Source organism: Antechinus flavipes, chromosome 3 (genome assembly GCF_016432865.1).
Source record: "Antechinus flavipes isolate AdamAnt ecotype Samford, QLD, Australia chromosome 3, AdamAnt_v2, whole genome shotgun sequence".
Lineage (NCBI taxonomy): Eukaryota > Metazoa > Chordata > Mammalia > Dasyuromorphia > Dasyuridae > Antechinus > Antechinus flavipes.
In genome coordinates, this window is record NC_067400.1 from 78,454,524 (window position 1) to 78,509,198 (window position 54,675).

At 36.8% G+C, this 54,675-nt stretch overlaps 1 long non-coding RNA gene across 1 annotated transcript; it reads right to left on the reverse strand.

Annotated features, from left to right (window-relative positions):
- Nucleotides 1-1,244: 1,244 nt before the first annotated feature.
- Nucleotides 1,245-53,098, reverse strand: LOC127553192 (uncharacterized). Its single transcript, XR_007951694.1, has 3 exons — nucleotides 51,850-53,098; nucleotides 50,532-50,610; nucleotides 1,245-1,899 (listed from the first exon to the last, which is right to left on the reverse strand). It is a non-coding gene; the product is annotated as an uncharacterized LOC127553192 (long non-coding RNA).
- Nucleotides 53,099-54,675: the final 1,577 nt, after the last annotated feature.

The window sequence follows — 54,675 nt, forward strand, 5'->3', positions numbered from 1 at the left end:
GGGGGAGAAGCATCCTCAGTTGCTGCATCTGGCCTGCGGGCCCTAGCTTGAGGACTTCTGATCTAGAGTCTAAGGCTCTTTTCAATTCTAAATCTATTATTCCTTGGAGGAGTAAGACTAATCCAAGGTGTAAGGAATGGTGTCAAGGTCAGCTCTTTAGTCACAGTGGTGCTGAGGACCTAGGTATGCAGCATATCCCCGGATACAATTTGAAGGCCTAGCTCCTCATTGAGCAAGCAGGGAAGGCCCTCTCAGCTTTAAGTGAGCCTTTTGTTCAAGGGGACTTGTGATTATAGTCCTACCTCACATGGAAGTCTCTAGGAACTCCTGTTACTGTATATAATCATTAAGAAAGCCAAGATTATATTTCCCCTATAAAAAGATTGTACCTCACCAACTTGGCAACTTCCCTGTGAATTTAACCTACCATCTTATTCTATTGTAGCTAACTCCTTTTTGGAATTCGTTTGCTTGTTAACCTAATAGGACCCTAAACTCCTTTTAGAGTTAGCCCTTAATTTCCTACCTGCAGCATTTTGAAAGGAAACTTGCTTTTCCCCTTGTTAATTGCTAAAATCTCCTTTTCTTGGCTAGATAGTTTTAGAGTCAGCCTGCTCTTAGCCTTGTAATAAAATCTTTGCCCCTTGATTTGGAGAAAGTCCAAGCCTACAAATTCTTTTCAGATAATCCAAAACACCCAACAACATATTTTTGAAGTATCACCTTGTATCCTTTCAATGATTTTGGTGGGTAACCTCATCATTTTGATGGACTGATATGGGAAGAGTCTAATCTAACATAATTAGTTATATACTGGAAAAATCTCTTATTCTCTATTTGCTTTGCTTTGCTCAACTGTAAAATGGGGCTGTTATGATGATCAAATGAGATTTATAAGAAAATGCCTGATAACACAGTAGGTACTAAATAAGTTTAGTTCCTTCTCTCACTTCCCTTTTGTAGGTATTGTTTTATTTTAGCCACATTGGCAATTTTAAGTTATTTAAAATCCCTTGTGGGCTGTGGTGAAAAGGAGAAGGGAAAGTTGACGGGAACTGCTTAAAAGCATGTTTAAATAATAAAGGTCTCGACCTAGCTTTTCTGTCTCTACAGGTGTAAACAACAAAAAGATACTCTTGTTATTTATTACATGGACAAGCACCAGATTAAGCATTTATTATACATACTTCTTTGTAAAGAGAGAATTTATTGTAAAAATGAACAGAATATATATATATATATACTTATTATTATAGCTTTTTATTTACAAGTTATATGTATGGGTAATTTTACAGCATTGACAATTGCCAAACCTTTTGTTCCAATTTTTCCCCTCCTTCCCCCTACCCCCTTTCCCAGAGGGCAGGTTGACCAATACATCAACATGTTAAATATGTTAAAGTATAAATTAAATGCAATATAAGTATACATGTCCAAACAATTATTTTCCTGTACAAAAAGAATCAGATTTTGAAATAGTGTACAATTAGCCTTGAACAGAATATTGTTAACTAGAAAGGATCTTAGAGATCATCTAAGCATTTTATGAATGATAAATATGAAATGACTGTCCCAAGAAAGGTCAAATCAGGTTAACCTAGCTCTGTTACTATAGGCCATCCTCAGGGGCATGGAAATGATTTTATTCTCGTAGAAATCTTTCTTTTCATATATCCATTGTAATAGAGTTTTACCTGTTTCACTGAATCTCATTGTCAGGGCAGTTGAAAGGGAAACTTCTATATTTGCCACTCTGGGTCCCATAGAGCTCAAACAGTGGGAGCTCTGGAAAAATGTAAATACTTGATTTCTTTTTCCAGCAGAAAACCTTATGTCAGTGCTAGCTGCCGTTTTCAGTACGGTCACTGAAATAAATTCCTGCATCAGTCTTCATGCAACCTAGGGGAGGGAAAGAAAATAAAGCAGCTTAGCAACTAAAGCAGTATGAATGTGTTTTAATAAGTTAACATTGTGTATGTGGCTTCTGTTAAGATGTCAGTGGCTATCATTACAAACCCTTACCAAAGGGGCATTATGCAACTATGAAAAACAACTAAAAACAAAAGATTCCATGGATAACACATTTTAAAGGTTAATCCCTTCCTTGAATATCTTTTTATAAGCCCTGTGTTTATATTATGATTAAACTAACTTGGGCTTTAGGGAATATGTGCATGGAAAATACCTTGAATTATCATTCATTCATTCATTAAATATTTATTGAACGCCTATAATGCTAGGCACGGGGGAAATAAAAAGATGATTAAGACCCTGTCTTCAAGTCCCCTGTCCTCAAGGAACTTAAATAATAGTCACAACTAGAAATATTGACTGGAGCAAAAATACTTGGATGGAGGGGAGATGGATCTGGAAGAAAGGAAGTAAAAAAACAGGATCCTTGGGAGTCAAGGATGGGTATGGGCAGCAGTTAAACTAGTGGTATGGACATGAAGAAAAATGAGCTTAAGAGCAGAGAATAGAGGTCTTTATGGAACGAGAGGTAATAGAGCTTCCAAAGAAAAAGTGAAGGCATGTGCCAAGTCCTGGGGATACAAAGAAGGCAAAAAAACAAAACAAAACCCTCCTCTCAAGCAGCTCCCAGTCTAATGAACAAGATAGGTAAACAACCCTACAGATAAATTGCTCATAATCACAGAGAGAAGGCATTAGAATGAAGGGAAATGTATCATCCATATGTTGGGTCTTCCTTGGAAAACGGCTCCTCAGGATGGTAAACATATGTCCCAAACATCACACACACACACACACACACACACAAATACAAAGATTGGAATGTTTCTGCTTAAATAAAATACTATGTAAGTTCAGATAAAATTGTTTAGAACAAGAAGGATAAGTGTGACTTCCTTTAATCCTTAAATTTAATCCTTTAATTTAAACTTCTTTAAAGTTAAAGAGAAATAAAACTCCCTTAACATTTTTAAATCTTTAAACGTCTTTAAAAAGTAGAGAAAATAAAAACCCTTTACCAATGGTACTGAGGGGGTGAGTGAATGATTGAGATCCCTTCTGCTTGGAGCCACATGTTCAGAAGCAAAAGAATTCCCCAACCCCAAAGATTGTGGCAAAAAGAGATTTTATTTTACACTAAGAGGCTTTCCCCTTAGCGGGCCTATTTCTTAATGAAGAAATATTTTTGCAAAGAATGACTGGCAAAGCAAATCTGGGGTGGTTTGAATTGATAATCAGACCAGGATTTCTCAATTGAATGAAAATTTAGAGTTTCCTGAATGAAGCTATGACTTCCCAAAACATCAATGAGAGTTGATTTGCCCTTGAATAATGTTGCTTCTCTCATTCTGGGAGCATGGGCCCTCTCTCTAGATTCATTGGAGCCTGGGAATCCCTGATCTCTTCTTTTGCAGATCTAAGGAGACATGATTTCAATGATTATTTTACATAATTTTTACAGAGTTCACTCATGTCATCTCCTCCCGCAGAAAAAAAGAGTGAAGATCTCAGACTTCTGTAACTTTTTCAAGCTGAGAAAGGTCTAGAGCTGTCCCTGATTTCATGGAAGGTTTGTGCTAGGAGGGGAAATATGGGATCTGAAGACAGCAGCTGTGGCATCCAACGGATGTTGATGATGTGTGTTCCCATCAGCTGTCCCATGATCTCCAGGCTGCTGGAGCAATTGAAAATTTGCAGCTTGAAGCCTAGAGGATACAAATCTCATGAGCAGTCTGAAAATGCGGGGACCAAATATGAGCAAAAAGATAATTAGAAGTGGAGTTAGTATAGGGATTAGTAGAGATCATTGCCAGGAACTCCACCCAGAGGAAGACTTGGTGGGGGGCAGCATAAGGAATTGCTCATGAATGTCTTGCATCCAGCCAGCTTTCACTAAGATTTTCTCAGTGCAAAGCTCAACTTCCTTTGAATTGTTAATGTACATGCAGCAAGAGCTGTTGACCAGGGCGCAGACAACCCTACTAGAGGCAAGGAAATAATCTAAGGCCATTCAGTTATCTAAAACCATGTAAGTCAGAGAGTCCAGGGATTCTTGGATTTCCAGGAGAGAAAGTGAAGTTTCATTGGCCAAAGGGTTGATTGTGGCCGTCAGGTTAGAGAGAATGCTTTCACGTCTAAATATCCAACTTAGGGAACCAGCATTTCTGTGCCTTTCTTTAATACCACAGAACATTTCCCCAAAATCCTTGCTTGTGTCTCTTTGAAGGGGTCGGGGCTGTGACTGAGGTGCTGGAAGGAAAAGCTTCTACCCAGTTAGTGAATGGGTCAACAAAGACCAAAAGCAACTTAAAACCTCTGGGGATGTGGAGGGACAAATTGGGAAGGCCTGGAAAACCTGTTTGATTGTGTCTCCCAGCTTGGCCAGTGAAAATGTGTTTCACTAGGGATTGGACAGCATTTCTCCCCAGGCGTGTTGCCTGATGAAGACCAAAGATCAGTTTCCGCTGACTTGCCTCTGGGATTAAGAGGTGGTCTGAGAGCGTTTGAAACCAACCAGAGGGAAAAAGGATGTATCCCCTTTCCCCTGCAAGGGCTTTTTCCTGTGAACTATAGGAAGGGGTAAAAGAATCAGGGAGCTGGGGGATTAAAGGTACCATAGTCAAGGGTAAATTGTTAAATTTGCAAGCCTGTTTCCCTTCTCCTGAAGTGAATCTCCCTTCTGATGTCCTTTACAAAATATGACCGAGATCTCCCTGGGTTCGTGGACAGCTTTCAATAGATGCAGATTTTTTTCTGCGTGTTTAATGGGAGAATTCTTTGTTGTCAATAGACCCCTTTCTTCCCAGATAGCCCCATGAGCTTGCAAAATATAAAAAGCTGCTTGCCATCTGGGGGAGGGGAAAAGTCGGAACAGAAGAGAGTGCAAGGGATAATGTTGTAAAAAATTACCCAGGCATGGGTTCTGTCAATAAAAAGTTATAATTATTAAAAAAAAAAACCCAAAATATAAAAAGCATATTTGGAGTCAGTATAGATGTTGACTCTCCTTCCCTTCCCCTGTTCTAAAGCTCTGATCATGGCAAAGAGCTCAGCCTTCTGAGTAGAAGTCCCAGGAGACAGTGGCTTAGCCTACAGGATCCTATGAAGAGTCACCACAGAATAGCCTGCCTTTCTCTCCCCATTCTCAAGAATCTGTGACCCATCTGTGAACCATTCTCTGTCTGGGTTCTCAAGGGGAATTTCCCTTAAGTCAGATCTACTGGAGTGGACAGAATCTAGAGTTTCTGTTGGTACACAAGAACCACCTGACAGTGGCTGCCGGAGATCCAACCCAGACCTGCAGAATGGATCTCTTCTCGCAAGAGGATGATACAAGGAGTCAGAGGCAGTTGTGTTCTCTGATCTCTCTCCTCTTCCCTCTGCCTCCAATTTATTTTGTTCCCAATCCACAAGGAATACCTGTGCCAGTAAAGGCTGCTTTTCACTCCTTCAGATGCTATGATTCATAGCTGTGGAGGCTCTCGGAGAATTGACCTGTCCCTTAACACCTTAACAAGCTTCTTCACAATTATGGATAATGTCTTCTGGTTGAGAAAAGCAGAGGGGCAGGATTTAAAGTGTGACAGATTCGGAGAACCAGGTCAGGGGTATCTAGCAGGAGGGTCTGGTACTTAGTAAGCCTCCCACTCTCAAGCCACGGGTGCCCTTTGGCTTCTAAACTTCCCTGGACTCTGTGTGGGGTTAAAACCTCTAATGGCTGTCCTAAGGTTAGTTTTAAGGCCTCCTCAATTAAAAGGGCTGTGGCAGCCACTACTCTAAGGCAGGAGGGGCATCCTGGGGAACAGGAGTCCAGCTTCTTTGAGAAATAAGCAAAGGGCCTTGGGTCAGATCCCAGAACCTGAGTGAGGACCCCCAAAGCCTGCCCACGACTCTCATCTACATACAGGGTGAAAGGTTTCTCTAAGCCGAGGAGGGCAAGGGCAGGGGCAGAGGTCAGTTTGGCTTTCAGCGTTTTAAAAGCTTTGACCTGATCAGGTCCCCATTCAAGAGGAAGGTTAGTGGGACCTAGAATAGACTCATAGAAGGGTTTGGCAATAATCCCAAATTCGGGGATCCAGATCCTGCAGAAGCCAGCCATGCCTAAAAAGGTGTGCATTTGCTTCTTTGAGGCAAGGTCTGGGAGGCTTAGGATAGCCTGCTTCCTCTCCTCAGTTAGAAAGTGGGAAGTAGAGTGAGATTGTGGCCCAAATACTTGACAGACTGGCAAACAATGTGGGCCTTTGGTAAGGAGAGTCTGTAGCCCCTCAAGGCTAGAAAATTTAGGGTCTTTGTGGCTGCATGTAGGGACTGCAGAGTAAAATGTCATCCACATAGTGGACAAGGCTGTTGCCAGGCAATTCAGGTTCCTTGAAATCTTTAGCCAGTGCCTGTCTGAATATGTGGGGGCTGTCTTGGAAGCCCTGAGGCAGAACCGTCCAAGTTAGTTGGTGGGGAAGCTCCCCTGGCTTCACCCATTCACAAGCAAAGAGAAAGTGTGAGTCTTTATGCAAGGGTATGCAGAAGAAGGGGTCTTTAAGATCTAGGGTGGAAAACCACTTTGTGTCACCTGGATCTGAGCATTAGTCATAATGGGATGGCTCAGAATGACTGCTTCATTAATTGCCCTAAGATCCTGCACCATTCTAAATTCCCCATTTGGTTTCCTAACAGAAAGAGTCGGAGTGTTGCATGGAGACTGGCAGGGAATCAGAGGCTTAAACTTGAGAAAGTTCTCAATCTGAGGTTGTAATCCTTCCCTGGCCTTAGGTTTAATTGGGTATTGGCGTCTATGAGGAAATACACCAGGATCTGGCAGCTTAATCAGGATTGGAGTGGCCTGTACCGCCCTTCTGGGGATGCCCTGGTCCCACACAGAAGAGTCTATTTCCTCCCAGATTTCATAGGGAATATGGGAGGGTCTTGAAAGACCATCAAGTCTTGCCCCAATGATGGGGCGGGCAGGAAAGGGTTATTGGAAAGGAATGTGGGAACAATAGGTCCCCGAGCTGGCAAAGCAGAGGGAATGTCTTCAAACAGTTCTGGAGTTTCCCTTCAATTCCCATTTCCTTGTGAGGTGGGGGACAAGTGAGACCCTAGTGCGAGAGCAAAACCAAAAGAGAAGCCTCCCCCCTCCCCCACCATGTATCAAAAAGAAATTCAATGGGCTTACCTGCCATTTCCAAAGTGACCCTGGGTTCAGCAGCGGTGATGGAGTAAGGGGGGGGTCTGGCCAAACCTCTAGACCCCGTCACTCTGGGTTCTGAGGAGACCAGAGGGTGAGACTTGAGGCAGGGGCTCTACCCCTCTCTGGGCAGTCCCTCTTCCAGTGCCCTTTCTGGTTGCATTCAGAGCAAGGACCGGGGGTTTTCCAAGAGTTTTGCATGCCTGTCCCCGCCCCTTACACTTAAAGCAAGAACCCCTGTGTTCTTTGGAAATAGCAGCCAGAAGTTGAGCCTGCTCTTTGTTTCTCCCTCTGGCCCTGAGGTCCTCCTCCTCTGCTGCAGCTCGGTCCCTGTTGTTAAAAACTCCAAAAGCCACTTTCAGTAATTGGGTCATGGGAGTCTGGGATCCCAAGGCTAACTTGTGCAGTTTCCTCCGTATGTCTGGGGCAGATGGGTTAATAAAATGCATGCTGGGGACAGTGGTCCCCTCTGGGGGAGTGGGGTCCAGATTAGTGTATTTCCTCATGGCCTCTACAAGGCAGTCCTGAAAGAGGGCAGGATTCTCCTCAGCTGCTTGGGTGATCTCCCTGAGTTTGTCATAATTAACCTGCTTCTTCATTCCCCTCTTCATGCCTTCAGGGAGGCAGGTTAGGAGGTAGTCCCTTCTCTCTCTATCTGCATTCCCCTCCTGGTCCCACCCGGGGTCTGAGATTGGCACAGCTATCACTCCGGGGGGTATCTGCCAGGGGAGGAGGTAGCCATGTCATCCCCCAACTTTTGGGCCAGAGCCCAGGTCCTCTTTTTCTCCTCTATGATACAACAGGAGGAGATAATGATATTAATGTCTCCTCAGGAGAGATCGAATTGGAAGGTAATGGCTTTAAACCCCTCAATATACTTGGTGGGGCTCTCAGAGTATCTGCCCAGTTTCTCTTTAATTTGAGAAAAATCTGACATAGAAAGGAGCATCTGTACTCTAAGCGTTCTTCCCTGAGGGTCGGCAACTTCCCTCAAGGGGCAGAGTTTAGGAGAAATAGCCAAATCAGGATCTGGAGCAGGAGCTGTAGCTGAATCAGGCTCTTGGGGAGGAGAGAGGGGAGTTCCATTCTCGGTACAAGAAGGGCTGAAGCAAGGGGGTGTGACCTCAGAAGGAGACAGGAAGGAACAGATGGAGGAGAAAGGGATCCCACTTCTCATGTGAGAAGGAGTGGGGACGGGCGATCCCAGAATCCGGCTCCAGAGGAGAGAGGAGTCGGATATTGTAGGACCCAAGCTCCTGTTTTTGATAAAGGGGTGGTTTTGGAGGAGATTTGCAAGCCTCCTGATGAGGGCTGCAATGGAGAGCAAATGCTTCTTGTGCTCCTAAAGGGATGAAAAAAAAGGGGGTCATCTAAAAGGTCAGTTCCTATCTCCAGTTCTGCTGTATTAAACCTGACCAGTAACATTCGGCAATTTTGCCTTAATTTAGGGTCTTGAGACAAAGCCATGAAAGCTTAAACATAAGCCCATTTACCTTGTCTCCTGTAAAATAAGTCCAGCTCTTTAATAGTGGTGTAATTAACTGACCCATTAATTGGCCATCTTTCCTGGTTTTCCAAGGTATATTAAGGCCAGGCTGCATTGCAAAAGTAAATGAGCTTTTTTGTTTTGTGATCTTTCAAGACAAATTGTCCCTATTTTTTAAGAGACAGCCTAAAGGAGAATCTTTAGGAATAGAGGAAGTAAACTTCCATTTTTGCCACAGGCTTTTCCAATTCTATAGCTTTCCATTCTCTGTAGGTGTCCCTAGAGAGAGAGAAAGATATGACAAAAACTTTGCCAGATTAAAGGGGATTTTTGTCAAGTTGCAGGAATTTTCTGGCCGAGTGTCCTTGGTCAAAGAATTCTGCTTGGGCATAGAGCCCCAGAGAGCCCAAAATGTTCCTGGGAGTTTAGCTATTCTTGCTATAGAATAGGCCAGAGGAAAGGGGGTTACCTCAGCCTGCTCTCGGGATCCCTGTACGGGCCACCAGATGATGAGGTGAATGAATGAGTGAGATCCCTTCTGCTTGGAGACACAGGTTCAGAAGCAAAAGAATTCCCTAACCCTAAAGGCTGTGGCAAAAAGAGGATTTACATTAAGAGGCTTCCCCCCTAGCGGGCCTATTTCTTGATGAAGAAATATTTTTGCAAAGAATGACTGGCAAAGACCCACTTTAAGAGCAAATCTGGGGCAGTTTGAATTGATAATCAGACCAGGATTTCTCAACTGAATGAAATTTTAGAATTTCCTGAATGAGTTTGTGACTTCCCAAAAGATCAATGAGAGTTGATTTGCCCTTGAATAATGTTGCTTCTCTCATTCTGGGAGGATGGGTCCTCTCTCTAGACTCCTTAAAGCCTGGGAATCCCTGATCTTTTCTTCTTTTGCAGATCAAAGGGGAAATGGTTTCAGTGATTATTTTACACAATTTTTTCAGTGATTTTTTTACATAATTTTTACAGAGTTCACTAGTGTCAGGACCATAAATAGTTATTCAGCATTTTACTAGGCCTAAGCAGCCTACTTTACTCAAGTTCCCTTGTGAAAGTCAAAGGCATGACTATCTTAATTCTGACTACCAATCCTGAATTTTGAACATAAAGAATTTTTGTGATTTTTAAGTACATGTAAGAGATATTATTTTCATAACATTTTAACATTTATAATAAATGTAAACCTTTACAAATTATGTCAATTTTCTTGCCACTGGTATTTCCAATTTATAATTTCTAGAATGTGGACCTTTGAGACAATTTATATCTTCAAGTCATTACTTTTTAAAATGGATAATTTTGTTATTTAGTTTGTATTTTCAGAGCTCTTTAACTATGTTGGCACATTTTAAAAATAATCAAGTTGGCAATAATGTAGACTCGTAAATTATAACATTTTGAAAAAAGGCAAGCAGTGGCAGATGTTCTAAGAATCACAAGTAGTTGATGTGTTAATGAGAGTTTGAAAAATTTGGTACCAAAAGATTTGCTAAAAATACAATTGTTGTAAATCTTTTATAGTATCATTTTTATTATTGATGAACACGATGAACAAATACCTTTTGGGTACCGAGGCCTATAAGAGGAATGTATAGGAAAGGAAAAGCTTACAGAATGCTTCAAAGGTGGTCCTTCAAATTTTGAAGGTGATAATTAGCATATTACCTATTTTCTAAATAGGTTCTTTACTGGAACACAAGGTTTTGCAAGCAGAAAAAGTGCTAATGTTAAAATGTTAAAAATGTTAATGTTGAAAAATTATCCATGCATATGTTTTAAAAATAAAAAGCTTTAATAAAATAAATAAGTAAATAAACAAACAGGTTCTTTATATTTCTTTCAATCATTAGCACATGTAAAGGACTTGTGATTTTATTAGTGTGGATGTTTCCTCAAGCAATTTTCAACCCTCTAGGATTGTAAATGGTCTAAGAGTCATTTTGTTACCAAAAAAATCTATCACTCAACCTGGCAAGAGGCCTCTAAACTGGATTAGGGTTGTGTTCAGAAAACAGACCTGTTACAGTCCATCACCCCTCAGCCTGTCTGTACAAACTGAAGACATTCCTCACTTGATAGAATCTGTGTTTTGTGTGTTAGGGCCCCCAAGGTCTCATTTCATCATGCTGAGAAACCTGAAGTGAGTTAAGCAGTAATAATCTCACATTTCTATAACACTTTATAAAACACTTTTCTCATACCAATCCTGTGAAGGAGCTAGAAAAGCTAGCATCCTTAACATTATTGAGGCAGAAACTGAGATTCAGGGGCAAATGACTTGTGTAATGTTACAAAGTTAGTACAAACAACAAATAGGATTGCCCTAATGTCTCTAGGGCTCCAAGACTGTAGCATTAAACCAAGGTTATTAATTAACTGTCCATAATATGCAATTCTACTGAATATTGATTAAGTCTTTATTCAGTAGAGCACTGTACTATGTGCTTGGGAGATGCAAAATTTACCTAAGACATAATCCTTGTCCTAAAGTAACTTCTTATTGTCTAGTCAGGGAGGTAAAGCATAAAACATGCTAGCTAAAAGGAATGATAGATACAAAGTGATTTGGTAATTTAGAGAAGGAAGCCAGGACTTCCATGAGCTCTGAGGGTTCAGAGATGGCTTTAAAAGGAAATGACTTTCAATTAGCTCATGGAGGAAGTCTAGGAAGAAAGAAGCAGATAAAATGGCTTAAATGAGGTAGTTAAAATTTTGATAGTTATAATCAGCAGAATATGAAAGGTGTTTTTTTTTTTTTTTTAAGCCAGGCTTTTCCATTTGATATACATTCAAATTTAAGAGACATCAAAGACTTTCCATATTTGCTCTGGTATTCAGCTTTAGGATTTGGACTTCTAAGGCAATGCATCAAATTGAAAAATCTGAGTGCCATTTCCTCTGATATAATTGATCAGATGGCCTTATACCAGGTCTGAATCTATTGTCATCCTACATGACAAGGATTTGGAATTTAGGGAAATAGATGAACTTATGTAGAATGAAGAAAAAAGAACCAGCAGAACAATACACATAAAGACTACAATAATATAAATGAAATTAATTAAAAAGCCTTCAAACTCAAATTAATTTCAATGATCAACCTTGGTTCCTGAGGACAAATCATAAAATAAATGAGACTACATCTCTGGGACCAGAGCCAAAATGGTAAAGTAACAGGAAGAACACCTGAGCTCTCCCCCACACCTGCTCCACAAAGACCTAGAAAGTGCATGAGATTGAATCCTGATCAGGACATTCAAGAAAAAAAATTACAGTGAGTCATTTTTCCAGCCCAGGCCAACATTTCAGAAGAGAGAGGCTTGTGGATACTGGGTCAGGGTTTGGCCAGGTGTGTGTAGCTTGAGTATTCCAGGAATCAGACTACCCAGGGGAAAGTAGAGATCTCCCATGGAAACAATAGCCATGCCGGCACTTATTACCCAGTTGTAGGTAATGGATCATTAGTGGACTGTAGAAGGCACTTGTGCCCAGGATAAGGAGTGGTACCTACGTCACTTAAATACTGAGGAAAGAACAAACATAGCAGCAAATCACTGCTGTGTGGCTGACTCGAAGAGTCTCCAACCCAGTTTAAAGTTCATGACGAAACAAAAAATAGAGATGTTCACAAATAGTGAGGAATAACCAAAGGTAGGAATCCCAGACCAAAAGAGGGGTCTCTGGCTGTGTTACTGAACCTGCAAAGCTTCCAACTGATTGATAAATGATTGAAACCAGCAAAAATCTAGTAAGGCTTGGAACCAGGAACCCTGTTCCACCAGGGGAACACAAATAGGAATGTTACACAGACAAAGCCACATAAGGAACATGCACACTTCAGAACTGGGGAAAAAGACTCAAACTTTTCCCTAGATCAGATCGCTTTGGGAACACTGAAAGACTTCAGATCCTCAATCCTAAGCTATGCTTACTTAACATGCTAGAATAACAGAACATTCATTACTTCCTTTAAAAAAAAAAAGAAGAAAAAGGTTGGTTCTATACATTTCTTGGAAAATGTCTTGATTGACATTTTATATTCTAAGTTCCTGTTGCCTCGGGATATTTCAGAACACAAAGGATGATAAGCTTACAACCAAGAAAATTTAAATAAAATATTATCAATAAAAAGACTATAGCTTCATATCATAAAGATTATATGCAATGGCCAGGCCATATCTATGCCAGGAATTCAGGGTTGATTCAATATTAGGAAAAGTAGAAATATAACTAATAAAATTAATAACAGAACCAATAAAAATCAGATGCAGAAAAACTATCAATCTATATCAGAAGGTGCAAAAAAGTTTTAGTAAGAAACACCTATTCCTAGTTTTTAAAAATTGGAAATCATAGGAATAGACCCTTCCTTATTATTATTATTATTATTATTATTATTTTCGCTGGGATAATTGAGGTTAAATGATTTGCCCAGGATCACACAGCCAGGAAGTGTTAAGTGTCTGAGGTCAAATTTGAACTCAGGTTCTCCTGACTTCAGGACTGATGCTCTATTGTGCGACCTAGCTTCCCCAACAGTAATTATTTAAAACCAAGATATGGTATTATCTACAATGAAAATAAACTGAAAAAAAAAAATTAGTGGCCTTTCCCATTAGATTTGTGGACAAAGTAAAGATGTCCACTGCCAGCATTACTCTAATGAAAGAAATGTTAGTTAAAGCAATACTACAGAGAGAAAGCAAAAGTGAGAGTGAACGAGTAAGAGAAAGACAAAGAGACAAAGAAAGAAAAAGAGAGAGAAAAGAAACAATTTAGGTTGCATGCATACCAAAAGGGGGAAAATTAGTGCCTTTTGCAGAGAATATGATGATTTACTTGAAGAATTCTAGCCATTCAACGAAAACTTTAATTGTAATAATTAACAATAGTAAAATTTAATATAAGATAGAAAACAAACTCATAAAGCATCAGCATTTTGATACTCTCTCAATAAAATCTAGTAGAGACAGAGAAATTCCATTTAAAATAACTATAGAAAGTCTTACACTTGGTATTCTATGGACAAGATATACCGAAGAACCATATGAAAATGATTATAAAACAGTCTTTGCACAGACAAATTTGAAGAATTAGAAAAATATTAATTTCTTTTGGTTAAACTAAGCCAACATACTGACAAATTAATATCCTAAATTTATTTGTTTATTTAGGCTCATACCAATCAAATTATCAAAGGAATACTTTATATAACTAGAAAAAATAATAAAACTAATCTGGCAGTACAAAAGATCAAAAGAACTAATGAAAATCAGAGGGAAGAAATGGGATCTAGTAGTACCAGCTCTCAAAACATCCTACCAAGAAGTAATTATTAAAACATTTTGATAATGGGTAAGGAAAAAAAGAGGTTGATCAGTGGAACATATTGGGTACACGATAAAAAGGAGCAAATGAGCACAGTATTCCTGTTTTAGAAAAATTCCAAAGATCCCAACTATTGAAGCAAGATCTCACAATTTATCAAAAAGCTGTTGAGAAAACTGGAAAGTAGTCTGGCAGAAATTAGTTATAAGATAACATATTACACAGTATGCCAAGATAAGTTCCAAATGAGTACATGCTTAGACACAAAGCATTACCTCATAAACAAATTGGAATAAGATATTATTTGTCACATCTATGGATTAGAGAAGAGTTCATGACAAAACAAAAAATAGAGATGTTCATAAAAGGTAACAACGGACATATAAAATTTAAAATTTTTGCCCAAATAAAAAACCCATGCATCTAAATTTAGAAGAGAAACAGGTAAATGAGGGAATCTTTGCAGCAAGTTTCTCTGATAAAAGTCTTATTTCCAAGATTAAAGGGAAAGGATTAAGATTTACAAGAATAAGATCCATCCCTCATTGATAAAGGGTCAGAAGAAACAATATTCTGAGGAAGACATTCAGGCTATCAATAATAATAAGGGGGAAAAATAACTAAATCAAAAACTAGAGAAATGCAAATTAAAACAACTTTGAGATATCCATCAGACTGGCAAATTGACCATCAAAGAAAGAGGCAAAGTTCCAATATAGAGAAAAATATTTATAAAAGTTATTTTATTTTATTGTGGTAACAAAGTCTTGGAAATCACTGAAGCATCCATTAATGGGGGAATGGCTAAGCATATGAATGTGATGGACTACAATTATGCTGAAAGAAATAGTGAAGAGGACAATTTTAGAGAAATTTGGAAAGGCATATATGAACTAATTCATAATTAGATGGGCAGAACCAGAATAATTTGCATAATAACTATGTTGCAAAGATACAATTCTAGAGGACTCACAAATGAAACATGGTATCCAGGTCCTGACACAGAGTGACATAGAGTGATCAGAGAACAGATTAAATTTTTTTTGACATGTTCAATGTGGAATTTGTTTTGCACGACTATATATGTTTGTAACAGGGATTTATTTTTCTTGCTTTCTCAATATGGGGCAAGGGTAGAGTAGGTAGGAGAGAGGTTTGGTGAAAGGGAAAGATGGTTTTAAAATAAAATAAAATTTAATTAAAATTAAAAAAACAAATAGGAAGCTAAGGGTTTGAAATGTTGCTTATGTTATCAGACATAGTTATTTGGGCTGATTGGTTTGCTTAACCAATTTCTCTTAGTTCATGGGATGTAAATTATACAGAGAAATGACTATGATTTAAAAAAACCCCCACAAAAAACGTATATAAAACTTTTAAAATAAGCATATATAGGTTTGTGATCAAAGTGTAGTTCTGTTCCTTAGAGAACATTTGTATTCTACCACCAAATGCCAGCCTGTACCTATCTAGGAGATGAACAGTCTTCTATCTTTTTAATTGTCATTGCATATTCATCATTACTGAGAGCATCGTACTCCTCTTTCTTCTGAAGTAGTTTTCATAAAAATAAAATTTTATTTTCACAAGCAACGTAACAAAAATAGGCAGGAATAGGAAGAGAGCAAGATCAGAGTTCAATGCAAAAGATAAAAATAAAAAAGTCAGTAACCAAATTATTATCTATTTTTATAAATATTAGAATGTTAGGAGCTATCAAAAAATATATTATGAATGCATAATTATTAACTGGTTTGTAAGGAAATGAAACTTATTGGTTTCAAAGGGTAATATCTGACTGAAAGGATATCAAGAGATTATTTCAAATTTTCCCATAATCTTTCAGAACCTATAAACAAGGCCTACTGTTGTTAACTCTATTATAATGAAAACATAATTTCAAATACTGTGCTTTAGAAATGCAATCATAAAAGATATCACTTTATACTTTATATATCTCTTTATATATATTTCATATATAAAGAGATATCTCTATATACTTAAAGAAATAGCAGAAGGGTAGCTACTTGGTATAGTGGATAGAGCACTAGCTTTCAAGTCAGGAGGACCTGAGTTCAAATCTGATCTCAGACACTTAACACTTCCTAGCTGTGAGACCTTAGGCAAGTCACTTAACCCCAATTGCTTCAGCAAAAAAAAAAAAAAAAAAAAAAAAAAATTGTAATGAATAAAGGGGTCCAGTTAGGAAAAACAAAAATAACACAAAGTTATAAGAGCCTTGACTAGCTGCCAACATCCCACGAAGACAATTCTCTGGAGGAATAGAGCAAGAGAATGCTTTCCAGCCTTGTATAATACCTCCTCATTCATCCTCTCCTTCATCTGGCCCTTAATCTCTATCTGGCCACCATCTCTATCACCAAAGTCTGATGTCTATTCTCCCCCTTTCCCCAGGTATCTTTCAACCAGATTAGAACAAAGCAGATTGCACTCTTTAGGACAAACACCTTTTGGCAGGAGAATCTAAAACACTCAGGATCTATAGCAAAAGGAACATGTCAAGACCATACTGCCTGCTACTATCTTTTTTCTTCCCAAGCCTTATCAATCACTATTCTCTTCTGTTCTCTATTTCAAAAGATGTCCTTTGGACTCCTCTCTATTATGAGTCAATAGAAAGATGGCTATGTTGGGAGTTGGGTGATTTAAAATTCCCTTTTCTTCAACCATAATCTTTTCTTCTATCTCTTCTGCCTCATTACTCCTAAACTTATTCTTGGATCTTATTATTATCTCAAATGCCTACATCCATAACTATATCCAAACTATCATCCCTACTCTTGATTTGCTCTCCTTTCAGCCTTGACTTTAGAGATAATAATTTCAACTATATACTGTTTCTTACTCTTACCCTCCTGCCATTTTTATCAAATTTCTATTCAGGGTCATCCCCACTTCTCTTTCTTTTTTACTTTCTCCCCATTTTGATGCCAAAGGAAGTACTACAAGTAGGATGATGGGTCTACAGCAAATTCAGGCCTTTACAGAAATATAGCAATGTTTTTAGTAGTTCTAGCTTGACTCTCTATCATGCTGCATACAGCAGATGTTCCAAATATTTCTCTTTCTCTTCAAGAATCTTATTTTTTCCTTTTTTGGCAGATGATTTTTCCTCCTAGTTTGTGTTTTTAAATGCTCACAAGTCACCATTCTGCAAGGTTATCCATTATAATCTTTCTTTTCTTCCCAACTTTATGCCTCAAAACCTTTTTGCAACTTCATCTAGCTAGTTTTTCTTCTTGATGAGTTCAACTTCACTTTAGTGTGTGAGGTACATGAAGGTACATGAGAGGTCTCAGGATCATAAGAAAAGGGGAAGTGAGTACATGCTCCATGTGTAGGGCATTTTCAGTGAAGGTGTTGTGGACAAAATCACCAATATGTACTCAATCAAATTCCCAAACTAATTTTTCTTTTTTCTTAATGAATGAGAATAAGCAAAATAAAAGGCAGTCATCAGAGATCTGTAGTGTGTGGGAGCCCAATCCAAAGGTCCTTCCCCTTTTTAAGGCCAGAAAATGCCTACCTTCCAGCCTCCTAAATCCTGTGATTCATCAGAGTTGTTAGCTACACAGAAAAACTCTGATGCCTGCTTTATCCATCTCTATCCACTTTAGCTCTATGTTTTCCAACTCTCTAGTTCTCACAGATCTCCCAAATTCTCTGCCTTCCTTTCCCTTGTGTCCTTTGGAAACTCATCTCTGATAATCTGCAGTTTCACTTACCTTAGTCCTATGTAGATATGGTCATCCTTTTGACCTCACATCCTTCATGATCATCTTTTATGATCAAGATTCTGAATTACTCCATTGGATCACAAGCTCCTTCCCCTTCTCCTAAATCTTCCTACCATTATTTTTAGTCACTCGAATCCTCTCTTCCTCCCAGCATATCAATCCTGTTCTGCTTTTTCCCCACTATTAAAAATTTGATCCTATGGTAAATCTTATGGTAAAGTTCAGTTATGTCTTATCTTCTACTTTTGATTTTCTTACAACCTTGTCCTATTACAAATCATTTCTTAAGAACCCAAACCCTGAGCTCTCTGTTCCTGTGTGGGAGCAGAGGAATTCATACAATTATGCTGAATGGGTTCAAAACAAATTTATCTAGTCATAATTGCATCTTTTTTGCTACAAGATCATCCTTAAATTCTTCTCTTTCACATTCTTCATAAGGGCTATTACAAAGTTTTTCTCAAGTCTTTTATGCCCTTGCTACCCCAGCTTCCATCTGAGCAGATCTTACTTCATTCTTTTTTGAGAATATTAAGACCACTCATTGTGAACTTTTATTCTCTAGCAAGGGTCTCAAACTTATTAAATAGGGGGCCAGTTCACTGTCCCTCAGACTGTTGCGGGGCTGGACTATAGTAAAAACAAAAACTTTGTTTTGTGGTCCTTTAAATAAAGAAACTTCATAGCCCTGGGTGAGAGGGATAAACGTCCTCAGCTGCTGCATCTGGCCTGCGGGCCATAGTTTGAGGACCCCTGGCTAGAGCTTCACCATCCCCAATTCTCTCCCCCTCCCATCCATTCTCAAACTGAGGTGGTTCTTCTTGCTAAACTTATCCTTTACTAGTACTCTATCTGTCCCAATTCCAGAAGCTTTTCATCTTCCCAGGAGCTGAAGATCACTGATCTAGACAATTGCCTCCATCTGTTCAACGTTCTGTAATTTGACTGACTGAAACACTTAACTGAAATGACTTTTCCCACTGTTACCAACCTCATAACTGAAAATTCTAATGGCCTTTTTACAATTAACCTATCAGACTCTGCTTCAGCTTTTGACATTAATTACTTCCTACTGGCTATGCTCCCTTCCATGACACTGTTTTCTCCTGATTCTTCTATTTTCTGTTGTTTTCAGTATACCTTACTAAATCATCATTTTCCTTATCATTAAGCAGGTGATCTCCCAAAGTTCTTAAACTCTCTAACACTCTTTTCTCCAGCATAATGTCTTCATCATTTAAAAAATGTGTTGATTGATTAGTGAGCTCACCATCTCTATTGGCTCCAATTTTAACTGTTAAAGCTGCTCTCTTTAATATTCACCTATAGATGACTCCCAAATTTATACACCTGGTCTTAATCTTCCTTCTAAATTCCAGTCCCCAGTTGCTATCTGCCTTTTGGATAATTCCACACATATGTACTATAAATTGTCTTCTTATCTCTGCAAGCCTCTCTACTTCTAATTTAGGCCCTTATAGACCCACATGTGCAAAAATGTTTGTGGCAGCTCTTCTTGTAGTGGCTAGAAACTGGAAACTGAGTGGATGCTCATCAATTGGAGAATGACTGAACAAATTATGGTATGTGAATGTTATGGAATATTATTGTTCTGTAAGAAATGACCAAAAGGATGATTTCAAAGAGGCATAAGAGACTTACATGAACTAAAGCCAAGTGAAATGAACAGAACCAGGAGATCATTGTACACGGCAACAAGATTATATGATGATCAATTCTAATGGACATGAGTCTTCAACAAGGAGATGATTCAAACCAGTTCCAATTGTTCAATGATGAAGAAAGCCATATAAACCCAGAGAGAGGCCTGTGGGAACTGAATGTGGACTACAACATAGCATTTTCATGCTTTCTGTTGATGTTTGTTTGCATTTTGTTTTCCTTCTCAGGTTTTTTCTTTCTAGATCCAATTTTTCTTGTATAGCAAGATAACTATAAAAATGTATACATGTATTGGATTTAACATATATTTTAACATATTTAACATGTATTGGACTACCTGCCATCTAGTGGAGAGAGTGGGGGGAGGAGGGAAACATTTGGAACAGAAAGTTTTGTAGGGGCAGCTAGGTAGTGTAATAGATAGAGCACCAGCCCTGAAATCAGGATGACTTCTGGCCTCAGACACTTAACACTTCCTCCCTGTGGGATCCGGGCAAGTTACTTAACCCCAATTGCCTCACCAAAAAAAAAAAAAAAAAAGTTTTGCAAGGGTCAATGTTGAAAAATTACCCATGCATATGTTTTGTAAATAAAAAAGCTTTAATAAAAAAGTAATAATAATTTAGGTTCCTATAACATCTTACTTGGACTATTGGTATACTATAGATAACAGCCTTCCTTCTTCCAGCCTCTATTTAATTTATCTTCCACATAACTGCTAAATGGATATTCCCCAAATACAAGAAAACCATATCATTCTATAAAAAAAATCTCGTGTTTCCCCTATTGCCTCTAAGATAAGTAAGAAACACTATGCTTGATATTTAAAGCTTTTTGTAGTCTGGATTCACCTAATATTCCAGTCTTTCTGCTTTATTTTCCTCCAGACAAATTCCATTCAAGTCAAACCAGTCTACTATTCCTTGTGCTAAAAATTCCATTTCCTACCTCTTTGGTTTTGCACAATAAGTTTTTCATCCCTTTTTCTTCCACACAATTAGCATCTCTTAGAAGAGGCTGAAAAATCAGTGCCCAGATCATGACTGATCTTGTGAACCAAACCTTTCCTTAGGCTCTCTCCCTTTAGGATTGACTCTATATCAACTTTATGTTTACTGATTGTCTTTATTATGTCCTAAAGTAAAATATCTGATTTTCTCTTTTGTCCCCAGTGCCTAAAGCCATAAATGTTTGTTAAATTGAGTTGAATATGTAAATGGAAGGGAGCAGATAGAAATTTTTGAATAAATAAGTTAACCTCTTCTCCTTGGTGTATTTATTTTTTCCATCATTTTTGTTTCTGAAATATATCTTTACTTATCACTCAGCTGGTCTCTTACAAGAATGATTTTTTCAAAAGAAGTTAAGCAAAACTACCCAACATAAAAACCATATTGATAGTAATGATGATAATAATAACATTTAATGCTATGTGCCAGGAACTATATCAAAGGATTTACAATTATTATCTCATTGGATCCTAACAACAACTTTGGAATATAGATATATTATCATCCCCATTCTATAGAGGAAAATAATGAATATATATGAATATAGATATTAAATGATCATATAGCTAGTGAGTGAGGTTGACTTGAATTCAGGTTTTCCTGACTGGAGACGTAGTGCTTTATTCACAGTACTACCTAAATGTGTGTGTGTGTGTGTGTGTGTGTGTGTGTGTGTGTGTGTGTGTGTACCTGCAATGGAGGGGCAGAGATGGATTTTTCAACTCTTCTCTGTGATGAAGTTTGGTCATTATCATTACAGCATTTAGTTTTGTTTTGTGATGTATAAAAAGTCCAAGAGACATAGGTTAGTCATTTGGCTATCTCGCAGGAACCAATGATAGATGGCCTATTGATGCTCATATCCCTCTGGAAAAGTGGATGTTCCCCATAGATGGCAATCAACCCTAATTGGTTAACAATTAGGAGATATAAAATAAACCCACACAAATCATCAGCATTTCTATATATTACTGACAAAGCCCATCAGAAAGAGATAGAAAAATAAATTTCATTTAAAATTACAGTACTTGGAGATCTACCTGCCAAGACAAACCTAAGAACTATATGAATGCAAAACACTTTTCACACAAATAAAATCAGATCTAAACAACTGGAAAAATATCAATTGTTCATGGCTAGGTGGAGCTAGCATAATAAAAATGACAATTCTGACTAAATTGGTCTACTTGTTCAGTGCTATACCAACCAAACTACCAAAAATTTATTTCATAGAACTAGAAAAAATAATAACAAAATTCATCTGGAAGAAAAAAGGTCAAGAATATCAAGAAAATTAATGAAAAAAAAGTACAAAGAATGATGGCTTACCAGTACCAAACCTAAAATTATATTATAAAGCAGCAGTAATCAAAACCATTTGGTACTGGCTAAGAAATAGAGTGGTGGATCAGTGGAATAGATTAGATATACACAACACAATAATCAAGGCCTATAACAATCTAGTATTTGATAAACTCCCAAACTCCAGCTTCTAGAATAAGAACTACTTGACAAAAATTGTTGAGAAAACTGAAAAATAATATGTTAGAAACTCGGCATAGGCCTACATCTCACACCTCGTACCAAAATATGGTCAAAATGGATACATGATTTGGGCATAAATGAGGATACCATAAACCTATTAGAAGAACAAGGTATAATTTACCTATCAGATCTTTGGAGAAGGGAGGAATTTATGATCAAAGAAGAACTTGAGAATATTATAAAGAGCAAAATGGACAACTCTGGTTACATCAAATTTAAAAGGTTTTGCACAAACAAAATCAACAGAAACAAGATCAAAAGGAAAGTACAAAGCTGGGGAAAAATCTTTATAACCAGCATTTCTGAGAAAAGTCTCATTTCTAAAATATATAAAGAACTGTGTCAAATTTATAAAAATACAAGTCATTCCCCAATTGAATTTTTGAATAAATTAATTAACTTTTTATCAGTGGAAAAGGCTAGGTTCACAAGACAGAATAGTCAACTATAGCAATCTAGTGTTTGACAAACCCAAAGCCCCTAACTTCTGGGAAAAGAATTCATTATTTGATAAAAACTGCTGGGATAATTGGAAATTAGTATGGCAGAAATTAGGCATGGACCCACACTTAACACCATATACCAAGATAAGATCAAAATGGGTCTATGACCTAGGCATAAAGAACGAGATTATAAATAAATTAGAGGAACATAAAATAGTTTATCTCTCAGACTTGTGGAGGAGAAAGAAATTTGTGACCAAAGATGAACTAGAGACCATTACTGATCACAAAATAGAAAATTTCGATTACATCAAATTAAAAAGCCTTTGTACAAATAAAACTAATGCAAACAAGATTAGAAGGGAAGCAACAAACTGGGAAAACATCTTCACAGTTAAAGGTTCTGATAAAGGCCTCATTTCTAAAATATATAGAGAACTGACTCAAATTTATAAGAAATCAAGCCATTCTCCAATTGATAAATGGTCAAAGGATATGAACAGACAATTTTCAGAGGATGAAATTGAAACTATTACCACTCATATGAAAGAGTGTTCCAAATCATTATTGATTAGAGAAATGCAAATTAAGACAACTCTGAGATACCACTACACACCTGTCAGATTGGCTAAGATGACAGGAAAAAATAATGATGAATGTTGGAGGGGATGCGGGAAAACTGGGACACTAATGCATTGTTGGTGGAGTTGTGAACGAATCCAACCATTCTGGAGAGCAATCTGGAATTATGCCCAAAAAATTATCAAATTGTGCATACCCTTTGATCCAGCAGTGTTTCTATTGGGCTTATACCCCAAAGAGATACTAAAGAAGGGAAAGGGACCTGTATGTGCCAAAATGTTTGTAGCAGCCCTGTTTGTAGTGGCTAGAAACTGGAAATTGAATGGATGCCCATCAATTGGAGAATGGTCAGATAAATTGTGGTATATGAATGTTATGGAATATTATTGTTCTGTAAGAAATGACCAGCAGGATGAATACAGAGAGGACTGGCGAGACTTGCATGAACTGATGCTAAGTGAAATGAGCAGAACCAGGAGATCATTATACACTTCAACAACGATATTGTATGAGGACATATTTTGATGGAAGTGGATTTCTTTGACAAAGAGACCTAACTAAGTTTCAATTGATAAATGACGGACATAAGCAGCTACACCCAAAGAACGAACACTGGGAAACGAATGTGAACTATCTGCATTTTAGTTTTTCCTCCCGGGTTATTTATACCTTCTGAATCCAATTCTCCCTATGCAACAAGAGAACTGTTCGGTTCTGCAAACATATATTGTATCTAGGATATACTGCAACATATCCAACATATAAAGGACTGCTTGCCATCTAGGGGAGGGGGTGGAGGGAGGGAGGGGAAAAAAAATTGGAAAAGAAACGAGTGCAAGGAATAATGTTGTCAATATAAAGTAATCATTAAATAAAAATTAAAAATTAAAAAAAAAATTAACTTCTTCTCCTTGGTGTATTTATTTTTGGTCAAAGGATATCAAGAGACAAGTTTCAGATGATGAAACTACAGCCATTTATAATTATATGAAAAAATGCTCCAAATCACTATTGATTGGAGAAATGCAAATTACAACTCTGAGGTACCACTTCACACCTCTCAGATTGGCTAAGATGACAGGAAAAGATAATGATAAATGCTGGAGAAGATATGAGAAAACTGGGACACTAATATATTGTTGGTGAAGTTGTGAAATGATACAACCATTCTAGAGAGCAATCTAGAACTATGCTCAAAGGGCTATAAAACTGTGCATACTTTTTGACCCAGCAGTGCCATTATTGATCTGTATCCCAAAGAAATCATAAAAAAGGGAAAAGGACCCACACGTGCAAAAATGTTTGTAGTAGCTTTTTTTGTGGTAGCAAAGAATTAGAAAAGGAGTGAATGCCCGTCAATTAGAAAATGATTGAACAAATTGTAGTACATGAAGGTAATGGAATATTATTGTTCTATAAAAAAATAAAGGACAATCTGATTATAGAAAGGCCTGGAAAAATTTTCATGAATTGATGCTGAGTGAAACAAGTAAACCAGGAATACATTGTATACAATAAATAGGAAGAATGTGCAGTGATCAACTATGAAAGGCTTGTTTCTTCTCAAGTAGTTCAGTGATCCAAAGCAATTTCAATAGACTTTGGACAGAAAATGCTATCTAAAGAAAAAAAACTGAAAAAAGAATGTAAATCAACACATGATATGTTTATTTCTTTTTTCTGTTTTTTAAAATCTCTCCCATGGTTTTTCTCTTTTACTCTGATTTTTCTCTCCCAACATAATTCATAAAACAATGTGTATTAAAAACAAATTTACTACAATTATATATATATATTTAAAAATAAGAATAAATGTTATAATGAGAGGTGGATCTCTTCTAATGAGTAGCTGAGGACATGATGTTGATTATATCACTAATTCCCCTTTCCTCATCTATAAAATTAGAATTACAATAGCACCTATCTCCCAAGGATGATGTAAGAATCAAATGAGATAATATTGGTAAAAAGTATCTAGCATAGGGGCAGCTAAGTGGTGCAGTGGGTAGAGCTCAGGAGGACCTGAGTTCATATCTGATCTCAGACCTGTAATACTTCCTGGCTGTGTGACCCTGGGCAAGTCCCTTAATTCTAATTGCCTCAGGAAAAAAAAAAGTACCTAGCATAGCATCCAGCACACAGTAGGCATTATATAAATAAATGCTTATTACTTTCTCTTCCCCTTCCTTCCTCTCATGGATGGCTACAAAACTTTTGAAGAGAATTTGAGCTGTGATAAACCAACTTCCTTAATTTTCTATCTACATGCTTATAACACATTTTTTAAATAGGAAAGAAATTTCCTGTACCTGTTCTGGGTTTCAGCAACAATGAAAGTGTTCTCTGTATTAGATAATATATTATGAATGAAATGTTTTTTTCTAGGGTAAAAAAAAAAGAGAGAATGGAAAATAATGGAAGAATAAATGAATACAAATTTGAAACAGAGATTATTTTGGGATTGTACACACTTTCAAGTCATCAGAACTTTTTTCCAGCTTTTTTTCCTCTTCTGGGGTAGAGTAACCTTCATTGCCTATCTTGTTCTAAGAAAGAAAGGGTCTCCTCTGCTGCCATGGGAGACCACTCTGCTATCTGGGAAGAGAGTCAAATAAGAACAATGGGACAAGACTTCATTCCTTTCGTTTTAGATTCCAGAGACAAATACATTAATACAGTATTTTGTTGAGTTCGTGATTAATTCAATGTGGGAGCTTTTTACTGCTTTAGATTTGACCTGTTCATCATCGTCAAATGAAATTTAATTCAATTTATTGTGCAAGTGACTATACTAGAAGTGAAATCAAAATTCCTTTTGGGGATATCTATATTCTTGTTCATCACACATTTTTTAAATGATGGAAATCCTTAGGGAAAAGGGCTTGGATTTATTTATTTATTTATTTTTTTGGTGAAGGAGTTTCACACACACACACACACACACACACACACACACACCCCTAACTATGAAGAAATAATCTTAATCCAGTTTGGACCCAGTCATTTTTCTACAACTAATAATATTAGGAGTTATCTGAGACACTTATAGGTTAAGTCATTTGCCCAGGGTTACACACCAATATGTGTTTAAAAAAAAACAGCTGGAACCAGGTCTTTCTGAAACCAAGACCAGCCACAGCATCCTGCCTTCAAAGTTCAGTGAATGATTAAACAATGTTAACTAACACGAACAAAAATCTTAGTTTATGTCAGGCACAAAGATAAAACTACAATGTCTAAATTTTTTTGGTTTGACTAGTTACATATATACTTGGTAAAAGTTGAAGAAACCTTGAAGATCTAGAGTTTACATATTTACAGGTTAAAGTTTACAGATGAGGACAATGAAGACCAAAAAGATGAAGTGATTTTTTTTCAAGGTTATAAAATGAGGGAAAGTGTTAAAAAACAAAACAAAACAAAACAAAAAAACTTGACTCTCAGTCTTGTGTTAATGAGCTCCTAAACTATCATAACCCTTTTTAGTGTTTTGCTTGTACTTTACAAAGTCAGAGGAGCGCAGATAGAGGGGAAAACAAACCTTAGCAAGTCATTATAGAGGGAGGGATAGGTAAAGGAGCAAGATATATATCATTCATTCAGGTCTTGGGATTAAGGCTTAATTTATCTTGTATTAACTATGTATGTGACCAGTGTCTTTTATCCATATTCATTGTTCACTTTCCCCTGCTTTTTTTTCATTGTTCTTCTTTATATACTTGCCAGTTTCTAAGGAACAGAACAATTTTTCATTCATTGGATTTTGAATGATCTGCTTCAGATCTATTTATTATATCTCCCGCATATCATTCTTGAGCTTCTAAGAATACTAAAGAATTATATTCTAGCTCACTATATATGTTTTTTCCAATTAAAAAAATTGTATATTGAATCTTAAAAGTGTTAAATAGTTACCTGTGTCTTCCCATTGCTCAAATACAGTGCTTCATAGTAACCAGGAATTGTATATATTTACATGTTTAAATATGGAAAAATTCTTACTTTTTAAAAAGTGGGCATTGACACCAGTATTTCCCTAAAGAGAAGGTTTAAGAACTGGTATGATTAGTGTAGGGACTGACATGTTGCCAAAAGATAATTTTTTTTTTTTTAGCAAAATGATTGGGGTTAAATGACTTGTCTATGGTCACACAGCTAGTAAGTGTTAAGTGTCTAAGGCTGGATTTGAACTCAGATACTCCTGACTTCAGGATTGGTAAGCTATCCACTTCACCATCTAGCTGACCCCAGAGGATACTTTCAATTATTTAAATGATATACTTGTGTCTTAAATATCCATGTTTTATTTCCTGTGAAATTTTTTAAAGCAGGATTATTTCTTTCATTTATTCCTTGTGATATAAATTAATAATGTGCAAGGAAAGTATAACAATTGGTGAAAATGGGAGCAAGGAAAGAGGAAATAGAAGACCATCTAAAAGGAGCAGAAATCTTTGATAGATAAGCCATTGAAAAGATCATTAGGGGCTTTATTGCTTCAAACCACATAGTGATATTACTGCTAATGTTTCTATATTCAGTCCAACTGTGCCTAAATTTTATACCTTGCACAGTACCATGTTCTTAAATGTTAATATCTTTATGCTATTAATTCCAATAATTTTGCCTGAGCCTATGTTGAGTAGAGCAAGCAACCTGCTTACCCTGGAGATGGGAGTTTTTCCAGGGCACCAGGACACCAATTAATATGCTAGAAGAGACAATTTTCTAAGTAGGACCCTGCTGTCCTGAAAGAACATATTCCCTTTCCCTTGGGAGCCATACTTCCAGACAGTAGAGTTTACATAGCTTTTGACTCAGCACACAATGTGATACAGTACTTAGGTCAAAAACTTATTAAGAATAGTTTCTATTATACAGAAAAGGATATGATGTTAAGAGTCCAAAGGAATCATTTTTCTTAATTCTTTTTCTTCTTGCTCATTAATAAATTGGGGAAGGGGGAGGTGCTAGTGTCATAGATTCCAAAGATCCAAAATGTTTTATGGATGGGGATGTTAGAAAAATATCTTGCCTTCTAAAACAGCTGTCATATAGTGGTCCTACTGTCTATAACATTAAATCCATCATATTAGATCCTCCATTAGATTGTAAGCTTCTTGAGGATAGAGAATGTCTTTGTTTCTTTTTGCTACTTGATACAGTGCCTGGAATATAGTGGGTACCTGGTGTTTTTTAGTTGCTTAACATGACATTAGGTAATCATATTCTTATTTAACATACTTGATGTATAATAGAAATGGCCCTTTCTATTATTCATTGACAACTGTACTCTTGTATACCATTTGTATATGCGAATATAATATGCCATATGCTTTCATATTTTGTGCTGGAAAACAAATGTTGTACCAGCCACTTCTCTTATGGAAAAAATCATTAGTCTTTATTATTGCTATTTTATTTTAACATCTTAATTTTATATAATTGTACTTAGTAAGGAATGTATATTAAGGTCTATACTATTTTCTACTTCATGGGCTAAAACTAAGTTCATATAAACCTATTGAAAAGCCCTGTGAATAGGTTTGGCAATTATGTTGGTTTTCAATTAGCACTCAGTTATGAGTGGGGCAAAGTTCGTTGCTAGATTGGTCCCATTCTCACACTTCATACATCTCATTTTCACAATCCACTGCGGACTGGGGCCTCAGACTTCAAGTATCTTGCATGCAGAAGTAAAGCCTCTAACCCAGGCCCCTGCTATGAGGAGTCATGTCTCAAATACCAGACCTTTTGCTACTGGGATTTCACCTATAAGAAGGACTGCTAACATGAGTCAGAATATCAATTTTCTTTCTACTTGTAAAAGTTGCATAAACACCTTTTATTCACAGGATTCAGAAAGGTAAAAGTCCCAATCACAAGCTATTATCTCCCTTCCCAATAGCTAACCAGTTTCTACTTCTCAATCTCAAAGATATAGAATCTCTCTTGAAGCAAGAACCATCCTTTTCCTAGCAATCATTTGCCATTCTTTCACCCTAATCTACTCCTTGCTATTCCCCTTCCTAACATCCTTTTTTATTAAAGCTTTTAAAAAAAAAACATATGCATGGATAATTTTCAACATTCACCCTTGTAAAACCTTGTGTTCCAAAAATGTTTTCCTCCCTTCCCTGCAGCCCCTTCCCTAAATGACAAGTAATTCAGTATATGTTAAATGTGCAATTCTTCTATATGTATTTCCACAATTATCATTCTGCACAAGAAAAATCAAATCAAAAACAAACAACAACAAAAAAAGTGAAAATACAATGTTGTGATCTACACTCAGTCCCCCAGTCTTCAATCTGGATGCAGAGGCTTCTGATCATCACAAGACCATTGAAATTGTCCTGAATCACCTTGCTGTTGAAAAGAGTCACGTCTATCAGAATTGATCATCATATAATTTTGCTGTTGCTATATACAATGTTCTCCTGCTTCTTCTCATTTCATGTAAGTCTTTCCAGGCCTCTTTGAAATCATCTGTTGATCATTTCTTATGGAACAATAATATTCCATAACATTCATATACCATAACTTATTCAACCATTCTCCAACAAATGAGCATCCATTTAGCTTTTAGTTCCTTGCCATTACAAAAAGGGCTGCTACATTTTTACACACATAAGTCCTTTTCCCTTTTTTATGATTTCTTTGAGATATAGGCCCAGTAGCCCCTCCTAATATCCTACCTAGAGTTTTCCCTCCCACTTCATTATGTCCTCTGGAACAGTATCCTATTGTTAACAAATTTCCCGTTATCATAATTTTTAAAATTTCCCCATTATTCTGAATTACTAGCCCTTACATTAGAAACAGGAACAGTGTGGAACTTAGGATAACATAGTTTGGTTCATAATGTCCTGGTTCTATTTATCATCTGTAAAAAGGAAAACTGACATATTAATCTGATCTCTTTATCTATTGAGAACATAGTTTTTTGGTTATTGTTGTTTTTTGTTGCTGCTGTTGTAATCCATGGATGAGAAATGATCTGGTTTATTGATAAATTTAATATATTCAGTCATCTTCATCAATACTGGAGGGTGCTATTTTTCCAGTTCATGCTCTAGAATTTGGATGCTTAACAAAAAAGTCAGTGGATTAGTAGAAGTCCATATTCAGAATTGGAATATAAAAAATAAAAGGGATGTAGAGTCCTTGACCAAATTTTTTTCTGTCATACTATTCAAAAGTTACAAGTATAACAAACTCATTTGGTTACAGAAACTATTTTCCAGACAACTGATGGGAAATAACATTGATTATATAGAAACATATGGATATCTTAATGTTATTAACTTTGTTGTTAAGTTGCCAAAAGCATCATCATTATGATACTTCTGTGTCCTATCTTATACATCTTAATTTTACCCACAGTGCTAATTACCATATTACCTTCAGAGACTACTAGAAGGGCTATGACTCATTTGTGTCTAAGAGAGAAAAGGCTGTCACAGAGTGTCCAATTTGTTTTATTTGGCTCTGTCCATGTCATTATCAAGAGCAGTTTAAACAAACAGTTATAACTCAGTAGCATGAGAATTCAATTCATAGGAAGACTAATAATGTATTTTGGAAAATTATAACTAGCTTGCCATGTTTACTGTAATTGAAAGTAATTGGTGCTTTGGATACAAAGATGATCAAGGGAAAGAAAGAAAGGGAGGAATTAAGCAACACAAACTCACTTCTGAAAAAAAATTCAATATACTTGCTATGACTACTACACTAGTAGCTTTGTTTTTATGCACAAATGATAATATGTATATATGGATAAATATGTAATATCTAAAAAAATTTATAGCTATGATATTCAAAGGAAAAGTGACAATGGGCATTATATAAATGAAGAAGATTCTGCTTGAGCTTTAATCACTTGAATTGACAATTCTAATACTCCAATATTGGATAATTTTGCCTGCAATTCATATAGTCACTGTATATCATATATTCAAATAGCATTAAGTTGGACTTCCAAGTCTTTGAATTAACACTTCTTTAGAATATAGTTCATATGATTTGGGGCAAATTAGTTCTTAAAAATAAATTTTATTGATATTTTGTTTTTATGTTAACATGTTTCATTGTTTCCTTTCCTCTCCCCTTTCCCAGAGTCAGCCCATATAACAGAATATTGAAAAAGAGAAAAAAATTTAGTGAAATTAATACACTGAAAAAAATCTGAAAACACATTCCATGTTTCATATCCAAGGACCTCTCACCTCTGAAAAGAAGGCTTCTCATGCTTATTCTTTTAATTTTGAAACATTATTTTTTTCAGTTGTTTTGTTGTTAATTGTTTTTTCTATTTACACTATTGTGGCAAATACCTTTCACCATCCCAGTCCCTGCTAACTTGATGCTTTACTTAGAAAATCCTAGCTAATCAGTAGCAACAATGACAAAAATTAAGATAATAGTTTTAGTGGTTTCAGACAAAAAAATAAACTCACAAGTATCAATATCATTTCCACATATTAACAATAATATCTAAAAAGTAATAATAATAGAAAGGAAAATCCCATTTAAAATAACTACAAATTTGCACAAAACATTTCAGAACCAGTTTAGCAAAGTATACTTAATACTTTCAGAAATAGTCCTTAAAAAAAACCAAAAAAAACGATAGTTTAAATAGCTGGAAAATATTTAGTGCTCATGACTGGGCCTTTCCAATGTGATAAAAATTGAAATAATAACAAAATTAATTCTCAGATTTAATGATATGCTAATCAAACTACCAAAAAGATCATAGGGCTAGATAAAATTGTAACATTCTTTTGGAAGAAAAAAGATATCAAAACTTGAAAACACAAATTCCCCAGAAAATAACTCTGTATTTAATAAGAACTGCTAGGAAAACTGGTAAACAATCTGGCAGAAATTAGGCTTAGGTCAACTCCTTACATTATTTCACAACAAATTAAAATGTCTATGCAGACTTATTATTGACAATTTTAGTATTTCTTAAATACTTTGTTTTTATATTAACATTTTTCATTGTTTCCTTTCCTTTCCCCCTCCCCAGAGTCAACCCATAACAGAATATTTAAAGAAAAAAAAAGAAAAAGAGAAAAAATTTAGTGAAATACACTGAAAAAAAATCTGAAAACATATTCCATGTGTGTGTTTGTGTGTATAGAAATAGATACAAATATAAAACCAAGAGAAATATTTAAGACCAAAAGTCATTTCCCCACAATACATGGTAAAAAGATATGAACAAAACTTCTCAAAAAATAACAAATGAAAACTATTAACAACCATAAAAGAGGCAGCTAGGTGGCGCAGTGGATAAAGCACTCACCCTGGAGTCAGGAGGAGTTGAAATCTGTCCTCAAAAACTTAATAATTGTGTGACCCTAGGCAAGTCACTTAACTCTGATTGCCTACACACACACAGAAAGAGAGATAGATAGATAGAAGAATGCTCCCAGTTATTAAGCATAAGGAAAATGCATATAAAAACTTTAAAGTTTTATTTCATACCTAATTTAAAAGAATAGTTCATGATGGAGGTGTTATGAAAAGACAGACTTATTAATGCATTATTGGTGGAGCTGTAAATTAGCATACCATTATAGAAAGCAACTCTTTGACTGTGAGATCATTTGAGTATAGGCCCCAGAGAAGTCAATGACTAAAAGAAGGCTTTATACACATAAAAATATTTATTGCAATATTTTTTGTAGTAAGAAAAACTGAATACAGAGTAAATTCCATTGAATGGAAAATGGTTAAACAAATTCTAGCAATATGAATGTCATAGAATATTAATTACCATAATCTTAGAAATAATGGATATGACATACAGAGAACCATGTAGAGATTTACACGAACTGATGCAAACTGAACTAGTTTGAAGAAAACAATATATATAATGACATCATGTAAATGGAAAGCAACTGGACATTAGTGTTGTGAAATCATAAAGAATAAACTTGACCTCAAAGAAGAGATATGAAAAGACACCTCCCCCTGCTTCTTTGTAGATGTGGGAGAATTCATTATTATGAAACAGATTTTTAAAAGATATTGGAGTTATTGTTGTTATTTTCCTCCCTATTTTCTTTAAAAAAAAAAATCTTTATCATAATGGATAGGTTTGCAATAAGGAAGGAAGGAGAAAAAAATCTAGGTGATATAAAACAAAGTATATAAATAAAACTTTATTTTAAAAAAAGAATTCTCAGACTCTTGAAATCAAACAATTTTTTAGAACAGAGTTAAAATGAGAAAGCTAGATGGCATGGGATCTGGAGACACAAAGATATGAATTCAAGTCCCTCAGACACTTATCACGTGTATGATCCTGAGCATGTCACTTCACCTCATTTGCCTCAGTTTCCTCATCTGTAAAATGAGCTGGAAAAAGAAAAGGCAAACCACTCTACTATCTTTGCCAAGAGTTGCATATGACTGAAATGACTTAACAATGATAGTTTAAATGATGATAGAGAAATCACTTATTAGTGCCTCATTTTTTCCCCTGCTACTAAGAAAAGGCTATAAAATTGGGCTTAGATAAAATCTAGAATTAAATGTTAGTAACAATTATCTAAAATTTCAACCTAAGTATTTTCATTGACTTTCAAGATGGCATAATTTGCTGAGGTTTGACACACTTTAAAACATTTACTTAACTAATAAGCCTTGACATTTTGATACATAAATTATATGTTAATGAAAATAATTGTTATGTACCAGTGCTCTCAACTTGATAATACTATTTGAATACTTTGATTTGCTAAGAAGGGGTGACTTTTTAGGGGTATCATTTAAAAATCAAATTACATTTTACTTTGAAATATGAAAATTGTATGTAGAACTTTATGTACTGAAAATCTCAAAAAGCACCAAGAATGTTTCCTCAAATTTTCCTGGATGCAAGCAAAAAACAAAACAAAACAAAAAAATAGATCCCTCAGAACTTTAATAATATTAGTCCATGATCCAATCATTCTGGAGAATAATTTGGAACTATGCCCAAAGGGCTATAAAATTGTATTTGACTCAGCAGTGCCAATACTGGGTCCAATAATAAAGGAGAGAAAAGGCCCCACATGTGCAAAAACGTGTCAGTTCTTTTTGTGATGGCAAAGAATTGGAAAATGAGTGGATGCCCATCATTTGGGGAATGGCTGAATATGTTTATGGTATATGAAAGTAATGGAATATTATTGTTCCATAAAAAATTAACAAGCTGATTTTAGGAAAGCCTGGAAAGATTTACATGAACTGATGCTAAGCAAAGCAAGCAGAACCAAGGAAATATTGGATACAGCAACAACAAGATTGTGGTGATGATTAGTTCTAATAGACTTGGCTCTTCTCAGCAATTCAGTAATATCCAAGGCAATTCCAATAAACTTTGGATGGAAAATGCCATCATATTCAGAGAGAGAACTATTAAGACTGAATGCAGATCGAAGAATACTCTTTTCCCTTTTCCTCCCCTTCTTCTTTTAGCTTGTGATTTTTCCCTTTTTATTTTTTTCTTCCAACATGACTCATAGAAATATGTAAAAAAGTGAATATACATATATGTATATATATATATATTTATAAAAAGTCCATTTGTGTTAGATGCAGAATACGCAGAAAGCTCTAATCTTAATAGATGAGAGATATTAGCCTTTGTAACATATTTGTCTGAGTTTTCTAAAAGAACTACATCCTTGTATCTATACTGTATTTCCCTAGAGACTGAAATTAATACTAAGTTGCTCAGTATATTAAAATTCTAATAGCTATTTACTCAGACAATCAGACACTATTACCTAATACTTCTTACATTTATAGAGGAACATAGCATTCCTTACCTAGCTGTAGGGTGGCTTAACGGATCTCCTCTGAGGTTAATCATTTTCAATAGGGCAACAGGAAGCATCTGTGTACCATACCACAATGTTACTGGCAAAATAGGATGGTGAGTTCTTTCTTATTTGAAGCAGAAACTTCTGTTGAATTGCAAAATAACTTCATTGCTCAAGGTTTTTAAACTAAGAAAAATCAATTTTATTTATTTATTTATTTAAATCAAGCTGTTAAGCCAAGAAGCTTATTAGTTTTATTATTAAATACTTATCATGGGTCAGGGACTGTGCTAAGTACTGATTATCCAAAGAAAAGCTAAAAAATAAAATAAATTTTAAAAAGTCCCTACCCTCAAAGAGCCATATTCTAATGAAGGAGATGACATCCAAACAACTATATAGAGATGATATACTAAGGATTAAATTGGAGATAATTTCAAAAAGAAGGTACAAACATTAAAGAGAACTAGGAAAGGTTTCTTGCAGAAAGTAGGATTTTATTTGACACTTGAAGGGAGCCAGGAAAACTCAATTCCTGAAATGGGGGATAGCCATGAAAATGCAGAATGTGTTACCTTGGAGATAGAGTGTCTTATAAAAGAAATAGTATAGAAGCAAGCATCACTACTTCCTATAGTACATTTAGTCAGATTAATCATTGGGAATACTCTGAGAGAAATGAAATGACTTGACATATTTGAAATGGCATATCATATTTATTTAGTTCTTTCCATGTAGCAATCATTTTGTTTCTCTATGATTTTATCAAAATTGGTGTGGCCATAGCAGCTTTGGGGTACTTTTGTTCTAATGTGATTCATAATGTTTGCAAAGTTCAGGGGATAATATTTACCAAGTAATAGCTACCAACTTATCTGGAATGACAAATTCCTTGGTTCATCATGTTTAGCATATTAGGAAAAGGGAAAATTTGAAGACATTATCAAATATGATTCAGAGTTTCCATGATCAAGACCATATTGAAAAATATTTTTCTATTATACATAGAAACTGTGCATGCCTTTTTACTCTAAGCAATTGTTTTGTATTCTAGGCCCCATAAGACTGCTCCTTACTCTTTCTTCATAAGTTTCTAATGTTAAACTACATTCAAACCATTAAAAAATATATCAGTATATTCACATATTTGAGTTATCTTTAGAAACATAGTTCATAATAGAAATATACAAAATAAAGTGCAATATTTAAATACTATTCCTAAATGTATTAATTGTAATGTTATATTCAAAGATTATTTCAGTAAACAAAATTTTTATAGATATGCTTCTAATCAGCTTGGTCTTCTTTAGAGAGGATCATAAACAGAAAATTTATGTTCATTTTCTCAGAGCAACTTTCATTAAATCTAATTAAAAGCCAATTCTTAATTAAGCAACAGCAATCACAGAAATGACATTTATATTTTTAAAAATCTTCAGTATGGTACAAAATCTCAACATATTTTCACATAAAATATGCTGTCTGTATTCACTACAAATATATGCTATCCAATTTCAACTGGGCCCTCACTGCTATACAACAATTATTTCATTCACCTCTTATTGACTATCATATTCCCAACAGTTCATAGGCTCACAGGATTTAAGAAGTAGAAGGGAATTTAGGGATTATTTGGAAAATGAAATGATTGGATGTCAAAATCTACGATCCTTTTGCCCTCTAAAAATGAAAGATTTTGTATTTAGTTCTATCCCTAAATTCTAAACCCAGAGGAGTGAGGGATTATCCTGAGATTGCATAGATAAGTGACTAGCAGAGCAAAGATTCAGATTTAGGAACTCTATTCTAAATCCAGTTCTCTTTCTGCTACAAAAGGTTGTAATATAACCTTTTATTCTTTGGTACTCTCCCCGCTCAACATCAGCAGATGACTTTTTCCTACTTGACTGAGAACAATCTCTTAGTCACCATGTTCTAAATGAGACTACTTATCTGGACTACTGCAAGAGCATCTTAAATGATCTCCCTGCTTTCAATTTCTTGCATTTACCACAATGCTTACAAAATAATTTTCTCAAGGCAAAAGTCTGACCATGTCACTCCCCTGCACAAAGAACCCTTCAGTGACTGCCTAGTGCCTCTAAAATAAAATTCAAAGTTATTGCTAAGGCATTTAAGGCCATTCACAAACAAAATTCAGCCAGCTTTTCCAGATTTATTTCAAATTACTTCCCTTTACTCATTTCAGTTGAACCAGAATAGCAACTGTTCCCCAAATGTGCTTTCTATCGCCAAAGAATTTATGGACCCCCACCTGGAACATATTCTCTCATCTTTCCTTTCAAGGCTCACTTCAAGAGTTACCTCTTCTGTATACTCTTTTTTATTGCTCCTTACTAAAAAAGAATTCCTCTTCAAATATAATCAGAGCACATGTACTGCTTGGAAGTGTGCAAAGTGCTTTATAAACATTGTCTCATTTGTTACTCACAACAGCACCGTAAGGTACGTGTCATTACATTACAGGGAAGGAAATTCAGAGGTTAAGTAATTTCCTCTAACGTCATATATCTAAAAATGTCTAAAAAAGGTTTCAACCTGAGATCTTTATTCCAAATTCTGTGCACTATCCACTATGCCATGCTTCCTCTTTTGTTAATATTTCTTGAGTATTTTACCTGGATCTCTCAGTTACTCCATAATTCTTCACCTTCCATGTAGTATTTATCTATGAACATTTTGTGTCTACCCCAGAAGAAAAAATAATTTCCTTAAGACTGGGCATGGTCATTTTTATCTTTGTATTCTCACTGTTTAACAGTGTCTAATTTAACATTCCAATCCTCTTAATGTTTACTGTATTCAAATTCTCTGAATTCCTATTTACCATTGCTACAACAGAGAGCAGCAAGAAAGGCACAGTGAATAAAGAGCCACCAGCTTCCAAACCAGGAAAATGTAGCTTCAAGTCCTGCCAAAGACACACTGACAGGAGGACCTGATCAAGTCAGATTTTTGGGGTTGTAGGCAGTTCTCTAAGACTATAGGTTGCAGAGATGTTGACTTGCATTGGTCCATGATATATATATTTTTCCATCTAGAAGTTTCCCATACTAATGAAATCACAGATTTAGTATTAAGTGCCTACTATTGTTAAACACTATACTAATAAGAAAAAGAAAGACCATCCCTACTTTTAAGGTGTTTATACTCTAATGAAGGATAAAACATAAAAAGATGAAAAGGTATATAAGAGTGTGTGGAGCCACAGAGAAGACATATGCATAGGTGGGATGGTGGAGAATTCAGAGAAGTCTCTGATATAGTAGTGATAATAAGCAGGAAGTAAAGAAAAGTCTGTGCTAGATTCTCTACTTAAATGGAAATTTGGAGTTCATTGCTCCACCCTCCAATCTGAGAGGCATTGAGTAGTAAACAGGTGGAGTCTAGAGGCTGAAGAATTTAGATCTCCACCCCCTCCCCACCCCCAAGGCAGTTACAGTTAAGTGACTTGCCCAGGGTCACACAACTAATAACTGTTAAGTGTCTCCAGTCTTATTTGAACTCAGGTCCTCCAGACTTCATGGCCAGTGCTCTATATCTAGCTGGTCCAACTACCAAGATCTTACAAAATAATGTTATCCCTACAATGACCTTCCTAGAACAATACGGTATGTATGGGTGCTACTTTTGTTTCTACCCAGGCAATCAGATAGACTGGTGGGATAAAGAAAAATAAGTTTAGGACAAGGGTGGTAGATAGCAATGAAAGCATAAGATATAACCAGAGATAGAACATTAAAACTCATAGAGAAGGTTTTGAGTGATGATGAAATCTAAGATATGACCATTAATGTAAGTGTTTGAAATGAAATGAATGTTCAAGATATGTAGTTAAGTCATTGAAAGGCCAAGAATACTTCAGAGGATTTTCACTATTCTCCCCAAATATAAAGATGCAAAGGAAGACTTTAAACTAGGTTTTTAATTTCTTGGATAAAGGAGACTTGAAGACTGATAAATGGCTACAATCAGAATTTGGACAGAATGGTATAAATAAATACCAGAGGAAGAGAAATAACTAAGTGATAGTACTAGAGGGAAGATTTGGAAATGGTACTGAGGAACAAGAAATATGCATTCTACTTGAGAATTCTAATCAACGTAGTGATCAACCATGATTTCAGGGGACTGATGATGACATTCATTTTGCAATTTTTTTTGTTTGGTTATGAATATTTGTGATGGTTTAAATTTTCTTTTGTAAAGAAAAGAAAGAAAATGCTACTTTATTGAAAAAAAATTTAGAGAGAAAGAGTTTCCTCCTCCTGGACAGATAGGTGTGAGCTTGAAAAGCTCAGTATTGTTGAGGATATTGCTTAGGATAACCAAACACACTTTTTGTCTTCAGTGTGATCAGGTTTCTTAGAATTCAAGAAGAATCACGGAATCTCCAAGTTAGAAGAGATTCCAGACACCATTTAGTCTAACTTGTACACAAGCAAGAATCTCTTCTAAAACACCCATGACAAATGATCATCCAGTCTCCTGAAAGAGTTCTAATGAGGAGGTGCCCTGAGTTATGAAGCAGACCATTCTACTTTTGGATGACTCTGATTGTTAGAAAGTCTTTCTTTATTCAAGTTTAAACCTGCCTCATTGCAACTTCTAAACTTTGCTACTAGTTTTGTGCTCTAAGACTCAAGTAGGACAAGTCTAAACAATCTCACTTGCTAGCATGTTGCTCTTGAACCTTCTCGTCTACTAGGCTAAATATCCTCAGTTTTTGTAACCAAGCTTCTTTTGGCATTATCTCAAGGCATTTCTCTATCTAGAGAGCATTCTAAAATGCCATACTCAGAACTGACTACAATACCCAATATATGCCCTGATAAGAGAAGACTACAGTGGATGTTGCTTCCCATGTAACCTACACTAAGTCATTTCTACTGCAATGTGAAATTACAATAGTTTTGTTGGCTGCTGTTGACTTATATTGAGTTTGTGGTACATTAAAACCCCAAGGTCTTTTTTAGATAATTCTATATAGCCACACAATCTTCATCTTAGATTTATACAGTTTTTTATATGATTTTAATCCAAGTGTAAAAATTTACTTTTATTCTTACCAGATATTATCTTAAGTCAGGTAAAGTTCTTATGTATCCATATCATTCAAAGATCCCAATTCTGTTTTCTAAAGTTTTTGCTGTCTATTCCTTTTGTATAAACTGTGCTCTTTTCAGAGCAAAGTAAGTCTCATTCTACCAAGTTTCAGTGATACCCGTGGGATAAAATTTGCTTAGGATCTTTAAATTCACCTAGTCTCTTACCAATACTCTCTTGCTTGTAACTTTTATTCCTTTAAACGGTCAACTTAAAAAAAAAAGTTGTCTACAATTATCTCTATTTCCTCTCTTCTCAATCACTTATTAACTTATAATTTAGTTTCTGACCACAAAAACTATTCTTTCCAATGTCTTAATTACCAACTCTTTTTTCAGTCCTCATTCTTTTTTGAATTCTTTGCAGCATTTGGCATGGTGAACTATTGTCTCTCTTGGAAACTCTTTCCATTTTTGTTTGTTTTTGGTGACAATACTTTCACAATTTTCTTCCTTCCTGCTCACCTTTTACTTATCTAGCCTCTCCTCAAACTCTTTTGCTAGATTATTCTCCATTACCTCTGTCCTGGACCTTTACTTTGTCTCTGCAATCTCTCAGTGATTACATAAACTTCCATATCAATTCTAGACATATTACTTCTAGACAATACTTATATAAATCCTAGTCTTAGTGTCTCTTCTAAATTCCAATCCAGCATCACCAGTAGGTTATTGTATATTTCCAACTGCTTAGCTTATAAAGATAATGCACAGTGTATATGTGTGTCCTGTTTAAGCTAGGTGTCTGAGGGACATGGTCCTAAAAAAGGTCCTAGATAGGAAAAGGTCTGCATGTAATGTTAACTATATGCTCTGCAACTGGACCATAAATGCTTTGAAGTAAAATAAAATATTCTCTGTTCTTTTTGCATTTCCCAGCAATTAGAAAATATTTTATACATATTTAACCCACAGATCAAATGGAAAAAGGTACAAAGTTTCTACTATCAAATGAGATAATAAATGTAAATACTCTGCACACCTTAAAACAATAAATGTTAGCTGTTATTACTATTGTCATTATCTTGAGTTGTTAACCTTTGAGACAGCTTCAGATAGTGTTCATTCCATGGTAACAGGTAAACAAAATCATACTTCCTTTTGTCTGTGTGAAACTCAGGGAGACATTGCAGGATTTGGTGAATGCCTGTTTACCTGTTTGATATTCTTCTCATTTTCATATACTTTAGTCATATTTCCTCAATTTACCATCCTGAACTCATCCTTATGACTTCAACCTGTTGTCACAGGCAGTGCCTCCATTTACTTCATCTTTCTCTTCTCCATTCAAGCTTTCTTCAGTACTGTTATCTCTTTTTTGAAGTGTGGGGATCAGAACTACACATGATATTCTAGGTACTGCTATTTTGTATTTTGTGAATCTGTTATTTTGGGGGAAGGTATTTGGAATATCATTTCTTTATGATATGGTGGCACATCACTGTAAGCCCAGGCTGGAGGATCTCACCTGAGCTAAATTCAGTATTAATAAGCTTATTAATTTATAGGAAAGGGTAGAAAGGATATGGAGAGGTATCAGTCCATGGGGAGGACTGGGTCCCTGAGTGGCCCAGGGACAGTGAACCTGTGCTAGACAGTTATAGGAATGATCTAATCTTTAAACAATTAAAATTATCTGAAAATTAGGTCTTTTTATTTACTCAAGGTTACTATCAGCTTTAATCTACATCATTTTATTTAAATAATAATTTTAGAAATAGCAATGATAGCTTAATTTATTCCTCAAATACTTTCTATGGGTTTTTTAATGAATTGATAGAGACAATAGTTATCTAATTTAGCATGGTTCAGTATGATTGATTTAATCTTACAAGGAGATGTTATGGGCTAGAACTTGAAACAAAGTACTAAGTGGAATTGAGGAGAAAATTGGTATATACTCAGCGTGGGGCATGTAAGCAAGAAGTTCTTAGGGCCAGAAGGACAAGCGCACTAGAAGCTCTTGGAGGCTGAGAAAGATTCATTCCATCTTCTATTTTGTTTGGCTGGAGGCTGAAGCACAAAATCTTGGAAGTCAGGAGATTCAGAAGCCAGAGAAGGCAGGCAGGAGCTTAAACTCTTGGAACCAAGGAGAGAGACAGGCCTTTAAGAAAGCTAACCGGCCCCAGGACAAAGACTTGGAAAGAGACAATAAAGGATTTAGTCCTTAATCCCTGGCGGCTCTTGTGGTGATTACTGAGCTGAAAAGAAGGCTGCTCTCAGAAGTCCCCCAATAAACCTGCTCCCAGAGAAGATTACATTTTAGAGAAGGCCATTACAGATCTCCATCCAAATCATACATACTAATTACAGGTGTCCCTCAAAGCTATTTCTGGGCCCTCTTCTCAGTTCTCTTATACTGAATTATTTGGTGATATCATTAGCTAACATGGATTCAATTATCTCCATAGAAATGATTCACAGATCTATTGATCCAACCCTAGACTTTCTCTTTAGCTTATCAAATCCCACATCATCAGCCAGCTACTGGGCATCTCAAATTCTATCTGTCCAAAATAGAATTCAACTTTCTCCCCAAAACCACTGCTCATCTGAACTTACCTATTACTGTCTAAGGCACAATCATCTTTCTAGTCACCCAGGTATATAACTTTGGTGTCTTCCCTGATTCTTCTCTCTAGGACAGCCTGTATGTCTAATCAGTTGCTGAATCTGTGATATTCCTTGACAACATCTCTTATAGATCCTCTTCCTTCCTGTCACACAGCCATCACCTTGATTCAATTCCTCATTAATGTCTGGATTATTGCAACAGTATTCTATCTGGACTCATCTCCTCAAGTCTCTGCCTATTCAGTGAATTTCACAATCCAACTATTTTTTATCTGAAAAATAGTATTTTACTTGTTACTAATAACTAATTTCACAGGACCTTTTCTCTTTCATTGAAATAAGATTAACTGTTACACCCTTATTTTTATTTGCGTTGAATGACTTGCCCTCTAATTTTAATTATTTTAGCCTTTGTAAAAATTGACAGCTTTCTATAGCATCCTAGTTTGAATATTGTCACAAAGTTTTCAAGAGTAGTACTTATCTCACAGGATTGTGAGAATTCAATGAGATGATTTATGAAAAATGTTTTGTCAAACTTATTGTATCATATGTCAGTTATTTTTTTATCATAACCTATGCCCTTAAAAAAAGGTTTGATTTATAGATTGTTTTAATCTTTGTGTTAAAGTAAAATGGAAGATTGTGAATGTTTCACATGAAAAGTATACTTTTAGAAACACTTAACAGTGTATATGCTGGTGAGTGTTGCAGAAATGATGCCGAATTTTTCAAAAGCATATACATTGTTTCATATTATTTATCATATGTATAAAGAAAATTTATACTCCTTTATGCCAACCAAATAATTCAATTCCATAAGCATTTTTAATGACCTTAATGTGTTCAAGGTTTTGTGCTAGAGACACAAAGACAAAACCTACTGCACATTTCCTCAAGGAGAATACTTTCTAGTGAACAAATGCAGCTCATACACAGATACGTGAATAAAAGGTAATTTGATGAATGTTACAGTATCAACAACAATCACAGGTGGTTTCTTTTAGGAAGAACTTGAACCAAAGCTTGAAGATAAGAATTATGAGAGATCAAGATAGGTTACATAGTATATTTTAGTCCTGGGAAAAATGTATGCAAAAACATATAAACAGAAGGTGGAATGTCAAGTTTTAGAACCAATTAGCAGCCCAATTTGGCCAGAATAGAGTGTATGACGGAAAATATTATGAAATATTACTTCATATCTGTCTTTATATCATTAGCATGTAGCACAGTAGATGGTCATGGCAAAGATCTTAATGATTGATTGAAATGGGACTGGAAAGGTGAGGGCTTTAATGACAGGGTGATTGTTTTTGAATCTAAAAGCCATAAGTAGTCACTGAAGGGTATTTGGGGAACAGGGTGGGGAGTAGAAGAGGAAAGGTCACAGTCAGACCTATGGCTAGGAAAGATCATTTTAGCAGCTCTCTGAAGAATAGACAAGGGAGGGAAAAAACTGTAAGAAAGGAGATCAGCCAGTTCTATTACCATAGTTTAAGTAACAAGTGAGGAGAACCTAAGCTAGGATGATAGCTCTGGGAGAGCAGAGAAATAAATCACTAACAAATGTTGCATATGGTTAAAATATGGCAACTGTTTTGAAGAAGAGAGAAGTCAAGAATGATCCATAGAAACCTGGGTTAACGGCACCAATATTTTATCAGAAACAAGCTAGTAGGGAAGAGTAATGAATTTAGGGAAAAAAATAAGTTGCATTTTGTATATGTTAAGAGATACAGATGGGATATATAAGTAAGCATGTCCAGCAGGCAATAAGTAATGAAGAACAGAATTTAGGGAATATTTTATAGTTGGATATATAGATTTGGGGATAGTTAAGTAGCTCAGTGTTTAGAGTACTAAATTTGGAGGTAGGAAGACTCATCTTGTTGAGTTCAAATGTGATCCCAGACAGCTGGGGAAAATCAGTCAGAGAAGGGATGAGAGACTCTGATATAGTATGACCCTGAGAATGTACCCTAGTGGTGGCATCCTTGCATGCCTATGGCATCATGCCATAGCAGAGAGTCTAAACAGAAACCTAGCTAATGGTTGCTATGCAGTAGAAGCTTATGCCTCTCCCTTACCCCATATCTAAAAAAGTCGAAGTCCATTTTGCCCTGTTTTAGATCCAATTCTGTGAAATCCTACTCATTCTGCAAGGCCTGGCTCAAATGAAGCCACCTTTATACATTTTGCCTCATGGTCTCCATCAAATCAAAAGTGATGTCAACTTGCTATGAATTCTTATGGTAACTAGGACTTTTCTTTCCTCCCTGTTATTCTTTATCTGACTCAGTCTTCCTTTCTACCTTTCCCCCGTCATAGTTCCTTAAGAACTATGTCATTCACTTTTCCCCCTCCAACTTCTTGTACACAGTAGGTACTTAGTAAATATTTTTTATATTTGCTATTATATTTTTAATATAAGCATATGATTTATTTTGTTGTTTTAATGTGGAACTAAGGACACAGATGGATTTATTAAAATTTCTTAGCCCAGGATAAAGACTAAGAGAAGGGAAAGTTGAGATAAGTGGCATTCAGATTATGGAAGTGTTTATAAAAACCAAAGACAAATGTTTGTTTCACCTTAAACACTTCTATTTTGGAAATGTTTGTTGGCAGTGTTTCTATCTAAAACAAAGATTTTATTTACCCAAAAAGTAGTTGGAAGATTCTGGATGAAAGAAATAGACTCTATAGAGCGGTAGATGATTTACAGTAGGTGAATTGACCGAAAGGGGAAATGTAAATTAATTTCAGGTATATTGTGGCTTAAATAAGCTTCTATTGATAACCTAGGAATCTAACCAATATTTATAACATTGTTTCTATAGGAAAATGTATTCCAAGTTCCCTTCAAATTCTATTACTTTCTAGTTTTTACTATTAGTATTGAGTTTCAGCATTCTTCCAAGTCCCCAGACTCACAACCTTTTGTTCTTCACTATCTCTTATCCACCATATACAATCTATTGGCAAGGCTTGTCAATTTCATCTTTTAACATTTCTCTCAATATGTTTTCTTCTCCTCATTCTGATACTGTCTGCTACAATACTCTTCTGATTCAATTCATTCTCTACTCCTTATCTGTGCCTCCTGGATTCCTTCAAGTCTCAGCTTAAATCCAACCTTCTACAAGAAGCTTTTCCAATCTTCCTTAGTTCCTTCTGTTGATTATTTCCTATTTATCCTGTATATAGCTCTTTTGTATGTTGTCTCCCCCATTAGATTTTGGGTTCCTCAAGGACAGGGAGTGTATTTTTCTTTTCTTTGTATCCCCAGTGGTAATCACAGTTACTGGCACATAGTTTTTACTTCATAAATGTTTATTGACTATTGACTATCAAATAATTCAATAATAAACTTTAATAAGATAACCCATTTATAAATTCAGTACTTCCCTATATCTGTAACATCCTTGATATATATAGTTATTATAGACTTCCAAACAATTTTGAGAGTGGAAAAATTAACATCTCTCAATCAACATAGAAGTAATTTTTTTCTAAAGGAATAGAGGAAATGACATCAAACATTTCATACATTTACTGACTCAATTTTTAAACATGCTTTGATGTTGAGTTTACTAAAGCATGAAGGGGTCAAGATCTGTATCAGTAGAGGAAGAACCCACAGTAATGAAATCATGGAACCATGAATTTTATTATCATAAGAAAACCCATCAAATATATAAAATGAAAAAAAAAAACTGATGCAATATGAAATCAGATAATTAAAAGCCAAGACTTTAACAATAGTGATGTTATACCTTAAATATATGAAAATTAGGAAATTTTAATTTGACTGTTGTAACTTTAATCTCCCTAATTTTTTAATATCATTTTTTAATGGTTTATATGTAACTTAACATAAGGGTCTTTTAAATTTTATTTGTAAAGAAAAAAGCAAGATTGAAAGAGAATGATGTAGAAAGAAGGAAACAGAATATTTGAATACTACCTTTTTAAGCTGATAAAAGCTTAATCATCCAGTCTTACCTTTCATTAGCTCAGTTAGACTAATTCTTAGTATATTTCATAGAAATGGGATTCCTTGTTGCCTTCATGCCTTTATAACATCTCCTCAAAAATTATTCTCCTCTCTTAATAATTCACTTCCTAACAACATGGTCCTAACCACAATCTGCCTTGTCTTTCATGAAGCCTCCTATTCCATGACAACATTTTTCTTACTTTGAATTTTTCTCTGGTTGTTTTATGAATGCACATGAGAGGCAGCTCTGATATTTTGGAAGAGAAATGAATCTCAAGATAGACCTGAGCTTGTTAGCTCTAAAGTCAAGACTCTGGACCTCAGCCTGGATTAGATACCAATCACTTTTTAAACCCTAAAGTGATATAAATGCAGATGGGCCATTAAGAGTTATTATTTGATTTAAAGTTACTTACCTTTGAGCTCTAAATAGTACAATGTTATCATGTTTTGGCTCCTCCTCACCCAAGTTCTTCAAAGGTAGAGGTTATCTTTTGCTTTTTTTTCAGTTCCCAAATAGATGAATATTATCAATACAAAAATATTTAATAAGTCCTTATGGAATGAATGAATGTCTAGAAATCTAAAAAGACATTATGACTATCTTTGCTGTATGCCATAATGAAAATTAAACTTTTTATAATTTGTCTATTTCTAAAAAATTGACACCAGGGGCAGCTAGGTGGCACAGTGGATAGAGCACCAGCCCGGAAGTCAGGAGGACCTGAGTTCAGATATGATTTCAAACACTTAACACTTCCTAGCTATGTGACCCTGGGCAAGTCACTTAACCCCAATTGCCTCAGCAAAAAAATAAAATAAAATAAATTGGCACCACATATCAGTATATTTCAATCTTTAAAAAATTTAAAAACTTAAAAATGTTTTTTGGTAGAGATCAGCCTGGGTCTTAAAGTTTTATGAATCATTGCATAGGAAGTCTGGACTAAATTCCTATTCTAATAACTCATCATGGTATATAGGAGCGACCCTAGTTCTCCAAGTCTATGCTAATGGAACATAAGATGAACATAAGAGACCACTCTGGAAAGGCTTTGCATATAGATTTAGCAATAGTCAGAGATCTCTAAATTTGGAACGATTCATTACCAGAAGGGTTATAGCAAATGATAAGATTATTTTTTTTAGTCACAGCAACTCCTGGAATGTTTACTAGACTAAGGGTGTAATTTCCATTTTCCACTCATCTAAAAAAGTGAATGTCACCAGCAGCCTCAATAAATGTTGGTGGCTCCTCACTACCTCCTGAATCAGACATAAAGTCTTGTATTTAGCATGGAGAGTTCTTCAAAACTAGGCTTCATCTTAACAATCACTACATTACTTAATAATACTAAATAACTTTTTAATTATATAAACTGAATCAAAACCAATCTATTTTCATACTACAGAATACAAGTTAATCATTGCAGAAATCACAAAGGAATTCTATTTTCCTAACTAAAGAGCATTAGAATTGGTTAAAATTTTGAATCTCTCTCTAAGATTAGAAATTTGCCACAATGGATGCTAAGTACTAGATTTCACAGAGGTGTCACAGTGCTATTGAACTTGCCTTGGCCTCAATGGGATTGTTACTAACTGCCCAAATCCCACTTGTGGAACACAGTTGCATTTGCATTCTATTAAACTTTGGGTAATCTTATGACATAAAGTCTTGGTATGCTTTCCTGGATTGCAGGAACACAGCATAGCAATAAAGAAAAAAGTTCCTGGACTAAAGAGAATCATGCTACAGAAAACTCTTTGGCAAGCTTGCTGGAGTTATACCCATGCTATGTTCCCCAAGCTATGTCAGATCCTATAGTATTCTATAGTGCTAAGGTGAAGATAAAGGGCAAAAACTGACTCACAAATGATGTGGTTGGGACAGTACTTTTTAAAATTTCTCTGATACTTCAAATTCAATGGCATTCATTTTAGCCCTTTTGGTCTCAGTTGTTCAGCTAAATTGGCTGGAGTCTGATGTAAATGTGGTCGCAGTCATAGGAGAAATACCTAGAAAGGTTTATAAAAACAAAACTAGCCCATGACCAGAAATTGTGTCCTTTCCTTAGTCCAGTAGATTTCATACTTTCTTTTCTTTCTTTCTTTCTTTCTTTCTTTCTTTCTTTCTTTCTTTCTTTCTTTCTTTCTTTCTTTCTTTCTTTCTTTCTTTCTTTCTTTCTTTCTTTCTTTTTTTTTGGCTGAGGCAATTGGGGCTAAGTGACATGCCCAGGGTCACACAGCTAGGAAGGGTTAAGTATCTGAGATCATATCTGAATTCATGTCCTCCTGACTTTAGGGCTGGTATTCTATCCACTGTGCCACCTATCTGCCCTAATCTCATACTTTCTTAAAGATGATAGAGGGCCCCACAAAGAACTTTTGTTTATTTGAGTTATATCTTTTGCTAGCTAAGTATTAGAAATTAAATGTCTTATAATGAAAATAGCTTCTTAACCCTTCTTAAAGGGTTCTAGTTTCCTGGATCATGCTCTGAGAACTGCTGTCTTATACATATACCTTACAAATTTGGATCTCTATTACTACAAAGGGAACTGAAATAAATATGTGAAGTTTAATGAAAAAGCCTATCATCACTACTAGACAAACTCAAAAGTATGTATCCTTGACTGTGAATCAGTATAGTCATATACAAACCACTACATATTATCTTTCAGTGATTTCTCTTCTAGAATTCAAACATTTGTTAAATGAACATTTATATATTGGGGAGTACTTGTGCTAAGGGGCTATAAAGATGCTGTTTACATTCTCTAAGGAGTATGCAGTCTCATAGAGGAGAATATAATGCTTCTTCAATTGAAGTGGAATTTCAAAAAAGTGGGGTGGGAAAAAAAAAAGAACTCTTAGGTCTAACTCCTTTGTTTATTTTACTGGAATTTTGCTTTTAAAACTGATATGCTTATTATGCTTTTTTTTTTTTAATTTAAGTAGAAGTCCATTAGCTTATTTCAGTAAAACAGGCATTTGTTTATTAAACACTCAGTACTGTTAAGCTCTGTGCTATAGCTTATTATTCCCTAGTAACAAATAAAATACAAAGTCACATCTGTGTGTTTTCTAATGATAAAAGGGACAGGTAATCTGTATTTTATTCTATTCTTACCAAAACAAAATAAGGAATATTATTGAAAAGCTCAATCTTGGGTGGTAAAGTTCATGTATATATTATATAATATATAATGCTATATGTAGCTCACTCCCTCTCTCCTTCTCTGTGTGACATGCCTATGTTAATTGATTGATATTTTTTTAGAGTTCAGCTTATAGTTATGGATAAATAAACTTTTATAGATTTGGAAAACAAATATTAAGAGTGAAGTCATCTGGAAATACTTGATATATTCTGTATTAGACTAAGTGAAACTTAAGTTGAATGAAACTATATACTGTGCCACCTCAAAATCACCACTACCACAAAAAACATTAATTTTACTTTAAAATTTTCTTCACATTATCAACTGTATTAAATAACTTTAATATGTGCTTTAATTGACATTTATGTCCATAAGCTAAAAAAAGGAGATTGTAGTTTTCTATGTGCACATTCCTTTCATACAAAACAAAAAAGGTCTATGCATAATTGCTCACCTCTGTAGAAGAATTCTGCTGGAAAATTACTGCTTGTAATCATGAGTATTCAAACTCTTGGTCTTTCACTTCTAGATACTTTTTAGCATGGCACTTTTGATCCAACTTAATCAAAGAAACTTTCCTCATTAAAAAATTAAAATTAATTAATCACCTCTACTTGCAGTAGATAAATGCTATTATTTATAAAAGACAGCATTTATGCAACCAAAAAAAAAAAGTTGTTTGTCTGGCTCTTTCCTCTGTGACATAAATATATTTGTAGTTACCAGAAGCAAAAAGGGCCCAATCATTTGGAACCTAAAGAAAAATATTTTCCAGTGGACAACGTTTGCAACAATTTTTCCATTATTAAAAAATCAAACAAACAAATAACCAAACAACCCACCTGCTATTTTGAAACTATCAGTGTCCAAGTCTCCCTTCCCCTTCATGGTCAGGGAACACATCAGGTTGAGGATACTGTTCTAGAAAATATAATTAGTTATACTTACTTAGATGAGGGAAGAGTTCCTAAGACTCTACCTCTCTTTGCACAGGAAGACTTGAAGAGTGGGGGTAGGGAGCCAAACAAAAGGGGGGGAAAAAAGGAACCACAGAGTCTTGTTTCCTCCCGGACAGTTCAATGTTTTATTTACACTGCCAGGAGAAAAAAGAAGCTGGGAACATCTATCCCTTTACCTTGGTCACACAGGAATTTGTTTTTGAGGGTATGGAGGAAAAGAGGCTGAAAAAGGGAAGATGAAGATGAGGGGGGAGAAGTATACCGATGAGGAAATATGACATGGATAAGTTTGAAAAGGAAAGATGAGCATAGGGATGTGGAACAAAAGATAATAATGAAAGGAGGATGGGCATAAGGACAGCAGAGAAGATGAGAATGAAGGAGGATGAGTGTAAGGATGAAAAGGGAGGATGAGCATAAGATGAGGAACAGAAAGTATAAGACTCAGGAGAGAGGATGAAAATGGGAGCATAAACATAAGCACAAGGAGAGATTAGAATGAAGAAGGAGGATGACTAGAAATGAAGTATAAGAATGAACATAAAGGATAAGGAGAGAGGATAAGGATGACAAGGGAGGCTGAGCATAAGGAAGAGAGAAGATGAGAATGACAAGGGAGCATAAACATAAGAGCAAGGAAAGACAAGAATAAAGTAGGATGAGGATGAGTATAAGGATGAAGAGGAAGCATATGCATAACGATGAACAGGAGGAGGATGAAGAGGGAGAATGAGCATAACCATGAGAAGGAGGATGAGGATGAGTATAAAGATGAAGAGGGAAAATGGCATAAGAACCAGGAGAGAGGATGAGAATGACAAGGAAGCATAAGCATAAGGATGAGGAGAGAGGATGAGAATGAAGGAGAATGAGGAGGAATATAAGGATGAAGAGGGAGCATAAGGATGAGGAGAGAGGTTGAAAATGACAAGAGAACAAAAACATAAGGATGAGAAAAGAGGATGATGATCATGAAGAGAAAGGATGAGGAAGAGAAGTAAAATCAGAATGGGGAGAGAATAATCATGAGGAGGAGAGAGGATAAGGATGAAGAGGGAGGATGAGCAAAAAGATGAAGATGAGGAGGGAGAAAGGAAGGGATGATAAAAGTGACTAGTGGAAGTAGGAATAAAACAACTAGCCACAAGCCCTTGAAGTTGGATCTGTAAAGAACTAGGGAGGAAAAAAAAATCATTATTACCTTAAAAAAAATTAAAATCATTCCTGAAGAGGGGATCAGGATAGAAAGGGGGTGGGAGAGAGAAACACCTGTTTCTTGCAACAACAACAAAAAAAAAAGTCTTTGGAGCAGGAGAGCAGAGAGTCCTTGCCCCGGCGGCCCCACAGGCCGTGCAGGCGGCCGCCGCCCCCGCCCCGCCGGGCACTCGTCCTCGGGCTCGGGGGTCGCGGGCTGCTGCCCCCGTCCTGTCCCCGGGCAGCGGCGCCGTGCCCTCTCTACCCCTGCCCCCCTCGCTAGCTCCAAGATGGTAGGAAAGTTGTCGTTTCGCAGGGCCGAGGAGCGGCTGTCTGGTGTTATGTCCTCTCAGTGCCGGTAGTGGTGCTGTAGGAGGCTGCTGGCTCCTCTTGTGGTGCAGCCCCAGCAGCCCTGCCTTCTTGGCTGGAGCCTAGATTCAGGGATTTCCCCTCAATAATCACCGACCCCGGGAGCGCTCCGGAGTTTCCCCAATAAAAAGATGATGCTCGGCGCCCCGGCCTGAGCGGGAGAGGCTCTCGGGGAGCCCGGGGGGGAGCGGCGGCGGCGGCGGCGGCGGCTCCTCGCCCTCGGCCAGCGCCTCTCTCCGCGCTTCTCGTCTGTCAGCCCCAGCCGAAGGGAAAGGGGGGAAGAGGAGGGGAAAAAAAGCAGCTCCAAGGTAAGCGGAGGCGGCCCCAGGCCCGGCCCCCATCCCCGGGCTCCCGTAGGGCGCCGGGCCGGGCCGGGGAGGCAGGGCGGGCGCCTGACGTGCTCACGTGAGGCCGGGGAGGCGCCGGGCTGCCGCAGGCCCGGGGCCGGGAAAGCCGGGGTAAGGGAGCCGGGGGCTGGGGCAGCGGCCGCCTATGGGTTGGGGGGTCCTGGGACCCCCGCTCCTCACACACGGGTCTCCGCCGAGGGAGGGGAGCGAGGGCTGCGGGCGGGGGAACCGGGCCTGGGGGGGAGGTGAAAGTGCGTGGGGGAGGGGAGGGGGAGGCGCCGCTTAGGCCTCTGACCGGCGGGACCCCTGTGACCGCGGGCCCCCTGGCGCTCCGGGACCCCCCATTGAGCCTCCGGGACGCCCCCTACCCATCTATAAGAAGGGGAGCGGGCTCATCCCGGCCTGAGATTGGCACCGGGGAGTCCCGGCCCAGGGCCAGCCCCCACGCTCCGGCCCGGGAGCGGCCCCCGTGGGGCGGCGGGCCTGGCAGGGGCGGTAGTGGGGGGGCAAGCGGCCCATCCTCAGCCCCCCGGATCCTAGCCCCCTCCAGCTAGGAGCCGTGACCTGGGGTGGCCGCTGTGGGTGGGTGGGTGGGGCGGGCGTGGGGAGGCAGGTGCAGCCGCGGCCCCGAAAGTTTCCTTAGGCCTGCGTTGGGGGGGCTGGTCTGCCGGCGGGGGACCCCGGAATTTGCGCCCGAGCCCCCCATCTCCGGCTGGGGTGCTACTAGGGAGCGCGCGGGGTGGGGTTTTTAGAAACTCTTTGCCGGCTTCGGGCTTCTAAGGGTAATCCCTCCCCGGCGTCCCCCACCCCAACCTTGCCCCACCCCGCTCCCCAGAGACCCCTTCCTAGACCAGGACCCCCGACCCAGCCCTGCCTCCACCTCCCCACAGAGCTCCCCGAGCTCCAGAGGGGGAACCTCCTCCTTCCTTAGGGAAAAGTTTCAACCCCCCGTGAGCTTGCTTTGGGGATATGTGTGGGGGGGAACGGGAAAGGAAGGGGACCCAGGACCTCCCCCCTCCCCCCCCAGCCTGGAACCCGGCGTGGCTCTTTTCACACTGATCCCCCCCTCCCCCCAATCCCAAACTCTTGTGTTTTCTTTAGGGGGGTGGGTGATTGAGGGGAAGGCAATGCACAGGTCTAGGTAGTCCTTGGGCTTAGGGATGTGATTTGGGATCAGTGTGGAGATAGTCACTGATAGTGGGCAGGGATTTCTGGATCCAGCCCCCACATCCAGGGGTTCTCGTTCCTATTTAGTCCGTGTCTGGTACAAGTTACGAGAGATACCCCATTCTAAAACACTATGTGGGATTAGAAATAGCTGAGGGTGGGAAGAGGAGGAGGAGGAGAAAGGTACATTGAATGCATTTAAAAATGCTTCTTGATTGATTGATTCATGGAAATAGCAACTCATGAATCAAGGTTCTTTCTATTTGTGAAATTTTACCTTAGTAGACAGTCATTTGGATTTATGGACTATTCTTAGCCGTGCATCAGAATAAGAAAATGGGAATTTTAAGAAAACTTCTTTTTTGACATCAGGCATAATAAATAGGTGCTACTGAATGTAGCAGGATCACGAAGAACTTAAAAGGATACACTGTGTTTGATGAATGCTTGCTTACTTTTTCTTATATTTGTTTGAATGATTTTTTTTTAGCTATATTTAGGGTCTGTGATCCTTGAAGCAGCTATAGAAAACAAATATATTGCTTTAATCTGAAACTCAAGTTTCCTACTTCTCAAGGGTGTGCTTTCTTGGAGCTACAGTTACCTTTGATTTTGTTACTTAGTGTTAAAGTGTTTATGATTTTGCTAAGTTCCTTCTCCAGTGTTCCCCCCACACATACCCCCAATTTGTTCTTGTTGCTATTTTTGTAAATTTAGGGCAGTATGTCTCCACATACACTCCTCTTGTCCTGTACCAATGCTTCATGCTGGGATTCTGCTGGCAGAGTATTTCACTCCGTGACAGTTCGACCTCTAGAATACTAAGTAGTGAAAATCTGACACTTGGAAAACAGTAGATAAACTATGATCCCTTCCTCCTACCTTCCATTACACCCCCCACCCCACCCCCCTTTCCCCATTGCTTACTTTTCTAAGGGAGACCCATTAGG